Below are 72,089 nucleotides of genomic sequence, written 5' to 3' on the forward strand. Positions count from 1 at the left end.
AAAGGGCATGAAAAAGTAGCTTAAATCCCTTTGAAGTGAAGATTCTCATCCTCATAGCAGTTACTATGAGGAAGATCAGACTGCTCTGCTGAGTATCCCCAAGGATACTCAGGATGGTCCTGAGTGAAACATCTGATCTTACACCTGAATTTATACATCCACAAGTCCCTGGACTGCAAGTGAGTATTTTTTAAGTTGGAAAGACACATTTCACCCTTCCGAGGATGAGGTTTTCCAGGTGCTTCAGTGTGCTCCTCAGCTGATGTTGCAGAGGAAGGTAGGTAGTGGTGGCCTGAGTCCATAAGGTCTCTTCATTGTGCAGGACCTAATGTCTTGTTTCTTGAGAGTTTGGTTTGTTTTCCCTTACTTTGTCTGTGCCAGGTTTGGAAATCCAGTCTCAGTTGGAAGCTTGTTTTCCTGCTGCAGTCAGTGAAGAGATGGAAGTGCTGCAGATGGTGATACCTGCTCTGGGACAGACTCCTGAGATGCAATTTTAAATTGCACTTACCATCAGATATCTATAGATGCTTAAGTGCATCAAACTGAGAGTACTACTTACAAAACAGCACTGCTCTCTCCTACCTTCACAGCCTTATAGCATCAGGGTGAGTGAGCAGTGAGGGATGTCTTGTAGATGAGATCCTCATTGTACATTCCCTGATGCTTAAATCATCCCCAGGGGATAAAGCCAGTTTTTATGCATGAACCAAACACCTCCCTTATGAGGACAGGCTGAGAAAGTTGGGGCTGTTCAGCCTGGAGAAGAGAAGGCTGCATGGAGACCTCATAGCAGCCTTCCAGTATCTGAAGGGGGGCTTATAGGGATGCTAGGGAGGGACTCTTCATTAGGGACTGTGAAGTGATAGGACAAGGGCTAACAGGTTAAAACTTAAACAGGGGAAGTTTAGATTGGATATAAGGAAGAAATTCTTTACTGTGAGGGTGGTGAGGCACTGGAATGGGTTGCCCAAGGAAGTTGTGAATGCTCCGTCCCTGGCGGTGTTCAACGCCAGGTCAGACAGAGCCTTGGGTGACATGGTTTAGTGGGAGGTGTCCCTGCCCATGGCAGGGGGCTTAGAACCTGATGATCTTAAGGTCCTTTCCAACCCTACCTATTCTATGATTCTATGAGGCTTGCCTAAGCTCACACAGGAAGCCTGTGGCAGAAAAGGGCCTGCACTCCAGTTCTTCACCAACAACTATCTTTCTTATGCTCAAGATAATGTGCCTTTACCATAAAGAAAGAAATGTCCCTAATTTGTGGTTATTTACAGCACTGTAAATCAGACCCATGCCACGAAGTACCAATAAAAATTGTTTAAAATCAGCCTTAAATAGCTAAACTCTCAACAGCAGCTCATAAAATGAGACTTGGCAGTTCTTACGTAGTTACGGTTAAATTGACAGTCCTTTGGGGAGTTAAGATAGCCAAAAGCAGTAGTACTTAGGAGTGAAGTGATAGATGGCAAAGTTTGTTGGTTGAAGAGCCCCTGTTGCACACTCCTGAGACTTCATATGTTCACTGGCCCTAGGCTAGGAGAAGGGAGATATCAGACTTTGTCACTGAACGCCACCTTGTTGAATCATACATCTTTCACTATATGGCCCCAGAAACTGCAAAGCCAGAAGAATGAACTTTGGTGGGAAGGATCCCATTGCTGTCTGCACAGAACAGGAGACTTTTCAGGTGGGAAGATAGAAAGAGAATCAAGTCCAAAACAGGCTGAAAAGAAGGTTTAGGAAATATGAAGAAGGGACCAACACTACGGATGAAAAACAGCTCATCCATAAAGAAACCAGACCTCAGCTCCTTTTAAAAAGTCAGGTGCACAAGTTATATTAGCCTCCAGCCAGGTCTAACTTCCGCTGCCAATAACCACTTCCACTGCCAATAACCCAAGCTGACATAACACCAACATTAAGGAGGTTTGGGTTGGTTTTTTTTTTCTGTTGCATTAGGCATTCATGTCTCTTTTCCACTTCTTTTTTTTTTTTCTTTTCTCACAAGGTACTTGTATTTTAGCTAACCTCCTTCCTTCTTGTTAAACAAGAGGAGTTGCAAGATGGGGCCCAAAACTAAACACTGGCTCAGCCACCCAGCACTATGAAAGCCATGAGTTTGGGTCTCGATTCTGCTGATGATGGAGATTGAGCACACCCAGACACTGGCAAACCAGCTCGTACAACATGAACTTCCATCCAGGCTGGATCCCTGTAGCCTCCCTTGCAGTGTGTGAAAGCAGTGCTCTCAGGCAATTTAGCCCTTTCCATCATGCTTCATTTTCCTAGGCTGGGTAGGTATTCTACCAGAGCAGCTCTCAAATATCAGCATGCTTCTACACACAGCAGCTCAGCAATGCCGAGCAGTTTTGTTATTCTCTTTGAAATGTGCACCAAAACACAGAGAAATTTGAGGACATTGTGGTGGACAAATGAAGGCATAGAACAGGCAATGGTCCAGAAGCTGCACAGACATTGGCACTGTGCTGAGTCCAGTCCGTGCTCTCCTGGGAACCTTCAGGTAGGAGCTAGAGCTTGGTTCCAAACTTGGTTACCCAGTTTCTGAACTAGGCTATGTTTCTGTCCAGTGGGCTCAGAGCAGGCATGCAACTGCCTGCACTTCGCCCTGAAGACATGCCTTCTCCCTCGGACCTTCAGAAATGCTTGGATCTGTTAGGCTAGGAGCCTGGATCCCTTTGCGGTTCTTTCTGATTCTCCAAGAGTCTCACAGATTGTTCATAGCAACACAGGAACACAACAGGGGTCTGTCATTCTTGAAGCTGTCACTGTGACCACCAAATTGGTGCCCACTGCAATTTAGAGCTGCTTGTGAAGTACTGGAGGGTCTGGTGTCCTCAGTCTGTGCCAAGCCCAGACTATTTTCGTTCAAGTAACAGGCCAGGGTTTAAAAAAGTGCAGTCACACTAAGGGCTGAGTAGAAGCACAACTTGAGTTGAAGTATTCATAGCAGAACATGAGATTTCACAGCAAAAAAACATTGGTATGTGTGAGAAAGCCATGATAGAAGACACCTGTTCCCTTCCCTTTGCCACAGTGGGCACCTAAGGCAGTACACAGCCCAAGGAGCAGTGACAAGCTTTGCTGCTGTAACTGCTTTTCTCTCCTGGCAGTACCAGGATCCCAGCTGCGCCAGGGCTGCTCTGAGGTCCTCAGTGCTCTTTTGAATGCAGAAATTATGACTAAGACTTGTACAGACCTGGTGGAGCTCAATTTATAGGGGTTTTGAGCAGCTTTGGAAGGCTGGTTGACTAGTTGCACTTACTCTCATCTCCCATCCCACACAAGAGATTTATCAGCAGATACACCCAACAGCCTGCATGGCCCTTGGAAGCCATGCAGGGAAATATGGCACAGCGCTTCCTCAAGACCAAAAGAAACAGAGGCATCACTGAGCCTGCAAGTGTCTGGAAGGATTCCTGGAGGAGGGTCTGAGCTCAGTGGTTACAGCCTCACTGCCTGGCAGTCTCTTGGTAGGCAGGGCATGCTGTGCCCCACTGGCATGATACCTGATAGCCCTGACTAGCCCCGGGTGATTCCTTAAGCCAGTATTTGCCCACTGTGGAAGGCAGTTCCCTGGTACTCCAGAGCATTCCCAGGGCAGCCATAAACTCCTTTCCCCAGTGGGGGTTCCCTTTTGACTAATGCAGAACAATTCCTACAGTCTCTCCCACTGCTGGGGATGTTGTAGGGGGTACAAAGAAGGGCTTTCTGGGCATTAAGAGCATGGAGAGTTCAGAAAGCTTGTAATTAGCAGAGATCCCACTAATTTTTATAGTCAAGGCTGCTTCCTGCAATAGCATCTCACATTTGGTGTTGTGGATCTCCACTGATATGGACAGTTAAGTAAAAACATCATTCATCAAAGCTAGGGCACATAATGAAAAATTAGCTGAGCAAAGCTATAATGAAGAAACAGGTTTAAGCCCACAGCCTTTCCCCTAGCCTAAGCTAAATCTATTCTTCCTTGCACGGTACAGAGGTGCTATGAACTTCCCTTCCCCATCTTCTCCTTCTAAGCCACAGTGCAGTGGTTATTTCATCTACTTGCATGGGGGCATCCAAGTCTACTTGTCATTCTTTGCCAAAGTCCTAGTTAAAACTTAGGTCACCAAGTTAGCAAATGTCCTCAAAGATGGCCTATATGTTTTCCTGAGACTTTGCTTTCAGTCCTCCTGTTGGAACTGCTTCACCTGGGGTACGTATTTATATATTAGGCCTCCAACTGAGAGCATGAGGCCACAAAGAGAACTATAGCTCAGAGGCTGTAGCCATTGTACAATGCTGGAAGAGGAGACTGTAGTCCTGATCCTAGTGTATATTCTAACTCCTGAGCAAGCTGGAAAAATTGAAGGTCCCCTTAACTCTCAGTGGTTTGTAACAGGCTGGGAATGCTCAGCTCTTGCAAATGATGTTAAGAGTTCTTGGAAGCAGAATGAGTTGGTTTCTTCTTGTCAGACTTGGGTACAACGTAGATGCTGAGAAGCTCAGCACCATTAGGATATGGGTGTTTCTATGCATTCCCAGCAGCAAAAATCAGGTTGTATATTTCATCAGGAACTTGCATTATCAACTGAATACTCAAATCCACTGACATGTTGGATGGCTGCATATGTTGCAGGGGTATACGTGTATCACAGATTAGCAGTAAATAAAACCTGAAAGTGCCAAGTGCTCACCAAAACTTTCACTCTTCCCATGTAACTGGAAGAACTTTGCTGAGGTACGCAACTTAGGAGCCCAGTTGCACTGGGCTGTCATTCCTATGAGCACTGACCTTCTGGATGGGCTGACTGCATCTCATTCCCCACCAAGGCTTCACAGCCAGAGAGTATCTATACAGGGTACTATACACAAACATAGCCTGTACTCATAAAAGATCCCTGTACTCATAAAAGATTCCTACATGACCGAAGTCTTTCCCAGCTCATGTACCTTCTCCAGTGACTCAGTAGAATGATTAGCTACGGAATCCTCTGTGTATCAGGGATGTGCTAAGCTGCTTCATATAACTGAACCAGGACTAACCCTAACCCTAACCCTATCCCATCCTTGTGTCTCAGTACAGAGAAACCCTGACTACATCAGGAAACCAGAAACACAAATGACTAAGGACAGATAAATGAATATTTAATTCAAACCAACAAGATGTTGTTTGCAGTTATTTATTCTACTAAAATGGTTACATATGTTGAAACAAAGAAGAGCAATAGTAATAATGTTTGTTTTTCCAATATCATAAATAATTATTGAGTCTTCATTAGCTGTTGGCTCAGCACTGATCATGATTTTTGTTCTTAAAAAAAAGACACACACGTAATTCATTAGAATTTGTGTTTTCAGAAAACTCTAAAGCAGCAGTAGAAAAAAATAAATTAAAGGAAATGGTAACAAGAAATTATGCCAAGTATTTCTTAAATTTAAACCCCACTTGATGTGTTTTACAGATTATTCTTTGTGCTTTGATCATTTAAAAAAAGAACCATGAACAAGTTGTTTATACAATGGCTTGTCTTCTCCAGCTTTACTCCAGAGAAGTTCTCAAAAGTACCTTTTTTACATGACAAGTTTTGTTGTCATTTATACAGACAAAAACACTGTGAATACTTCAAACAGAAAAGTTTGTCAAAACCATCAATTTATTGTCACAAAATATTTAATACCAGAATAACTTATAATAGTATGAACAAAAGTGAAGTATTAGCTCTCTGCTATTAGTTATAAACTCACATTATTATGTCAAAACCCAGTAAAGTATCAAAAATTAATGTCATGGAATCTTAGACATATAATGATGCAAGTCAGTAAAACATGTACTTCAACTGTTCATACAGTCATGACATACATTTCTTGCTTGGCACTTTAAGTCAATGCAAATCAGCAATTTAGAAAACAAAGTAAAAATATATATGTACAAAATATTTTCATATCAAATCATTTTCATTGTACACTAAACAAACCCAACAACATGTTATGTTACATTAAGAAGTTTCCTAAGAATCACACCAAGGCTGATATTTGCAATGTATCTTGACTATTTTAGTGCAACTGAAACAGCCTCTACTTGCAAGTTAGTTTCATCATTAGCACAGTCTCGCTTCCACTGAAGTGGGAGTTCTGCCATTACACTCAGTGGGAGCAGGACTAAAGTCATGTCTTGTTCCTTGATGGCTCACCAAAAAGAGAAACAAGGAAAGGGGTAAGTAGGAAAAAAACCTGACAGGATACCCACAGGAAAAAATCCAAATCCCAGCAACAATCAGCTCTTTTCCAGTTTTCTGTAACTGATTCAGTATGAATTGGGTTTGGCTTTGCCACTGTTTATTCAAGCACTGTAAACCTCATTAGACTATTGTTATATGACTTAAGAATAACTCGTACACCTCCCAATAAAATTTAAAAATAAACCTGGTTTTTATGCTCATTATTATACTCAACAGCAGTCAAGTTTAGAGACATGACATTTAATACATGGTTTAGTATCTACTTAAAACCCTCCCACCTCAAATGCTGAGATTTTTCAACGTTTCACTTCCCATTTGTGTTTCTAGTTTGGGCTTTGATAGTTTATATTATAGCTTTTTCTCACTGAAACGCAAACTGTCAATCAACTGTCCTCATTTATGCAGTACATACAAAATAAAAATGTTTAAACCACGTTAAAGTAGTAAGTTTCACCATGGAAACTTTTTTGAGCTCCACCGCAAGTAATAAATGGCACTATAGATTTAGTTTCATACAAGCAGAAATCAATTGTACTTCTATCAAAACTTCAGTAAGTCACTAGCAAAGCTTTAAAATCATAGAAATTCAACTTGACTTTGCAGTTAGCCTAGTTAGAACCTTCTCAACTAGAAATCTTTCATGAGCAACACAGCTGGGAGCATATGTATAAGTTCAAAATAATCTGAACAATTATCTCCTAAATTTGTGTATTCTAGAGTATTGCACTTTTCAAAGGAATGATTTTGGTATTTTAATATACTGCATATACAGGTAAGAAACATGCATAACAACCTCATTGTCACTCTGACAAAACATACTGTACAATTTTTATAACACTGTTGATTAAAACAAAGAGAGAGAAAATGATGTAACAACTCCATTAAGACTTGTCAATTTGTAGAAGTCAAATAAGCACAACTCTCCAGGGCCTCCAGCAGTAATGATTTTAGCCCTAGGCTGCTTAAGCCCACTTGGAATAATATACAAAGTTTAAGCATTATGGCATTGTCATTTTGAGGCATAATACTGTTATACTATGCCCACGTTATAGCTTATTTTTTGAAAGCAAGGCACTTACTGTAATAGCAATGCAAACATCTTATGCGCACTTTGATTAACATAAAATAAGTTAATGTTTTGATAAAAACAGTTTTTTATAATTTACATGCCTTTTATAGAAGCAATTGAACATTTCATTTAATACAATGAAAACGTCTGAGTCAGAAGGAACATTATTTTTTTCAACTGACCATACTGTTAAAGGGGACCTATTTTCCACATTTGCCTCATAGCCATGAATCTGATTTTGCTGAAAAAACGATCCTGCAAGAAAAATGTCCATTTGACAGGAAAAAGAAAACAGGACCCATCTCTTAAAACTGCTGAACTAATGGCACTTTAACAGTCTTTACTTCTGATATATGTGATGATTTCTGAATGATGCAGCTGGTAGTTCCCTGCAGTTTATCCTTCCCCTGGGCAAGGTTCGTTAGGGCCATAGCTGCGTTGATCTCCTTCCAGTATGTTTCATCTTTGCTGGTTCCTTTTCTGTTAGCTGCGCTAGATTCAAGCAGTAACAAATATTTACACATACAGCTTACAAAGCTATGTGATGTCAGGAAAAGTGTAATGATAACAACAGTAATTTTGGAAAACTGTGAAGTCTTTACTCACCTTTCACACTTATTTGGTCCATTCTCCAGGGTTTCTGAAAACAGGAGAAAAAGAAGATGTCTATTTTCTTTTAATCGTTTCTAAAACAAGCAAGGTCATGGAATAGGCATATGGACAAATAACCCAAGATTAATTCCAAAATTGATGGCAGATTTCCAAATAAAATCTTTGTTTTATCACATATAAAGGGCCAGCTTCATGCAATTGTCTGCCTGGAGAAATCTGCACTGAACTTGGAGCAGGGCACATGTCAAAAGAAATGCTGTGGGGAGGTTCCTGAGACATGACCTTACAGAAATAGGCTTTGGTGAGGCAGAGCCTCACTGAGGCTCAGCAGAACTGTGATGGCAGTACTGGTGCCAAGCCCTGCCCAGTGCATCCCACACCAACCTATGTGCAGGAAAAGGTTATCTCACCAATAGTAACAATAAAGTTGGTTTTGGAGGTTTACCTACATTTTGCAGGGTGATAGAGCTAGTTTTTCAAAACATAAATCACAAGGATGTGAGGAATTGCAAAACTAAAAATAAAAATCAGCTTCGTTGCCCCTCAGTGAATGCCTTCTTGTAAGCACTAAAAATAGCACTTTCACCCATCTACACATGATGTGTGTGGTTTCTAATGCACCCTTCGCCCAGGCTGCGACTCAGCCACAGAAGCAGGCTGAGAAGAGCACAAGTAACAAGCATACTTGGTTAGCAGTCTTCAAGGATGAAACTGCATCACAGGCATGAGCTACACTTTTCCCATCAAGAGTCACATTTGTTCATTCATTAAGTCCTCACGTTGCAGAGAAGCCAGAAATATTTACCAGGTTGAAATGTATAAGCTTTATTCAGTGGGCTTGCTATCCTGACACAGAAACTCACTATAAAGGAGCAAGAAGCCGATGCCTAACTGCAATACCTATGGAGAATGAGTTAAACAAAAGAAACAGAAGTGGCATGAGCACTAAGTGGCTACAGAACCCCAAAAGCCCCTAAATGCAATATAAATTCTCATAAGTAATGCAGCTCTTATGAGCAGCACCTCATTGCCAGATTTCTATCAGATGATAAATTAAAAGTTGATATTATCTTTAAACAGAGCTTCCTGTGGAAGAGATCTCAAAGTACATTGCAACCCTCGGTAGTTCTCCACTCAAGAGCAACTTTGCCCACCACTGGCCAGAAGCCCATTTTCTCATACAGCCAACTGATGTTGAACAGCTCAGCCCAGACACACAGCCCAGCACTTGGAGGTGACCACTGAATATCAGTCCCATCAAAGAAATGCAGGGAGACCAGCTGCTATTTCTTAGGTTAGATGTTTGCCAAGCTATTTGATTTAGCAGGCTTCCTAAAGCAAAACAGCTTTATAAATAAATGTCCACAAGCAACCAAGGTTTGCGTTTTGCTCCAAAAGAGTGCATCTTAAATAAGTATCTCTTAGGCTTTCCCAGATCAGTGCTTGAATGGTACTCAAGAGCGGGAAGTTCAACATACGCATAGGAGAGGGAACCACAGGAAAAAGAAACATTTGACCCAGAGAGAGGTACTGAATGACACCAAGTATCTCCTTCTTCATGCTGTACTTGGCTACAAATAACTTTTCAGCTCTGCCTCCTTTTTTTTTTTTTTTTTTAATAGAGACAATTTTAAAGAGAAGCTTGAAGACTGAATAGGTCAGTAGGTATAGAAATGGAAATGGCAAGTAATAATGAATGTCGTTGCCAGAGCAAACCTGGATATAAATACACCTCTCTCAAGATCTGTCAGTTTCTTTTGCTGTTGGAAAATATTTCCTACGAACAAAAAAATTGCTTGTACAAACTTCTGAGGAAAGTAGGTGTGAATGGTGACACACATTCCAATTCCAGCATTTATTTGAAGGAGTATTTGCAAATATTTTTTACTGGTGTTTAGCCAGCTCTAAAAGAAAGCGCCTTGCCCAGGGTATATAAAAGCAGTAGCAAAGCTAAAAAATAAAATCCAAGAGCAGAAAGCTACCCATTCTTTAACTTTGCTGAAGATTTTTCCTGAATTACAAGTCTTTTTTTCTACTCCATTCAGATTTTATGTTTTTCCAGACAAATAATTTATGTCAAAGAAACTCGAAACTGGGTTACAGTAAAACCATCATTGATAATTTGCAAAGCTCTTGCTAATAAGCGCTGTAAAAGCAAGTTAGTACAACGAAGTCTGAAAATCCATCATTTCAAAGCACAGGCTCCCATTTTCTTGCCAAAAAACCTTTTCTGCTACACCAAACCTCTGACAGCATATCCTAGTTTGCACTACCACAGCATTCAAGCAGCCCATGTATGTCTGAACAGCCCTTAGCTACGGAAATAAGTGTTACCATCATTTTTTTTTGGATGGGGATGACCACATTGAGAGACAAAGACCATTCCTCATGCTCTCCTTGACATCTTGCCAGTCAAACCAAATAGATCCAACTCCAAAGAAAGGGTAGGGTTCACCTCAACTGCCATAAATCTACCATCCAAGTCATGTATCTTTATCCAGGCTAGCTGTCCAGACTCCATTCACAAACAATGGAGATGTCCTCCAAGTGTTCTCAACACACCTAACACCACACCCTAATGTTCCTGAGTGCTGCTGCAAAACCAGACCACAAAGCCCTTCTTAGAAGAGGCACCCCTCCCACTGTTTCGCTTTGGGCAGCATTATCATCCATGTGGCTATGCTGTTAGCTGGATGAGGGGAGGACAGTGTCTCTCCTTTGGGCATTAGCTCAGCCTGGTAGAAGTGCAGTCTGGCCATTTCTGGCTCTTCGCTGACCAGAGAGGGACCACAGATGACAAGATTTTATCAAATTAAAAAAAAAAAAAAGGTAAATCTTGTCTGACAATTTGCTTTTTCTTTTTTTGCGATCTACCTGTTCTACCCGTTCTACCCCCAACTACTAATTAAAGCTTTGGATAGTTAAAGCTTTTGGTATATCTGTACAACAATTGCAAAGTATACTTCAACTGTAAAAGAAACATTTTGGCAAGACTGGACTGTTTCATGAGTAAACCGAAACCCAACATTCTCAATATGGAAAGTGTTTGGTTTCTTGACCATCGCAGAACTTGTTATTTAATAGGATGTACAATGAAGTTTATTAATAGCATACCACTGGCCAGCACACACAACTATCTGAAACAAACTACAGTTGCGCTCAGTAGCATATTTATTACTTGAAACCCAAAAAGAAGCTGATGCTGAAGCTGGTTTGCTCTGTCTCAGGAAGCGATGTGCTGCGTCTTAAAGGATGTTGATAGGCTTTCAGCATACACTTCATACAGGAAGTCTATTTAATATTAAACATCAGAAGCATCTTTTAGCTACAAGGTTTGAAATCACGTAAACCAGTGATCGTTTGCCTTACAACTGCAAAGTTTTAAGCACCATGAAAATGGAAACTTAATAATTTATAATTAGGGATTGTCATTTATATCTCACTTTCTGGTGCTTCATTCTGCTCCCAGTCGCAAGCATCCAGGGAATCAGCTTTTGCCTGGCCAGGAATGTCTCATTCTGCTCTCAACAGCCGTCCAAAGAAACCAGCAAGGCGGGATATTTGTTCCCTCTTGTTTATAATAGGAAGTCACTATAAATCACTTACCAATGGAATCCTGTATACCTTTCCATCAGTATGAATTTTCAGTATACAGTTTACTGTAGCATGCAGTGCCAAGAGTGTAGTCACTGGACAATATCAGCTTTGTGATACAGTATGGGATTTGTCAGGACTCACGTAATTATTAATAATATATGTGATAATTTTTCTTTTTTTTTTTCACCACAGAATTTCTTCATAAACAGTCAGTGGCTGATCCTGACAGCTCTCTTGCAAGGTAGCTTGCAATCCCGTATTAGCGGCGATGGAAATGAGTTTCAGAAGTCCAAAGACAACATACCTAAGCAACACTCTGACCATTTCAAAAGCATTTAAGAGCAGAATTTTCCAAGATTTCTTATATTTTAAATGTTTTCTTTTGTTCTGCCGCTGTCAGAAAGGCCCACACAAAGAAAATAAACCCCAGGGTTCTTGCAGGCAATCATCCTTAAATTGGACAATTGCATCATGTATGTCTAGTAAATTGCCATTACACCTGACTGTTGTCAAACTAATATACAAGTAATTCACAAGAAGATACACATCTAAGTATACTTACAGTGCCCTTTTACACACTGCATCCAGTATTAGGTGAGAAAGCCACAGCATAAATGCTGTAGCACATATGCCTTCTCCAGTTTACAACACACAAAGGCTCCCTGGCTACGTGGTGTTTGTGGCACATTCAAATATTTCAGAACAATTCAGACCTTTAGCGTTTGCCGAGTCCAGACTAGTAACTTTTATATAGTTGGATAACTTCAGGGGTGTGATAAATAATGTTAATTACGGTTACATTTTATTCTTTGGATCTAAGAATTCTGAACTAAGAATATCATGTGTGTGGTGATGAACTGACTTCACCTAAGGGCCCTGCTGGGAACAGCAAAGGAAAGACCAACCACTTACGTAGGACCAAGAAGCATCCACGTTGCTCCCCCCACAGTGTTACAGACAGCTCAAGCTGAACTGCAACAACTGGCTTAAAACTCTGCTTTGTGTTATCAGGTAACACTGACAAAGCAAAGATGGCTTGAAACCAACAGGGGAAAGAACGTGTGAATGAGGGAATGCGACAGAGAGGGAAGGGTACAGAACATTATGTAGCAGGGAAAAAACGGACATGGCAGTCAAGACAAAGTAGACCAGCCCCACAAATCACCATAATATTTCTTAAAGGCACTTAAACATGTACAGATTCCTGATGAATTACACACCTTCTATTCTAGCTTAAAACGAAGGGGAAAAAAGAACCGCTGGCCCCAAATGGTGAACACTATAAAATATTTGTTGGTTCGATAAAAGGTCCTGCGTAACTTATCCTCATTTTTAAATTGGCAGTGTTATTCAGCTGTTTCTCTTGCTGCCTCTCCTGAACTTTCTTTTGCTGGTTTTGGAGACTCTGGCTTAACATGTGTTGACCAGCATTTTCAAAACAAGCAAGAAGAGGAAAAAGAGGGAGGAACAGGAAATAATTTGGGGCAGCTGAATGACAAATGAAGTTTACATGTGTGAGTAAATTAGTGGTGAGATGAGGTATTTCTGTAGGTCACACACACACACCTTGACTCTGGTATTTTCCAAACCACAGTTTCAGGGCACATACAACTTTCAGGTCTCTGGTTCTCCAAGAACAAAACTGGGTTAACTGGAGCTAATATTCCCGAACTCTTCTGCATTCACACAGCTCCTTTTCTCCCTAAGGATCCCAAAGTAAAATCAAAAATCACTAATGCTCACCCACATGTGAGGAGGGAAGGTGGCTTAGCCCAGTCTGCTCAGCAGTGCAAGGGAGAGGAAACTATGGCCCAAAGCACCAGAGCAGAGTTCATGGTCTTATAAGAAACGTCATTTAATCTTGGTGCAAAGACTGCAGCATCTTTTGAAAAAACCCAAAGGAGCAAACTTCAGCTCCTCTAGCTTGAATTGGAGGAAGCAGGAGCTGGCCTTCAAATGCTTACACTTGCAAGGCTCCTATTTTGAGCCTGATGTGAACAGACAAACAAGTTTCTGAATGTGGATACTGCTCAGCCAGTGACCCCACTACCAAAGGCTTTCTACACACACAGACAGGACTCATCCAGTCCAGCACAGAAACTCTTAAAAACCCTTTGGTTTTGCACCATCCTCCTAGGTTTCCTCAGGAACATAAGACCTACTAAGGGTGATAAGTGCAAGACAGGAAAGCTCATGTTGGAAGAGACTCCAAACCACAGTCTCATACAGAAACGTTCCCCAAACTCATGCTGGTGGCTGACCTCCTGCAGACCCCAGGCCACCTCCACATGCGACCTGCTCAGTGTTGTCCTTTGTGAAGCCATTCCTGCCCAGAGCAGGTCCTGTTCTGGGCAGGTTTGTGTGAGAACACCCAGCTGGGGCTGGCAGTGCTCCTGCAGCAGAGCCCTTTGTTTGAGGGACAGAAGTCCCCACTGGAGTTTCAGATGACCTGCAGCTGCAGACATGGTGAGGCAGTGTGACCCGGGAGTGCGCGTGATACCCATCACAGCTGGTCCGATCTCTGCAGGGTACCGGATTTCTACTGACAAAGATTTATTACCATGTCCTTTTGTTGGGTGGGAGGAGGAGAGCTCTCAGAAACTCACAGGAACGAGCTCTGGGCCCAGGCTCTAGGGAAAACTCCTTTTCAGCAAAGTTTTCATTTACCACTGCACTCTCTTTCTTCTAGGAGGAGGTTATGGAGCAGCTTGTAATGAAGCACCCCCATAGCCCTGTTACCTCACTCCTTTGGCTTCACAGTGACACCAAGTGTAACAACTGACCTGTCATCAGCTGTTACATCCTTTCAGATGAACAAGCTGTCTAATGACGATTTATGTTCACAGTGACAGCTATAGTGAACATTTTTCCCTGTTCTCACAGTGTTGTTTTATTTTTCCCAGGAACAGCTTTAGCCCTGGTCTGACCTCTTCTATTAAGACCCATATATTGGGTCTTGCCAGTGTTGGAAATGTCTCTCTGCCACCACATTTCAGAGCAAGCCTTTTCAGGGGAATATTTCTTTGATATTCTCTTCTTGCACCAAAACACCAGATATTAGCTTTAACTGTGAGGGGCTGGTACCACTCAAGGCTTTTTCTGGAATACCTGGGAACCTGAAGACTTATTTTCCCTATGCAGCGTGGAGCCTGCTGAAGTGGGAGTAGGCATCTAGCTACATTTTAATACATGTGACTTTTATAAAATGACTGTACATGCCCAGAGAGACTGCGATAGCTGTATTTTATAAACCGTAGAAGAGAATTAAATTTGCAAATCTATATTAATATTTGCATTAAGAAGTGAGCTGAAAGCCCCACATAATAGTAGACATGGTCCAAATAGTCTTACAGTCTTGGGCTATGCACCTGCATGTAAGAATTTATGAGTTAGCAAACTATATACAAACCTGGTGTAAATCACTTCATTGTTCGGGCTGTCATGGTTAGCTCTAAATTTCCCATGACCAGTGACAGTGTGTTCTCCTTGGTGAGTTGCAGGACACTGTGAGATTTGTTTTCTTAGCCAGATCATTAGTAGAGCTTATAATGGGAGTCCAGACTGTGTAGTGTTGGAGGTGAGCTGTTAATGAACTGACGGTTATATGGTATTATTTTCTTTTCAAGTTTGCTGCAAAGCTAACTGAAATCAAGTCTTTCTTCACTGAGTTGGCATGTAATTAATAGTGTAACATTGTCAGATTCTTTGGTGATAGTCTCCCACATGCATTCCATAATGGGCAAATATCTGACCTAGGCTTCTTTTTTTTGGGTGTTATTTAGAAAGGGATTTATAGCATGTGCTGTGCCGATTGGAAGAATGACATAGCTGTCCTCCTTATGGCAAACCATTATGGGTTAACACTGAAAATCAAGTTAGGGAGCATGGAAAGGGAAGGGAAAAATAAAGAAAAGAGGAGAAAGGATAAGAGGAAATAAAAAAAAAGGAAGAAATAAAGGAAAGAGTATAGGGGATGTTAAACAAAAAAATTAGAAAATGGCAAATGGAGTTTCACTAAGAAAATGAAGAGTAAGGGATATGAAGGAGAAAACATACCACTGTGTTCATTTATTTTTACTATAAAAATATCCTTTTCCCACCCAGGAATCTCACTGTTGTGCAGGCAGGCATGTCCAGGCTTTCACTCTGGATCTAAAATGTTTAATTGGAGCTCTTAAAGACTAAAATAAGGCTTTAAAAGTAAAAAGCTAAAGTCAAATGCAGCCAGGGTAAGCACTATTACACTCCAGCCCGATTGTTTTTCATTAGAAAAGCAGGGTAAAAGGGAGGGTTTCAAAGCCATATTTCAGCCCTAGGCTGACACTACAGCAGTAAAATCTGATTTTGTTATGCTAGTTGGCTGTGGGTTTGGGAGCAGACCCTACGCATGCGATGTAACGTTAGGATATGAATGTGTGCACACAGGGTATTTTCAGAAGCCTCCTGCAGAATTCGGAGAAATGTGCCCCCCATTCCTGTGGCCCTGCTCACAGGAGCCAGCTCCTCTCAAGCCCCTGAAAGCCAAGTGCTCAGACATGGCACATGCTGCACAAAGGCACTTTAAATTACAAGGTGCTGTATTTTCAGGCAAGTGAAGGAACTTCTAAGTGAATGCCAGAACTGATTTCCAGGGTGTGTTTAGCCAGCAGCCTGGAGTAAAGAATGGGCAAGTCTGTCAGAGACAGAAAATTCACTGTTTCCTTCCCTTGCCTGTAAGATAAGGAGAAGACTGACACGTATGACCTTTTCAAACATAGCTACTTCCATCCACTGCATGGGACACTGGTATGTGCACAATACTTACGTTCAAATACTAAATCTCAGGTACCTAAGTTATGTCCCAAGCTGACTGCGTTCTGTGCAATCACAATCATAAAAATTCAAGCAGCCTGTAAGGAAGTGCATAAGCACATACAGGGCTCCAACAGTCAAACAGCCATAAAAATGGCTGTAAGATGTAAAAGAGCTTCATGGTAAACCCAGACAACTATTGCACAACAGATCCCCTACAGATCCCCTACAAATGTAAACCCTCCAAATCAAGGGGTTACATGTGAAATTTAAAATATTATATCTATACGGAGATACATATATATTCATATACATATCTCTGTATATGCTTATATATTATGTATGCATAAAAATGGGAATGCCTAAGCAGTCTGCCTTCTCACTAAGTGTACCATGAGATACAGTAACACAATCACATGTGGTGTTTTCTGTGGTCACTGCCACACTCAATGCGCAAGACAGACCTGCTCTGGGGCTGAACCTGGAGCAGTACATAAGACCTTTCCCACCACAACCTCAGTGCCACGGAACAGGAGCTCCAAGGCTATTGCAGGATAGAACTGCAAGAAGATAAAAGATAGGTGGATGTAACAATGCCAAGTAAATCGTGTTAGTGATTGACAGTCTCTGCTTGTGGAAAACATTTTTGTGGGGCTCTGTAAGCTGTTTTAACTGACCTTTTCACAGATGCCATGGTACATTCCCCAGTCTCTGGAGTCTGAATCAAGAGCCTGAGCTCTCATCTTCAGCAGGGCTGAATGAAGGGGACAAATGAAGTCAACAAGACATGTGCTTTGAATGTGTAAAGAGCCACGAAATCATGAACATCCACAAGGTCTTAGGTATCTAAAGTGACTTCAAATGTAACTGTTTGGTGCCTCAGTTCCCCATTTGTGAAATCCTACAGACATCCTACAGAATCATAGAACAGTTTGGGTTGGAAGGGATGAAAGCAACTTTATTAAAGTTTGCAAAGGACTAGATGGAACATATGAAATCACACTGAACAGGACATCACAAAATTAATCATCCTGTCCTCAGAGATGCTCAGTTATGTTCACCTCAGTGCTTTGCTGGTAGAGAAAGGCCAACAAGCTGCAAGGATATGAGTTGGTTTTTGAGGCTTCTTTCAAACTGGCCCAGCTCACGTATGTCAGAAAAGAATCTCTTTCCTAATCCAGCTAGAAATATGGTGGGAACCTCTTTATCACAGCAACCTACACAGAAAGCTGTAGTCACACACCTTCCTGACCATATGCAGTATAACCAGCAGAAATAATGAGCCACAGGGGGAATAGCCGCCTGTGGATTATTCTCACTTCCAATTGCACAATAAATATTTTAGTGTTTGACTGCACTTTTTTGAGTCAAGTTTTTAGTTCTGCTCCCTTTGCTTCCCTTGTGAAACTATTTTAGTCTTCATGCCCCTGCTCACCACAACTTGTACTGTTGTTATTTTCTTCCCAAACCTAAATATTCCCAGCCACCTTCTGAACAAGCCCTCAGAGATTCTAGTGAACTGGAAGGTATCTCAAGAAGGGCTGTGTTTTCAGTTCTCCTGAAAACACACTGACTGCCTGAGAGGCTGTACAGCAAACCAGGGAAAAGGGGGAAGGCTCCTGGAGCAGAAGAATTACATGCCTAGAATTACTGAGGAAGATGTACTTATTTGCCAAGGGGTTCTGAAGAAGCAGAAATGCCTCCTTCTTCATCTTGTAGTTGAAGTGGTTTGAGTCCTAGCTCAGTGCAGTTTCAATGGCTCTGCAGGAGAACTGTGATTAGAAGAGCTCAAAGACTACCCTGGCTATTGTGGAGATTGGTGCAGTATAATAAATTAGCCAGACTGAGCTTGAATCCTTAAGGAGCAGCAAAACCTTAACACTGCAGAAGCTCACTAATTGAAAGTTGAAAAAGCCCTTCACAGCAGATTCTGCGTAAGACAGATGATGCTCCTGCACTCCAAAGGGGCATGTGCAGGAAGTCCTGAAACAATAGCAGGCTGGTATTTAACATTGCAAAGGCCTTGGATGAGAACAGCTTTGTGGAAGAAGATGGAATTGCTCTTTTGGCAAAACATGTGGAACTAACTGCGATAACGGGAATGAGAGTAAGGATGACGGAACAAATATTTGCACTGAATGCCTTGTCAGGACAGGGGAATTGCTACTGATACGATCTTTACTTTCAGTGTTACTGCTTCTGACAGTCTTACAGACTTTGCAGATGTTTATTGGCCACTAAATCATTCTTCAAGAATGTTGGCTCCATTCCCAAACCTGAAGAGTCTGAATGTGAAGGAGTTTGTTATTCAACACACACTGCTGCTTTTGGAGACAGTGATTTTGAAGAAACCAGCAGGGAAGCATCGTCAACTGATAATAACATGGGACCAAATTCAGACTTCTCAGCACTTAGGGCCTCAGATGTTGAGGCACTCTTGAGCAAATGTGCACCACGTAGCAGGGCATCGTGTACCCACGTGGCATAGCACACCGCCTGAGCCAAGACAGCAATGCTACACCACATTAACAGACCTATACTGTAGCAAAGATTGCTGTGGAGAGACAGGGCTTCATAGCTCATCCTGACCTTGATATACTGCTTGCACAATCGCATGAATTTTGGGGCCTCTGTAAAACTCACTCCATGAGGCTGCAGAGATTATTACTGTGCCATTTGGCTCCTTTGACTGTAGGACACGCTGCATAACAATGAGGCGTATTCAAACCCCTTGCCATTCATCCCAGGAAGAACAGTTTGCAAAGATGCAATTGCTGAGCTATAGAGGACTCTAAGCCACAATATTCCAAGCCAAACAGATTTGCTTTTAAATAGAGAGTATCTGAACCACGGGCAACGTGCCCAGGCTTTTTCTCTGAGTGAAGATGCCAATTCTCTGAGATCATTTTAAACAGCTCTCACCTGAAAAAGCCACACTAGCCTCTGGAAACTATACCTAAATAGCAACTACACCAAAATAGCGGTAATAATAATTGTGATGATAATAACACATATCTTTTAAATAACGAGTGTTCAAAAAGTAATCCATGCCTTTGTACTAATAAAATGACAAATTACTGAAGCACAATGTATTATTACCAAGGAAAAAAATGTATTATGTAGAATTACTAAACGTATTTCTCCCAAAAAAGCACTGATTACCTTGACCAATGTGGCCCAAGTTGTAATAATGGACATGATCTAACAGCAGGTAATGCCAATAGCCTCCTCTAAAACCTAATTGAATTGCTGGCTATCAGCCCCCAAGATCAAAGCAGCCCCTCACAATATTTTTTCCTCCATATATGGTGAATACTGCTTAAAAATGTCAGGTTGGTGCAGAGATAGGTTGCTTCAAAGTATATAATCAGGTGCAGAAGGCAATAATGTCATATTTACTACATATTTGGTTTACATTAGCTCATACATGTTTTCCTGGAAGTCAGGAGGTTTCTATTAGGGACTTCTGCAACAGCTTGCTATATCAGACTTAAAACACACGTACATGTTTATGGTAAAGTTGTATCGTATTTATGGTTAAATCAACTGACATACTCAAACAAATATGAATTTTGACTAATTTGAAAGATCTGTAGATCAAAAACAACTCAGAAACTTCACTGGCATGTATAAATAGCCAGTCTTCTCTCCTGTTACTCTACATCAAAATAACTCTTCACCCTACACTGTTTGCAATCAGGAGAAACTGGGCTACATATATATGCACAAAAATATGGAAAATATCTGCATTCGTAGAATGGAATTCCTCATACAAATGCAGCTGGAAATCACAGTGGACCTTTTGCTCATGGAGCAATCAAATTAGTCTCAGAGTAACTCACACTTCTGTCATATGCTTATGTGTCTTCCCTGACCTGCTTAGATGAATTCGGAAGGGTAAGCAGCATTTGCAGCAATCATGTGTTTGTATACATAGCCTTGCATCCTCACCTCCCTTTTAAGAATTAAGACCCTGAATTGCCATTTGTAGAGGGAAAAGCAGTGAGACAGGATGACATGGTTATAGACATAAGTAACCTTCATATTTTACAGGGAACAACTATGGTGAAAAAAAACTGAGATCCTTTGATCCCTCCAACACGGTCAAACACTAGTCTTTGAGCTTTTGAACGGAGGATGAGAGGACTCTGAGCAGCCACACAAGTAAAGCAGCTACAACACAAAAACTTTAAACTCTGTGAACCAAAACGTTGCATGTTCTCTAATTAACTTGTAGCTATTATTAGTGGTTCTTCTGTTTTCACTTTTAAAATGATAAAAGCTTTTTCTTTCATTTTGCATGAGTATTTTACTTTTAACTTTTGCCTGTGAGCCTAAGCTTTCCCGCAAAACAATAGCCTGTATATTACAGTTTGTAAAGATTATGGAGACCTGGAAATGAGGCAAATTCCATGTGTGAACACCTGCTTCTGAAACAGCAGGCAAATGGACTGTGCACCACCAGCAACTGTCATATTTGAGGGTACAAATTCATCAGGACACAGAAAGCACTCACACAACCTACCTAGCTGGCTGCCACTAACTGCTTTACTTCAGATGAACAAACTAACAAGGTGTCAGCAAAACCAGCCCCTCAGAGCACTGCTGAGAGAGTGGCTCACCCAGCCTGCAAGCAGGACTCTGCTAGTGCTGGTACACAACATCAACCCCAACTATCACTTGAGGTTAAGCATGTCTTTTTAAAATACTCTCCTGATAGCATTTCCTAGGCAACTGCCATTTCAGGTAGGAGCATCCTGAGGTACATTCATCAGGGACTGTAGCAATAAGACAAAGCGTAATGGGTTTAAACTTAAACGGGAAATTCAGCTTAGATACAATGAAGAAGTTCTTTATTGTGAGAGTGGTGAGGCACTTGAATGGGCTGCCCAAGGAAGTTGTGAATGCTCCACTCCTGGCAGTGCTCAAGGCCAGGTTGGACAAAGCCTTGGGTGACATGGTTTAGTGTGAGGCATCCCTGCTCATGGCAGGGGGGGGGTTGGAACTTGGTGATCTTAAGGTCCTTTCCAACCCTAACTCTTCTATGATTCTATGTACCTCAATGAGGTACATCCTCAACGTACCCTGAAGGCTGCTGACCACCTAGAGCACCCATCCACAGGTAGGTTCTTCCCTTCCTCTCACATCTCAAACACAGCTAGCTGCTGCACGTTGTTATAACTCAAGGGAAGTTCTGCCTAATGGTCCTAAGTTTTGCAAGTAGTACTTGCCTCACACCCACTGAACACCCACAGAACCACTTTGTAGGCTTAGCTGACACCTGGCCCATTCTGTTTGTATTTTTACAAGTCCCATTAGCCTTTGTGGTGAAGCAGGAAACCCAGAATAAGAACCAGGATGCCTACACTCTAAGTGTTTGTAGCCTTAGACCCCAAGGAGGAGCTGCCCAGAGGAAACAACAGTGTCTTAAAACCCCTGCCATAAAGGCCATTTCCAGATGATTTTGCTTAATGTTAAGAAGCCACACTGCTCAGCCAGGCCTGGGAGCAGTGTCTCCTGCTTTGTTTCTGAAATCTGCATTTCAATATAGAGAACAAAATACAGAAACACATAGGAATGTATAGGCATATCCACTATTTGCAATTCTCAATTAAAATAGCTTTTCAGTCATGTTGACTTCTTGTCTATCATGTTCTTCCTCTTCCATCCCCTCCCCATTTCCAACTGCACCCTTATTTTTCTTTTGCTATTACAATTACAACAGGAAAACTGAAGAAGAGACTTCTGCTGTGGTTCTTTCAAAAAAACATGGAAGACTACCTGCTGGTATGGTAACCTAGCTTGCAAAGTCAAAACCATGCTTTAGCAACCCATCAAATACAAGGTGCTGTGTATGCTTGGCTGCTGGCATTAAACTGGTGTTGCCGTGAGAATTCGTTTGAAATAGTAATTGCTGCCCTCCCAAATAAAGGCAGATTGGGAAGTACGACTTGTGGATATGAAACACAAGGACTTCGGGAAAGTTTCCCTTGGCCACAACGCTGCACGTGTCCTACCCCTGAATTTGGTGAGTAAGCTGGTTCGTATACAGCAGTTAAAATGAAAAAAATATCCCTTCAAAAGAAGTGCCTTGAAACAGAGATATTGGCACTGGATGAAACTCACTTGCCATAATTACTGAAAGACAAATTTTTGAGCAAGACTCCTTTTTGACTTCTGTCCAAAGCCTCCTCAAGACTCCAAATGCTGTGGCCTTTAACATCAAGAGAGCAAAATGTTTTCTGTTCAAATGATTGGTAACGTAAAAGCAGAAAATTCACATACTAAAACTATGGTTGAAATTGTACTCCTGTTTGTCAATGAAATCAGACTCATTTCTTTCTGTGCCTCAGAGAAAAATAGGATTGGCAGAAAATGCTCAATAGGAGTCTAAGTTTTAGAAAAATGGATACAACTTACAAATGGAGCACTAATTTTTCAAGGATGATGAAAACAGTATCTAGACATGTCGTGGTATAAAAATTGCCTAAATGCTATGCTTACTTGCACATTAAAACAAAAAAAAAAAAAAACAAAAAAAAGAGGCATTTATATTTCAAGGAAAGAGTAGGAAATGTTCTCTGATTATATAATGAAACTTCAGATGAATTTACAGCTTTTCCCGGTTGTTGTTGTTCTCATAAACACATGCAAGAAATGTTCCTTTACAAAACATTCCTAAATCCTAAGCAGTGGAAAGGATGCCCTCCTTCAGGCAAATACACACTTTTCATTTCTTTGGGAAAAAAAAACCAACCCTACCTAAAAACTCAAGAGAACAAATTTCCAATCAACACTTGCTAATTTGAAACACTACAAATTCTTCCATATTGAAAGCAGATTGTTCTGAAGAAACACTCATTTTCAAGGTCATACAGCACTGGCAAAACTCAAAAAAGTTGTAGTCCAACTGCTTGCGTTCAGCTGTGTTTACTTAGTCTCAATTTGACAAAAGTCTGCCTCTGATTATACATAGCAGTCATCTGCCCACAGATAAATAGATATTACACAAACGTTTGGAGGGAATGACACTTGGCTACCGTTATTTTTGGAATAATTTACTCTGCATCCTGAACTTAAAACACCAAAATGATTCATAATGTTTTTCGGGCCCAAGTATTTTCATTTAATAAATAAATTTACCTCTACGACCTTTGTGGACTTTATATCCTACATGTTAGTGGATTAAAAAAAAGGTAATTTATTTTAAATATTCTGTATGCTTGGGAAAGGTGGATTTATAGAGAATTCAGACCAAAGATAGTGCACACTCGGTGCACTCACTGCAGCATGTCAGAGCCCAGCACCGGCACTGCAAAGGGCTCAGGGTGCTGCTGGAGAGCAGGTTCTAACTGAGCTCCACAAGACATCCCACCCCATCGCAACCTGCAAGCACACATAGACTGCTCAGCTCCCTGCAGAACATGCACCTGCAGTTAAAGCCCCCACTAGCAGAAAACCTAACAGCCATATCTGAGATACAAAGGTTGTGTACCTAATTCAGAGGTAAAGTTAACAGGTTTTTTGCCTATTATTTGTAGGAGCAAAAGTGAATATGTATTGGATGCCAAATTGAAATTTTGCTTTATCCAAGGCACGTAGTTGTTTCATGACATTTATAAGATAGCTTATATTTTAAAGCAGACGTGCGGTATTTCTCTGATGTGGTTAGAAATTTTGTCCAGTAAAGATATTACTTAGCCTAAGGCATTTTGTGCTATAAATTATCCAGGAATAAGGCAAAACCTTATGAATAAATTACAGTCCCTATTCCCATTCCTTCCCTGACGCCTCTTCCTAATTCTCTCCTCTTTAAGCCTCTGTCGGTTCCTCCAACATCAACTACCCCAAACCACACTTCCACATCAAGCACTGAGAGTACTGAGGGCAATTCAAAGTCCATGAGGGATATTGTTACTGCTGTACATTTAAAGTGGAAAATGTTTCCAGAGTGTGGTGATAGATGGAAGAATAAAACCTAGACCCGCCAGAGACAGACAGATTAGTTTCTGTAAAGTTAGCATGCTTTCAAAAATGTCTTTTCAATTAGAATACCAAAATTAAGAAAGCCTCTGATGCAATAGAAACCATATGTGTTTGACATATCCAGCTTCTCTATCTTTGACATCTAAATTTTCAGTTTAAAGAAAATTCAGACATTTGTTTACAAAGAACCAGTTTATGTGTTTACAAGACTAAACTGAATGCTTTTAGATGGAACTATTATATACTAGTCATTTTCCCTTATTTTCCTTTGTTTCAGGAAGAAATATTACTGTGAAGAAGGAATGTGGTTTTGATGTGGACAGCTGGAGGTACAGAAAACAGATTTCTGTCACGTGGAACAAATGCAGCAAATTCCTTCTTTACGGGCTGTTTCCTTACAGAGACTAAGTATTAGGAGCTTATTACGCTATGATGCAAAGCCCAGTCATTCAGAAGTGTGCTAACGATGGCAAACCCAGAGAAGAGTTAATTCAGATGGAATCCAGGAAAATGAGGCAGCACAGAAACCTCATCAGCAGTCCAATCACATGACAAAACGCAAGGCATCTCCAAAGCCACTGCCTGCCAAAAAAAGAAAGGCTGCTGCAAGAAAAATACTTTCACAGCTTGATATCTGGGTCTTGTGACTGCTATCCAAACAAGGAGTAAAAGTGGTACTATATAATGTGGCAGGGTAAACAGAACCACCCACTCGTCATCACCAATCATGTTTTTAATTCAGATAAATTCTGTTTCTTTAAAAGATGATGGGGGGAAAAGAAACAAAACCTTTTGTTCAGCTTGCAAATTATATGTATAATCTGATCTGGCATGACATATTTCAAGTTCATATATATCACGGACTACACAGGAATGCATGATTTGCCATGCAGGATCAAACTATTGGTCCATCCCGGGTGATGCTCTTTCTATGCTACTGAACAACACTTAGAGAAGCACAGAGACATTGCCCTCAGCCAACTATGCAACAGGTTAAAAAGATTTTCTGCCTACAACTTAGAGATGATGACTTTAAAAAAAATTAAACCAAGTATTTGATCTGAAAAATGTACAGAAAGGAGCAGAGGCAGAAGTTTAAACTTTCAAGAACACTGGGTGTCAGAGTCCTCCACACTTGGCCAAACTGTCTTACAGTAGCCTGCAAACTAGTTCCAGTTCTCAAAACAGATCTTGGTGGGATTCACCAAAGTCTGTGCTGGATCTGATTAAGCCAAAGATTGAAAAATCTTCTGCGCTTTTATGTCCAGTTTAGTCAGAGATTGTGGATGAACCAAGAAAGAGGGAAATTAGTAACCACACACCTCATGCAAACAGACCCCCCCATGACTACCACCACTGCCACCAAAATTAACAGTATTCCCCAGTCCCAGACTAAGTTCTGGCTTTTTTTACCTGAGTTGTGAGCAACAGTTTGGATTAATTTGCTTTGTATTCTAAGCAAGGTCATACCCTTTTCTGGAAGTGTATTTGCTCTTAGCCTGTGTAACATGGAAAAAAATGCCAAGACACAGTCATTAGACTCAAAGGTGCTTTCCAAGAAGACTGTCCATATCTTGACTCCTTATCTACCCTCATTTCTCAAACATTTTGAAAAGGAAAATGTCCAACTTTAAATTTTGGACTGTGAAAAACACTAGTATCTCCTATGCTCCTCTAATTTATTCTGCAGCCCTTCCTCATTACACTCCAGGTCTCTACCAGTATTTCCATCATATCTGCTTCCCCAGCATTTTCTCTTCTTACCTTCATCTCTTTCACCTCTTTTCTTTCCTATTCCTTCTCCTCCATTGATGTCCCTTTTCCTCTTCTTTTTTTGTTGTCCTCAATTCTACATCCCCCTTTCCCTGTCCTCTCCCAGCACTCTCCTTTCTTTACAACCTTGCAAAAGTCTCTGTTCTTCATTTCCCCACCTGTGTTTGTTTCCTGGCTGAGAGTTTTCCTTTCTCCCTTCACTCCTTGTCCTTTCTTCTGTCTTTTGCCTCCTAGAGCTAAAATGATACTCCAGCCATAACCTACCTGAGGTCCATCTTTTAAGTCCATTGTCAGTACTAGAGGGATGGAAAGTGTTTCAAAAAGAGCTAAATGACTATTCCAGTCACTGTCCGAACAAACAAGTGTAGCTCCCACTGACAGCTGGAGAAGTTCAGCACCTGAGTCAAGTTATTCCCCATTTGTTGCCAGTCACCGTTTGGTGTGGGAGTCCTGCTATAGCAATCCGTCCCCCACACCACAGCATGGAGAGACAGACAGAATTTCATGCAGTGGCCGCAGGGTGTTGGTAATGAGAAAAACAACTTGGGTCATATAAGTCTTTTCTTCACTTTTAAGTAAGAATGGCACCTAACACAAGTGAAAACTTTGTTGGAACTTTAAAAACGAAGGCAGAGGCCTGTATAAATATAGACAGCCCTCTGTTCTGCTGGATCGCTAAGAAAACACCAAAACATCACAAGAAAAGATCCCGTACAGCATGCCTCATGCAATTAATATCACAACTAATGAAAATCTCTGTCTTGGCTTCAAGTGAAGTGGTTTAATATCCTGCGAAAGGGCAGAATTATACCACACAAGCAATTGGGTCAAGAGGATAAAAAGCCTAAGCAGCACTGATTCCCTGAACTTCTTGAGATCTGCCCATCAAAACAGTAAATGTTTGCTTTCCAAGACAAAGCAAACTAATAGAAACATGCACCAGAAATAATCTTTATGGCCAACACTCCAGAAAAAATACTGGGGAACACTTTTGTTTTTCATGGTGAATGTATTGCCCCTGTAACTCCTCCCAGACGGAAGCCTGGCTCCCTGCTCCAGCTGGTGCTGCCTGTGCAAGCTAGAGCTCTCTATGCATGGCCCAATCCAACTTGTACACCCAATCTTTCAAAATTTTCTCTGTTTTCTTTGTCTCACTCTTTTTATATTGCTTCTGGTGGTTTTTGTGTGTGTTTTTGCTGCTGCTCGCTTCCCACCCTTACCGCTTTCCAACTGCTTGCCGGGCAGGCACAGCAATTCCATGTAAGGAACGCGGGGAAGAGACACATTCCTTGATTTTTCTGTGCACAGTAACTTGCATGACATTTGATCATACACAGAGATTAAGTCATTCATGAATAAGGCCCAAAGGGAGGAACAACTCCAGAAAAACAACCCTCCTCACTGGTAGTGCAGCATCCAGGACTCCATAGTCATTACTGCCACACTTACAGTTCGTAGTTGATCTGGCAAAGTGAGGAATCCAATTGCAGGCTCTGTGGTTTAAATAAAATGTATCTACAGCAGCTTGGATCAATGTTTAAAAATGTTCCATGTTATTTTAGTCCAAGGACAAGCTTTTAAAATTAAAAGAAAACTTTGGCTTTAATTACAGATGAAAAGTGAAAGTTGTTTAATAGAATTCATATCCTCAGAAGAACAGTAATAGAAATGATTTAAAATTTAAAACTCGTTCTTCTCTCTCCCAGCATGTGACAAGTCTCCTTGTAAATATTTAGAACTAAATTTTGAAAGCGACTGATTTGTGGACAATATTGAGGGTGCTTCTGCCTTGCTGTCATGGATCTTTGGTATAGCTCAACTTTTTCCTACATTTATACTTTCAAGCTATAGTGTCAGATTTTGATGCACATTTCAATGGGAAAAAAATAAAAAATAAAAAAAGAATTTTGTTACTACATATGTGTGATGCAGCAAATGTCACCACCCAAGACATAAATGTGAAGGGTTTATTCCAGATAGGCTACGAGCAATGTGATCCCAAAGTGGTTAGGTGCTACAACGGAGAAGCTGCTGCTCTCAGGATGATTTTCAGCAACAATTGCCCATCTGAAAATGATTAGTGCATAGCAGTGGATTTTCCACATGTTCATATGCTGGACAAGCAGGTTGCCCTTGAAGTATGGTTCCCTGGGGGAAGAAGGAAAACCCAGAGAAAAGTATTCTATTGTCAGATCATGGTTTCACTAGAGCCAGACAAAAATATGGTCAAGCATTCACTTGGCTGCTCTGCTGGCAAAACGATAAGGTACCGAAATGGAGACAGCTAATGAGGAAGGCAAAGAATGAAGCTCAGGAAGAAGATCTTAAAAGAATACAGATATTTTTTTCCTTTAAAAAATCAAAATAGGGTTAAGTATGCAAATTTAATAACTTTGACCTTTATTTTTATAAGGCCAAAAAGATTTAGAAGGGGTATTACTTTCCCAGTAAAGAATCTCATCTTTTAATCCAGCTGTATTTGAAGCACCAACGAGAAAGTATTGAAGGAGCCTAAATAAAAAAGGGTATGAACATAACGAGACAGCAATTGATATTTAATGCTCCATTAATCGATAATTTGGCTTGAAGGAGGAAAAAAGTTGGCAAAAGGGAATGGAATTCTTTAGCTCCTTGTTTTACTTAAGAAAAATTCCCAGTGGGCTTCACTTAAACAAAGAACTTCAGTTTTCCACTGGAAAGACAAAAAGAAAATCTTGGTCTAGCATGTCCTGCCACATGCTTTCACTACACAGTAAAAGAGTATGTACTTGGATCTCAGGCACATTTCAAAAGTGTAGTATTTATTAGCTGCTCTGTTGCCAAGTTCCACTATTATCATTTTATTATAACTAAGGTATATTTTTACTAACTAATTTACTTTTAGGTCTTTAGTTTAAGCTTTTGAAGGTCTCAGAGTGTCACGTACAGATGACATACAATATATCACAGGAATTTGTTGATTTTCTCCCTCCTCCTCTCCTCTATAAATAGTTACCCTGTATCTGTGATCTCAGGGCATTTGGCTTTCCTAAACCCATAATCCAGCTGTAAAGATATGCAGGGGACAAGGGACCAAAATCCTCAGATGGAGTGGAGCTCACCAAGGATGAAGGTGAGCCCTGTTACCAGATAACCTGTGGCACTCACATCCCTCGCACACCGAGAGGCACTGCAAGCCCACCCTTCCCCAGGACACCCTTCAAACCCCTTGCTCCAACCCTCCTCTTCTGCCCTTCACCCAGCTCATCCAGACCTGGATTTTTGCTGAGACTTCTCTTTCCCACCTGGGGCTGCTGGATGTTTTTTTTGTAAGCTAGAGGTGCTGCGTGGTGGGGCACAGGCTGTCCATCAGCATGGGTGCAAAAACACTGGTGGCTCATGCGGGGATTGTCCCGGCAGAGCCATGTTCCACACACCCTGTTAAAGGACTTCTGGTCCCGTGGGGAGCATGGACCTGCTGCCTGGAGGCTGTAGGAATAGGACGGAAAGAGGACACGGCCATGAGGCAGGAGGGGGTTTTAGTGGGCTCAAATTGGGCTGGGTGTTGCCGCTGCTCTGGACCGAGAATGGGTGTCTCCAAGCAGCCACAATACCCACAAAGAGATGACAGAACTCCTCAAACCCCCGCAAGTGCAGCAGAACTGTGGCGCCGAATCCAGCCTTTATTATTCCTATTTTGTGCAAGGAATGAAGGAAGATCAGTTCCCAAATATGAGCACTTACATTCTCCGAGGGTCACAGTCTTTGATCTATGAGCAAAGATCCCACTGAAAGCAGCTGGAGTTCACCAAATGAAGTTTGGAGAGCTTTGCAAACATATGAACACTGTGTGTCAAACCATGTACAGTGTTTTGGGCCAAAGCACTCAAAAACCAGACCAGATTTTGGCACACTAGATTTTTGATTTGTCCAACACAATGCATTTCCAAAGGCTTGGTTTTAAAATGTATCTGACTGCCTGTCCATTCTTTATCAGGCAGAGCTAAAGGCACTTTGAGGTGGATATCACATGTAATTATTAGCCCTCTTTGAAATAAGAGGGCAGAGAATAGGCAATGGGAATCTGAGAGATGAATGAGGTATGCAGGACTGAGAAATATTTATGACCTTACAACAAACACAAATTAATGCTTATGTGCACTTGCAGCCAGGAGAAATTATTATCACTCACAGTCTCATTAGATGAGGAATGAAAACAGCAGCAGAAATGCTGGGAGACAGTACTAAAAGGCTTTTAAAGATGCCTGCCATTTTTATTCATTTAACATGTTTAAACAAGCATTTATTTACTTTGGTTTAGTCAGCAAAGAAAGGCCTTTGCATAGAGCAGAAGATCACTGGGATCAATACCTGCAGGTCAGCCTCATCTTCTCTGCTGACCCTTGTGAAAAGGATTTTGGGCTTTGCTGAGCAAGCACCTCAGTGAAGGATTTGAAAGGGAGAAATCTCCTGATTTGTGAATAATACAGTTAGGAGCCTCTTTTCCTCTATCTTTGCAAAGTCCACCACCATGGTGAACTACTGCACAGCTCTGACCTGAAGGAGTAAGCACAGCAAAACAGCAAGGCAGCAGGTTTGAATTCCACAGATATCATCACCATAATAGAGCACTGAGGAAAATGTGTGTGTGTGTGTGTGTGTATGAAAAACTGCATGGTTTACAAACACCAAAGCAGTATTTGGAGCTGGTCAGATTTTTTGGGTTCTCCCCACTTCAAAAGGTGTCCCTAAACATCCAGTACTACTTAGATTCAGCAATTAGATACCCTGCAACAGTTGCATATCTGACATCGTAGACAGTGAAGAGTCCCAGGCTTCATCCAGAACCCATGCTCCCCCGGTTGGCATTAGCTCCACAGGCTTCACTGGGCTCCTACTGACACCGCTTTTGCTGCTGTGCAAACAGAGCTACCCAGAGCTTTCCCTGATATAGGGACAAAGGCCACTGACTTTTGGAGGAAGCTCCTGTTTGAAGACAATCCTGGGTAAATGAATTAGCAATGCAGTAACCCAACTGCACCAGCTAGATAATACAAGAGGGAGAAAAGTAGGACAATGAATTTTAGTGTGTGCATGTAATGGGCAATCCACCACCCCTCCTGTGCAAAGCTGTAATAAATATTCAGAAGCAGACTGTTTAATTTGCACACCAGCTCCAGGACATGCTCCCTGAGCAGCTGCTGGTCCAGGCTCCCCATGGCTTAGCCCACAGAAGGGCGAAGCCAGACCCTGCTCCTTGGGGTGGGAAAAGCAATTAGAAGAGCAGGGGCCTGGGACAAAAGTCTCCCTGAAGTCAATAGCTGAGACAAATTCTCCAGCACACCAAGATCTCATTAAACTACCCACAGTGTCTAGCCCACAAAGTACATCTAGTGCAAGGAGCAATCCTGCTGCTGTTTTGCAATGCATTACAAAATACCTTGGCTAGCAGAAAGAATTTGAGGCAATTCGCTCCTGAAGAGCCAGGTCGTGAAGAGCCTTCTTTTTTTCCAGCAAACTGGATTTGAGTTGACAAATAGTAACTGAGAATAAAAGAAAAAAAAAAAAGCCTGAACAAAGTAAAGGGGAGATGGAGAAACCGACAACATTTAACTTGATCTTCGACAGTGTAAATCTGTCAATACCCACAAATGACCACAGGCCATATTCCAGTTTTTACTCTGAGATACGGTAACTAAGACATTTGGCTGGTACCTCACATTGGAAAGAAAGTTTTTACATTTAGAAATGTAAAACATTGTAACATTTAAGGAATTTTGGCTACAATCCACTAGCCAGCCTTCCCCCAGCTTCAGCTAAGGGATTATTTTGAATGTTGCTTTGCTTTTCATGCATCTGTTGCCTAAATCAATGTGGAGGCATGAGGGAGTGACTGAAAATTGGCCCTAGAAATAGCGGTATATTTTAGTGTCATAACTGAGAATCTTGGCAATCCCTTTTAACTTGAAATGTCAGTGCCATACCAAACGATCTGGTCATCATAACCTCAACTCCTGGCCATCAGTGAAAGAACAGAGATAGTCTCCAACATCAGGTTTCAAGGCCACTGTGAAAACTAAGGAAAACACATTTCATGGCTCGTTGGAATTTCGCTTTACCTATTTTTGTGTGCTTCTTCTCAGCTGTTCCAGCTCTAGCTGTTTATCTGATCTCTTTCTGTTTGAATTGTTTTTACTTTTTCCAGATTTTCTACAATGCAGTTTACTTCTCCAACTTACTTTCCCGCTCTAAACTCCTGTTCCTTTCTGGTTTTGTAGCTCACATAAAACTCACATATTATGCAAGCCTTCTGCATGCTTTGACTATTAAGACATATTTCCCTTTTAACAGATCTAAAGTAGCTATCTGATGCCAATTTAACACCATAAAGCATAAAAGACCTCAACGCATCGTTAGTCATCACTGATAATTTCCACATCTACCCCTTTCATCTCATACCCAAACTTTCAAGTCTGGAGTGAACTGGATTAAATAAAACTGAATCCAACCCTGCTCTTCTGGTTTCGGATAATTAGAAATTGAACTTTGCAAATGAAGATGAGGGATGTTTTACTGAAACAGGTGTTCTCCTACCTCCATCAAGATGGCAAAAACCTTCTACACAAACGACACCTATAGTTTCCCCACATTTTCTTGATACTGGGTATAAGCTCATAAGCAGCCTGACATTAGTCCCAGCAGACATTCCTTTAATCCACTTCTCTGATTGCGCCAAAACCCTCCTGAAAGCTTCTCTGTGAATACACACGGAAGATCAGAAGTCTGGTCTTGCTAAACTGCTTTAATCGTTATGTTTCTGGTATTCACATTATGGACAAATGACCTAAAAAATGTCAGTTAAACACATAAAGGAGGCTTTTTAAATTACAGAATGACTTTCAAAAACCACAAACCTGCAAAGGGAAATAGGATTTGCTGGATCAGGTAAGATTACTCATCTATCTGGTCAGGCACATTCAGCATGTGGCTTTTTAGAAAAGGAAATTAAAATGGGAGGAAGTGATGGCGAATAAAACTAATTTTGCTGTTTAATACTGAAGCATTTTGGAAGATACTTTAAGAAGAATCCAGTCGAAAATCCCATTCAAAAGAAAACAAACTGGTCTTTTTTATTTCCTTTTTTTTTTTTTTTTCTATTACAATCTCTAGATGGATTCTACTGTTCACACCTGAGTGAATACAATTTCTTACTACCTGGGAGTGATCAAACCCTGCTTTGGAGACAGACCCTGCAGAGTGTCATGCATTTGCCACCCACATCAAAACATTGCCACGGTAAGGAAAATGCATGTGCTTGTGCATGTAAGCAAACACAGAAAAACCCAAAACATTTTCTTTATTTACAGCTATTTGACTGAATACAAACAAGCTGAAATTCACCAGTCTCACCATGGGCATAACCTATTTCAAACTCCAGGACTACTGAGAAGCTCACGGTTTTATTCAGCAGTCATGCTCCAAACTGACAAGCCTAGCTCAGATGGTTATTACTGGGATGTACCTGCTTAAATCCCTTCCACAGATGGGAGAACGAACACTGCCCATGCCAAGTTTCAGTCTGGATTGAATTTTTACAGCTGGGTCATAAATTTACGGATTAAAAGGGTTCTAATGGAAACACAGATACAGCCTTAACTACACTAACATGAACAGCAGCACTGTAACACTGCACGGAGGACAGTCCATGCTACAAGCAGGATCTACCAGGACATCACCCAAAGTGGTGTTCTTTCTCCCCAGCAGCGGAAGGGAGGTTGGGACATGCAGGAACCCCACGCCAGGTATAAAGTTTCAATTCAGACATATTTTCCAGAAAGAAGTGAAACTTTTATGGGCTCACCATTCCTTTATATTCACTGCCCCTGAATGTGAGAAGTCCAGCCCTCGTCCTCCTCCTGCTACTACCCTGTCCCACCTGTGCCTGTCTTCCCTGCACCTCATCCCCTCCTGGTCACACTTTGCTGCACTGCATATAGATGAGTGCATATAGGTAAGTGTCACCAAAGACAGCAGTTACTCGTGAAGAAGATAACAGATTTCATACGCAATTCACTGAGCAAAAAGGAAGGGTTTTATCCCTGCAATCTCTTTTCTTCATATAGGTGCCACAGAGAGTCAGCTGGAGACCCACATGAAGCAGAATGGGCACATTCTGGTACCAGAGCCTGTCCAAGTCTTTCTTGCAACCTAGCACCAGGGTGATCTGCCCCCAACCATGGCTTTGCCCTCAGAAACGCTTTCTAATCAGTGATATATAAAGTAGTGTGATTTCAAAGCCATACCTGATGGGGTGACAGCACACATCTCTGTGTTTATGGCTTTGCAAACACTCATATTTTGTTCCTCTTTTTTTCTCTTTCATGTTTAAAATTGTGCCATATTTTTCATGTTCGTTGGCCTACATCCCCTCTTTGTCACAGACAGCTGGTAAATGTATTTTGCTGCTGGGTTTCCTGAGTAGAGGAGAGAGCAGACATACCCTCCTTTGTGCCCCAGAAGCATATGGGGGAAAGCTGCAGTGGCAGGGTTGTTCTGCACACACGTCCATGAAGCACAGGGAGGCCAGACTATGTGGATGACCCACAGGACGCAAACGCACTCTCCTGACTGATGCTGCACCACTCCATCCCTGGCTGCTGCACCAGGACTGCAGCACTGAGACCTTTCTGCTCCTCTGCTCAAACTGGTCCATTTTCCCGTTCTCTTGTCTGGTTATCTCTCCCTCAAACCCCCTTTGCCTTCCTCATTCAAGTAGTGCTTCCTTTTGCAACACATGCAACTGCTTAGAGTAGCAGTGGCTGCAGTTTTGCAAGGTTGAGGATCCCCTGAATCAGTGCAAAAGCCACAGCAGCTGATGCACTGTAAGGTAGGATTGAAGCCTGACATTTCTGCTGTAAGAGATCGGCCCAGAAATCCAGGAACATCCTACTCAGGCAGTGGAAGGGAAGAAGGAATCACATCCATTTCACTAAATCAGTTTTCCCAAGCTGTAGTTTCACACACTTTTTAAACACTCCTTAAATTAACTGCTAATTTTCTTACTAATTTCCTTATTATATTCATTACTAGCCATGTAGTCTGCAGCTAAAACTGCAAAACAGTCTGATTTATGATCATGTGCTTTTCCATGCACATAATTTCCTGAAACATTCAGATTTGGGTTGGCCCCAGGTTTTAAGACCAAGTATAATTCTGAAGAAGTTTGGAACAATGGGAAAATGGGGATAATTATTTCTTTTTTTTTTTTTAACACACACCTTCACTAAATGAATGCAGTCCAAGGCTTACCGGGGAACAGCGCTTACTGAGGCCCTGAGCACTGGCTAACTATAAAGAGGAGTATTAAAATATATCATTGTTAGCCATCAGTGACAGCACCATACATTTTTCCTGCTGTGTCTGGGAGAGATCTTGGGCAAGCGCAGGGGTTTGCTGCTTTTTTGGCTGCTGCTGCGAATACTTGCATTGGGGAATTTTTAATGATCTCAGAGAAACAGAGGCGAGCTGCTGTACCGGCACAGGCAGCAGCAACCTGTGGCCATGGAAACATGGCTTATCCCCTGATTTTTTTTGATCCCTCTGATTCTCTGGTCAGATGCTGTCATCTTTTCCATTTCAAATCATTCATGTAAGAACATCTTATTCTCTGCGATGATAAAGCTGTCAGGAGTCCTGAGGCAAACTGACTTGAAGAAAATCCTCTGCAGCCAAACAACTGGCTTGAGCTATTTTTTACTGAAGGACATGGAAAATTGGCCATGACATCAACAGAAGCAAAACCAGCAGAGGCGCACCCCCTCTGCCACAGGAGGTCTCCACAGCAATTATACCTGAATTATGCCCATGAACATGCGGTTATTAGAAGCACATCTGACTTGCACATAGCCTAAACTCCAAAAAAAAAAAAAAGAAGCCCAAAGCATTCATAGTCATTTGCATCTGTAAACAAACAGATAAAACAAGGATGCAGTGTTTGCACCCAGCACCTGTGAGCAAACAAGTACTCTCTTTTCCCACAAAAGTGACCATTAAAAGCAGGGAGTGGAGAGAAATGGCTCAGAAAAGCCATTGCTGCCAGGCGCTCTGCTTCTCCTCCCTATAGGACTGGCTCCAGGCAAAGCTCTCCCCTGCCTGCCTGCAAGCCTGGGGTGCCCAGGCTTTTGCATGGGTGCTCTGTCCCCAGCACCATCGATGCTCCCAGCCCAGCCACCACTGCCTGTTCCCCCACCTGAGAGGGGCTGAGACTCCTACCTTTCCACAAAGAAAATACTCAGTTTTGATGAAGCACTGTTTTCCAGGGTCATGTGGAAATAATCCTGACCCATTCTCCCTGCAGCTCAAATACGAAGAAACCAAAAGACTAAAAAGAATTACAAAACATCTTATTTGATTTTTGCTGTTCAAACTGTAAGAAATACAAAAAGTGAAAAAACAATTTAACTAGCAGGGAACAGGCAGGATCTTTAGAATTCTCATGTTTGGGTTGTCACATCTGGTATATTAAACCTGACATTGTCCCTGTAGTAAAGCCATTTCCTTTTAATCTTTCTTCAGAAAAAACAACAGAACAGCAAATTACACGCAGTCCTCTCCTCAGTTCTCAATTCCATGCTATTTCAGTGTTGACGAATCAGGTCATGTAATAATAAAATTCCTGCAGAAATAGGATCTTAACCGTGTAACCTTCAAATTGCAGTTATGCTGCTGTGTGCATTTAATACGGTACTTGACATTCCCCTTTTCCATTTCACTTCTGGATGACATTAGGATTTGCAACAAGGACCTCCTTCAGCTCTCCCAGGTTACCATTTACTTTAAAGTATCCCCAAGGTCTCCAGTACGGTTTAGATCAAACTTACAAAAGTCCCTGGCACTAGCGGTTTTTGCGGGTCCCTTGAGTTGTCTCTAAAAACAGGTTCCATTGTGTTCATATTATGCTTTTAAATTTTATAGCTCATTTTTAAATTACATGTTAATTTCTAAAAATGTTAAATTGTGAGGAAAAGTTGGCAAGGACCACACAAAATCACAGCACTGTTCTGCAGCTTGCGTGTGCCTCTCTGTAGCAGTTATGTGCATGGCTATAGCCTTACATTTAAGCGCTCTTTATGAATGTGGGCCTGATCCTGGAGTGTGCTGAGGGTCTCATCAGAGGTGCTCAGTGTGCTGCGATAAATGACCCAGGATCATGCTTTATAAATCACAAACTTTGCAAGATCCAAATGAAAGTAAGAAAGGAAGGCGAGAGGAAAGAAAAAGGCAGTAGTAATGAAAACATCAGAAACGGAGCACACTCCTGAGTATAAACATCTAAAAATAGAGATCAAACATGTTCAAAAATCAACCATTCATGAGTTTATTTAAAATCCACCCTCCTTTCCAGGCCTGCAAGTCTTTAGTTTCCTCACCATTTTTATTTGTTCTGGCTTTTCTACTGTGCTAAATAACATACAAAGTGAAATCAATGAAAATCTGCCTGCAGAAAAAAGTTAGAAAACTCCCTGTCCTGCCATTTCATCTCTCTTTTTCTCATTTTAATTTTTGCTTTCATTCACCAAGCACAGCTCACCAGACAGCGATACCCCAGAAGGTTGGGATTTTTCATTTCCTTGTGCTGTAACGATACAGAACATTTTGTTCCCACAGGTGACTGACGATCAGGTACCCGCAGAGCACTGCAGTGTGATTACAGGAAAAGTCAGCATCTTAGCGATCCATAAACCAAAGACTGCTTCTGCCACTTTAGATTTATGTCCAGCCTCACTATAAACATCATTAGATCTTTTCTTTATAGATTTCTGGGGCGCTTGTTGCAGTCAGAGTGTTGTTCCTGCGTGCATTTGTACAACAAATACAGATAGGCAAGTCTGGTTTTGGTTATTCCTGTCACACAGAGAACCTGCTGTGAATGACAGCATGCCAAGGAGTTAATGAAAACTTGTTCTCCAACATGGATTTTTAACTAAACACAAACACTGAACCAAGCCTTTCAGCGGTCAGTTTAAGACACATATTTGACCAATTATATATATTTATACATTATACCTTCACTATGATTAATCCAAACTGAAATTTTCTGACTTAAGTGAGCACATTCACGTATGTCACGTTATATACATAAGTGTATCAGTTTACGACAGAAACGCTCACATATGTGACATATCCAAGTACAGTTGCACTCTTTCCCAGCTGCTCCATTCTCCCTGCTGCCTGCGCCACGTCCCGCTGCAGCTCCCCAGCTTCCCAGGACATGCAGCCAGAGTGGTATGGAGTGGCTGGGAGCAGCGGCAGTATGGACACTGCACCTGTGAGGCCTCCAGCTCAGGATTTGCTGCTCCCACCCCAGCACTAAAGCTGCTTTCCATGAACTCGCAATTGTGCAGAGGTATAAAGCGAGGCTGCTCTCCTGACAGTCAGTTATATAGCCTGTCCTTGATCTTTAACTGTGATTTCCCAGTTGCAAGAAGCTAGAGTAGCATATGGTCCCGTGTTTATAAGCATGTTAATAACCGCAATGGGAAACTGTAGAGCCTGTTTTCCTTATAAACTTTAAACTGTAATTTCTCGGTTTTGTCATTGGACACTGCACTTGTACCCTGTTAATTTGGCACAGGCTGTTGAGGCGGTCGTGGCCACCCTGACCCTAGGCACTGGGTGAGCAAAGTCACTCCAGACACACTGATGTACCTGAACTCAGGGTCTGGCCCATAACATGAACCAGATGCAGTGAGTAAGCTTTCTACTCACAATCTACTATGAAAAGTTTCTTTTCCAGTGAAAGCACAATAAGGAATTTGCTTCAATGCCAATGGCCGCCTGCTCTTAGGAGTACAGCAACCTTGCCAAACATGTCTCAAAAATAAAATGTCAATCACCTTCCCCTCTGTGTTTTTTTTTTAAATACCACTCAAATTGTCTTTAAAACATCCAGGAGGGACTTCACAATTCTGCTTCAACCCCTTTGTGTTAAAAATCAGCTGCTTTGCTTAACAAAAAATTTCAGTGGGGACCTCCTTGTAAGTGGCGGTACCTCACAAATACGCTTGCTGCTTTCAGGAAGGTATGAGTGGTACAGTCAGCCATACCCTGTTATTTTGCTTAACCAAAATGGATTACTGCTCTCTTTGAGAACACAGATACAGTTCTGCTACATGACTGCACTTAAAACTGCCATCGCAGGTATTCAAATCACAGAGTAAAGACATTAAAAAATAAAACATCCTTATTTATCTCTTCATATCTAAGAATTATTTGGATAATTTAATCTATTTATAAACAGATTTTATGAATGAACTTTATGAACTTTACAATATCTGCTTTGCTCATGAAGGGCTCAGTTTCTGCATAGTATCATTAGAAAATCATTAATTAATACTGTAATTTTGCAGCTGGAAAAAGCCTATTTGTACCCATTATTTCCTGAATGCACACACATATATAAGAAGGATATACCAAATAACAAAGTAGGTGCAAATGATCTTTTTCTTTCTATCAACAGGTTACTGATTGCCTGCTTTGGAAGTGTAGAAAGAATAAAACTGTATCCTGAGAGCTGCTGGCGTGTTCACATCAAAGGCCATAGCACTTCAAAACATTAACAAAGATATCAAGGAACTGACTTACATAAAATCTCAAGAGGAGCTCCAGGAATGTCAGTTATGAACCTTAAAGACAAATGTACCAGTTTTTGTGAACTCGCACAGTTACAGTGTGCCTGTCTCAGCATTCCCATTAAAGACCATGTTTTTCAGTACAGCTTGAAACTTGGCAAGAAGAACTTAATCCAGTTGCAAATTTATTACAATTTTAAAGAAGTCATCGTGTCCATTTTTAAGTTATAGCACAGAAAAGTACAGAAAACCAGAAGTTTCCATATCTGAGCTGCTGCATCTGTTCTTGAGTAACTTTTCACTTAAAAATAAAACTTGGCAGACAATATGCCCATAATGTGGTCCAAATGCATTTGGTATATTGGAAAATAAAGCTGAATGAGCAGAGTTAATTTTTGAAACTTACTTATCATGCTTGCACTATTCTTGCTCCCCAAGAGATCTCATTTCTCCTAAGGGCCCCCACTGTGCCACCTCGGTTATCCTCTGACAAGCTGCACACATTAATGTCCCCCTATGCTCACCAGCACATTCAGCCTCCTGAAGTCCTTGTGGCCCCTCTATAGGAGCAAATAAACACATGAAACGTGCCAGAAAAGAGAGGGCAAAGACTGCAAACTTCAGAGGTTTTAAAAGCGAGTGTCACCTGAACCTGCCTGCCAGAGAAGCCAAGGGGAACCAACATCATCTTAATCTGTATGAACTTCAGTGTGAAGCCCTGCAGTGCTTTTAATCAATATTCATCCATCCCAAAAGCAAAGCTGCCCACAGGGTGGTCCCTGGGAGAATAACCCCCATGAGAAAGTCCCTTGGACAACACAAAGTGCTGCTGAGATGGCTGTAAACCCTGAGGTGCTGGCAGAGACCTCCAGAACTTGGGATGCAAAACCTCATTTTTTAGAAAGATAAGAGGACAGACAGCCTTTGCCTTATGCCCCACAGGAATACAGGACAAGTTTCACAAGAGGAGCTTTCCAGGACTCCCTGCTCCACAGGGACTGAGCAAGTCCTGATCTCACCCTGATTTACAGCAATTTACTGGCATGAAGCAGGCAGTCCCATGTGCCTTCCTCTGACTGGTAACAAAGTGCATGATATTTTATATTTTTATTTATAAGATTAAAATAATAAATGATGTGTAACTCTTCAAAAGAACACTGAGCCAAGATATTTAATGGTCAAGTCTGTGGCCCCTTAGCTCAGTGCACTATCTCTGGACAATGATACAGAAATTGCTCTAGACTAATCCATGTATTTGTAAGAGATTCATGAGCACTAAAGGGCCATGCACTGGATGAAACACTGTGAAAAGGACAGAAAAGATGCTGCACAACAAGGGAAGGTGTTTATGCATGGGAGGCATACGGCTCATGTAAGTTCCACGAACAGCCACCTTGAAATTTCAAAGCCCTTCTTTTCCTCCCAGCTGGGGTACCAGTCCTCCCCTAGTCCTAGTGAGTGCTCTAATCGGGCCCTAGTCCTCCCTTATTTTAGGAGTTTTCTCCTTTTTTAGGCTTGTCTTAAAGCTCCCAAAACCAGCTTTTAAGTGTCATTTAAAAAATCGGCCCCATAGCTCCAGCTTCATTAGCAGTCAGTAAAAGCATTTAACTACAATACTGCAGGTAGAGCTTCTCCAGTGAATGAAAGTGTGGACAGGAGTTATCCACTCTCACGTGAAAGGATGGATAAGAGTCATCCACTCTCATAAAGGGCATGATCAGGTGACACTCACTTCAAGTGACACCATTCACCAAAGCTGGCTGTATTAGGAATGATGCAGAAAGAATCCCTTACCTGTCCGGTAGACAAAATTGCCTTCTGTCTCTGATGATGATGGAGACACCAATTCTTCCTCAAATTCATTGGAACTAAATGAACCAGAGTGATTCCTTTGCCTTGTTTTTTCCATCATAGCTGCATTAGTAGCCATGACGTGTCTCAACGAGTCATTTAGGTAACGATTCAATAAGCTGCTTTTGTATTTGGGGGGTGACACATAATCCTCATTGGCACTTGTTTCTGGTCTCACTCCTGTTTTTATTACTGAATTTTCAGTTTTAATCACAGTGTGATGAACTGGTTTGTTATATCCTCCTTCATTCATATGGTTTCTTGGAGGATTTTCCCCATCTGAAAACAAAAGGACAAAGATGCAGAACACATCAAATACCTAATATCTTAAAAGAAGCTTCCTCTACATGTTTTAAAATGTTATAAATATAGCAACTTCAGCCTTCAGCTTTAGAAAATTATTTTCATTTTCTTCTGCTCACACATTGCTCACAGCAGTTCCCAAGGTTCTCAGATGTTCCAGCTATTCCAAATTAATTAACTTAAAAAACAGCCTCTGTCTAATTTGTTCATGAGTAATACAAGGCAGGTGGAAAAAAATGAGAAGTGACCTACATCACTGATAAGCATTTAAAAATCTGTGTGAATAAGCTGAGTTCTAACCTGAAAATTGGTTCTCCTGAATACTACAGTATTATTCAAACTGAAACTGGAACGAAGGTAATTGACACATACTCTTCTAAAAATTCACATACAGATTTCTGACAATGTTCTACAGCATTTGTTCCTGTCAATGTGCCTCCATCTCCATCCAACCAAAAAAAGTACCCACAGATGTAATTAATAGAAAAGTTCTATTAAAAAACACAGGGTGTTACTTAAAAAAATCCTACATCTGTTCACTTGGATAAAAGAGAGAATTTCAGTGTACCTTTTAAGGAAATAAACTGATGGCAAAATACATAAAATAAATAACAATAATATTCAGTTTACCATACAATAAGCCTCGCTGAAGTTAATCAGATTCTCTTGTTAATCAGATTATCTTGTTAATGATGTGATATTGCCACAGTCCTTACATCAAGGAAAGTAACAGTCAAGAGATTTCTCATTTCCCAAGAGTAATCAACTATTTTTCTTTAATGCAGATTAAAGAAATAGGCTTGTAGAATCTAATGAGCTAATGACTATTTTTCTAGTAATGATGCTATAACACACAACCAGACTGTCCCCCCAATTAACCTACACAATCCCACTTTGAAAGGGTGCAGAGTGTCTGGGCCCCAAATACAGCACAGAGCATGTTTTGTGAGGAATCAGAGCTAACGTAAGGTACCTGATACCTTCTAAGTACATTTTATTCGGTCTAAAACTGATAAGAAGAGCATCAACAAACCTTCAGAGCATGAGTCATCGCTGCTCACGCTGAGTCGTTCAGCATTTCCTTGAACATACTTGTTGTACAGTTTTATTCTTAAAGCCCAGCTAAGGTCTGGTTGCCTGACAGTATTCTTCAGCCGACGTCTTGCATTGGCAAACCAGTTGGATACCTGCACACAAATCAATGTATTAGTTTCCCTTGAAAATGATGCAAATAAACAAATCTAACTCATAGGGTTTTCGTGAGGTTTATGTAAGAAAACTGCAAGCAAGGGAAACATGAACAAAAGTCTATGAATACTATCCCAGAGCAGAACAGGAGCCTCAGACAGAAAGGCAGTTTCAGGCTTCCCACCCTTCTCAAGTGTTAGCAAACCCTCATTATGAACAAAGTTTTAATTAAGGTGTTCCCAAATCCTCCTTTTATATTAATCTTTTTGTTTGTTTTGTCTTAAAGATACTGCCCTGAACTTTTAATATGAACCTAATATCCTAAATTCAAATTAATAGGTAATGTTCGGTAATCTGCCTTTGACATTTATGTAGGCTATAATAAAGCTGTTGAAGAGAAAAAAAGAAACATTCTGAATTTGGTTACATAAAAGCCCAAATTCTCCCTCATGTTTTATCAGTACTCCAAGTGTGACAGAGAGTGGGTATCAGGAAAGTCTCACACAGAATACAATGTACCAATGTACTTGCAGTCACTGCAGAAATCAACCATTTGCTCTACAGCACAGCAGTTTTTGTGAACTCTTTCTGTTGTGGAAGCCCTAAAAACCACTGAGGATTCATATTCTTCACAAGGAGATTACTAAACAAGAGACTGGCTTGTATTCCTTCTCAGCTGCACAGTGCTTTTTAAGAGTTTGACATTACAAAAGGGATGCATGTTGGTATCCTTCTAGCATACAGGGTCACCACAAAGGCTCAAACACAAGATTTCACAGTGCTTCAGGCACCATAGCAGCAAAAGAGCAAGTATAGTCATCTGAGCCAGCAGGGCTAATTAAACCACCAAGAGGGATGCATGTACTTCCAGCGACTTAACATGAAAGCATACCTAAGAAAATGCTGGCCTTGATTCTACTGTAACTTAAAAATATATAAAATAGGAAATACTTGATACTGACAGGGTGACCTTAGCATAACCTTACTACAAGAGAGAGCAGAGGCAAGCTACCTACACTCTAACAATATTTGTTTAATGATAAATCAGGTCTTAAAATGATATTTACTCCTTGCAAGAATAAGGGTATTTTGACATGACCTCTGCAAGACAGAGGTGGAGTAGCATTACTTGCAAAGGAGAATGTAAAGAATGTTGGGAGTCTATAGTCCCACTCACATCTTTGTGTTCTGAAAGTTCACATAGAGGAAGCTGGAGATCACTGCAGTCATATTCTGACCTGGGAATGATCATACCATTTAATTTATGCCAACCTGCAAAGCAAGTTAACACATAATTTATCAATACATGCTACCCCACCTACTAGAAAGCCAAACTGTAGACCTCAGTGTTGGATTTTGGCCTTAGTTTTGTCATCTGTCTATTGTAGCTCAGGTTGTATAAACTGCACAGAAGCATTTGGCTGATTATGCTGTATCAATAATCTCTTCTAGGGTGATTATGAGAAAAATAAACACTATCTGCTTAAAGGGAAAATGAAATTTCAGTTCAAACTCTCACCCAGAAATGCGCAATGGCACCTTTAGCCTGTCACTGTGATTTTACTTAATGCTTGCATGCAACAGGGTTTCACCAAAAATAACAGTGAGCCCTGTATCAGTGTTCGGGTGTCAAACACCTAAGTTTACACACCATGTAGTTTACTGCAACGGATTAGAAGACCAAAACTGTATCTCACAGAGAAGAGTAAGTAATTTTCATTCTCTTCCAAGGCTACTAGTTTATATTCATCACATTGACACAGCAATCATTATAATAAATGAGAAAGGGTGGACTGGAATTCATCCACTTTCTAAAGCTGTTAACAAACTCACTCCAGACTGTTCAGCTGAAGCAGCAGTCACCTGGCTGCTGCATGATTTAGTGTAACTCTGAAATCAAGTATGTAATGATAGAGATGGATCAATCCACAGTCTCACTGAATGTTACAGCAGTTACTGCAGCATCTTACAAAGCTGACAGCTTTCCAACCTCTCACGAGAAAAATTTCATTATGTTCCATTTCATTACATACTGAAATATTTCATCAGTGAAGTGCCATGTACAGAAAAGAAAGATGGGTAGTATTAGTGTGACTCATACATAAAAGCAATTAAATTTAGCAGGAGTGATTTTTGTATGGTACTCTTGGTTTATTTTGGGCTCATTCTTCCCATGCCAATGCTTTGCTTTCTGCATATCAATATGAAAAGATGAATCATATTTTAAGTCTTCTGCTATGAGAGGAGGAAATAGTAGTATTTGATCATTATTTCCTAATGAGATAAATATATTGTACCTTGTCCTCATGCTCTTTATGGAACAGATCATCTTAAGTGCCATCACACAGAACATACAGGTGCTCAGGCCCAGCATGAAAGGCAGGTCCTGCTTGACTAATATGATCCGCTTCCATGATGTCTACCTAGTCTTTAATAAAGCTTTTGACACTGTTTCCCACAGCATCCTCCTCGCTAAAACTGGCTGCTCATCGCTCGGACAGGCATATTCTTCTCTGGGTATGCCAGATGGCTGGACAGCCAAGCCCAAAGACTGGTGATGAATGGAGTTAAATCCAGTTGGCAGCTGGTCACAAGTGGTTCCCCGTGGCTCAGCTCGGTATTGGGGCAAGTTCTGCTTAATACCTTTATAAATTATCTGGATTATGAGATCGAGTGACCCTTCAGTAAGTTTGCAGATGTTGTCCCACCAAGTTGGGTGGGACCGTTGATCTGCTGGAGTATAAAAAGGCTCTGCAGAGGGATATGGACAGGCTGGATTGATGGGCTGAGGACAATGGTGCAAGGTTTAATAAGTGCTGGGTCCTGCCCTTGGGTCACAACAATCCCGTGCAATGCCAACAGGCTTATGGAAAAGTGGCTGTAAAACTGCTCAGAGGAAAAGGACCTGGGGGTGTTGGTTAACAGCCGGCTGAACATGAGCCAGCTTGTGCTCAGGTGGCCAAGAAGGCCAAGAGCATCCTGGCCTTTATAAGAAATAGCGTAGCCAGCAGGGCTAGGGAAGAGATTGTTACCCTATACTCAGCACAGGTGAGGCTGCACCTCAAATACTGTGTTCAGTTCTGGGCACCTCACTACAAGAGAGACATTGAGGTGCTGACGTGTGTCCAAAGGAGAGCAATGAAGTTGACAAAGTGGCTAGAGAGCAGTCTTATGAAGAGCAGCTAAGGGAAATGGGGTCATTTATCCTGGAGAAAAGGAGACCTTATTGCTCTCTACAGCTACCTGAAAGGAGGTTGTAGTAAGGTGGCTGTTGGTCTCTTCTCTCAAGTAACAAGTGATAGGACAAGAGGAAATGGCCTCAAGTTGTGACAGGGGAGGTTTAGACTGGATATTAGGAAAAATTTCTTCACCAAAAGGGTTGTGAAGCACTGGAACAGGCTGTTCAGTGAAGTGGTGGAGTCACCATCCCTGGAGGTACTTAAAAGATGGTAGAAGTGGTGCTTACGGACATGGTTTAGTGATGACTTGGCTAGGTTAACATTTGGACTTTATGACCTTTAATGTCTTTTCCAACCTAAACAATTCTATGATTCTATGATTATGAAAGCATCTGAGGCCAACATTTACAAGAGAAGCTTTCTGCTAAAGCAAAAAGCAGCAAACTCACTCCAGAAACACTTATTACAGGCTGCTCTTGGCTCCTTTAAAGCCAAGGCCAGTTTTGTCACTAATTTCAAGCATCCCAAAAGCTACCTTGTGCATCACATGGTCTTTCAAAAGTTGTCTGCCTACTGCTGTAGGTCCTACTCACTACAAGTGCCTGTTTGGACCACACTTACTTAAGTATTACAAGAAGAAAAAATGAAAGCTGCCAAAAGCCATCCATCCTTTACCATGGTCCCAAGTTACACTACCATGAACTCTGAGAATAATAAAAGAAAACCAAAACAATGACTTACATAAAAGCCAGTGGGAAAATCCGTGTCTCAGAAACCTCACAAAGAACTAAGTATCTTGAAAAAAAAGGCATGATGAAACTCACTATTCTTGTAAAGTAACGATCGTGTAGTTCTTCAAAAAGTAAACAGACAAAACCCAAGGAGAATGATAATGAATGTGATTTCCAGCATTTGTATTTTATAGCAACTCAGTCATTTCCAAAGACCATCAGGTACTTATATTGGCATAATGAAATATTGGCCGTCTGATTTTACTTCAGAAGAGACTCTTTAGTTTTATTGTAATTTGTTCTGATTCACTGCTTAAGAGTGGCCAAAGTTTCAGAAAGGGAAGAGAAATCAAGCGATTTTCCTCCTCTGGTAATCCAGATATGCCTTTATGAATCTGAATACTATTAAATCCATAGCAGCACATGACCAATATATCAATCCTAGTATTGCAAAAAGCTTCTCTTCAACAATAAGGCCATTCATATTTCTTCCTGGAAGGAATATACAGCCATCTTTCTTTTTTATTTTACTAGAACATCTGAACCAAAATTTAAAATAAAATAAATCAAGCACTGTGGTAGTAATACAAATGAAAATGTAGCATATTAATAGCATATTAATAGGACAAATTATTGGATTCTGAATTGGAATCTAATTGCAGTAAAACATAAAATGCCTTTTCAAACTATATTGCTTTTTTGGTTTCCTGCTTTGGCAGTTGGGGAAGTAGAAAACTTTGGACTGTTAGACTAAAAGCTGCAATAACATTTGCTTTGAGGACTCCTGAAGACGTCGTTGGCCTGCTCAGGAATAAGTCAGCCCAAAATTTGCCCCAGGTTTCGCTGCTACATATTATTAAGAAACAAGATGATTTATGATTCCTGTGAAATCCTACCTCCTTGAAAGAGTTTGACTTTCCTTCTGCAGTGCAGATGGACATGCAACAGGAACAGCCCTCCTGCTCGCAGGAACAGGAAGATAAGCCAAAGTATTTGTGAGATGGAATAAACTGGGTGATAACAAAGCTAATGAAAGTAAGCTGTGAAAGCTTACTTTCATGCAGATACTGTCCTAATAGTAACAGCAGAAAACAAGGCTGGATGTTGAACTCTTTGTCTCACAGAAGGATTGGTTTTATCTACGCTACAGTCCTGCAAAAGCTCCTTTGGATAGATGCTGCATACTGGAATAAGTTTCATTAGATGAAAGAAAAGCATGTGGAGAAGAGGTACAACAATACCACTCACGACCAACATCATCTTCCAGGCAGCTGCTGAAGACTTTTTCTAAAGTCAGCAGTCAGGTGAAAACCAAAAAACCCCAACTATGAATTCCCTAAATGGCACTTTGGCAGAAACCCAAAGGGGATTTTCAACAGTATCTTCTGCCTTCCCTAGGGCTTCCAATGACAAGGCGTGAGCACATGAGGGATGCTGGGAAGAGGTAACAGCTGTTGCAGACAACAGCCTCCACAGGATTTGAAAGATGTGGGGGCAAGCATGCATTCCCAACCAAGAGCAAACACCACAGGACATCACTGAACAATGGAAGAAGAGTAGGAAACAAGAGACACGTCAGGGAACGTAAAGGCATGAAACCTGGAGAAAACATCATACACCAGCTCCTGGTTTGCCAGTGATGTCTGGTGTTGCTAGATTAGAAAAGCAATCACAGGAGACCGTGGATGATGCTTTTGCAAAGCGGCCCTCCTGGGGCAGAAGCAAATCTTTCCAACAGATACCGAAGGCCAGACCCAAGCCTGCTTTCGGTAATACCGCTTTGCTGAAACAGCTCAGCCTTCAGGGAAGCTATTTCAGATGCGCCCAGTGTGACTGAGATCACAGCCTGGCACTTGCTCTCTCACTCTCAGAAAACAAGAATTTTGATCTGGATTACAGTCTTGTTCTTTCTGGTCATCTGAAAAGTAGATATGGGGTGTGTGTTGTTTTGTTCTTCCAGGCTCAGGAATTACTTCTGGTGCCAGACATACGTATTTACCTCTTGTACATATACTATTGTATTTCTGTATTAAAAGAGCATTGCACCCAAATGACAGGAGAAACATCTGGGGTTTCTTTTAGATGGTGTGCTTCTGTAAATGAAGATAGATGTGCTGGTTTGCACAGCTCTTTCAGATATTAAAGTTTGTAGAAATAAGGCTACTGAATTCAGTTTCAGCGTAAATCCACTAGAGTCAGGGAGCTCTAACACACCTAAATGTAGCCTCTGTGATTCCTTTTAATTTTATTCTACACCTTACACAGATCATAAAACTCTCTGGAGCAGTGGCCATGGCTCACTTGATGCTTTTATAGAGGCTAACACAGCATATCTCACATTCCCATCATGATTTACCAAAGCTGCCACAACTCCCCAAATGTCATTAGTGTGAAAGTCTCCCAATATGTATTCTGAGTGTATGTTTTAAGTCTGTAAAAAATACAAGAATGTTCTAAAAGCCATAGTCCAATAAAGTACTCCTATTGAATGCGGCATTGAATGCATAGTGTTTATGTAATCGTATTTTTAAAAGTCTGAGCAAACCTTTCATGTGTATTTTTTGAAAGCAAGAGAAGTTGTTTTAACTGTATCTTCCAGTTATAACTGGCATTTTCTGAGACATTAATATTATTTTTGTCAAAGCTATAGTGTTTTTTCTAGTGCAACAGTCTCACAGTGAGGTACTAAACTGTAGAAGTTTCTTATTTTGCTGTTACTAGGATGAAAGTGCATAGCACCGGCTTTTTTCAAGGAGCACTCAAACTAATAATGCTGAATTACCACCTTCTTTTTCTAGTATTTTATTCGTTCTCTCCATGTCCTTTGCAAAGTGACACATAATGCGTTAGTCAGAGTGCTGAGGACCCAATCCTGCAAACACATGTGTTTCATTTTATGCACCTAGCAGTAGCCTGCAGCAAGGAAATTAGATTACTCACAATGTATAAATCTTTGCAGCATCCAGACCTGAGATAGCATCACTCAGCAACTGAGAGCATTTAACCACCTACTTCAGCAGAGAGCCAGATGGCAACGAGAACAAAGAAGTGAGATTTATGAACATTTGCAGCCAGTTTTATGCCTCTTGCTGCAACCCAACTGCCAGTCATTCCAGTGGAGCTTTACCTGAGAGCAAAACAATTATTCCCCACATCTAATTACGCTATGATGACAATTCCTGTAAGACTGTGAAGCGCATGCTGCACCACTGCACACAGTTTGCATGGGAATACTAACAGCTGTGCAACAGGTGACGATTATTCTCAGAAAGCATAACTGTTCCTATTCTTGCCTGTTTTCAAAAGGGAAAAGAGTAGCTCCCAACAGCTTCCTCAGCAATTCCTGTTCTGTGCGGAAACCTCCCATTACTCTTTTCTTTACCTGAAGATTTTTGAAGACTACGCAAACATATTTCCACTGCATTTATGAATGCGATTAAAGGACGCAGACCTTTTCCTAGGAGGGAAAGCACACACCTTTTGCGGACTATCTTTAGCACCTCCTCGGACAGGATAGCACAGATGTGGGGATTCCTGTTTGGGGGATACAGTCCTGCTGCCACGGAAGCCTTGGGGAGGGCAGAGGGACAGATGCGCACAGGATCTTGCTGGCCACACTGATGTGTCCCCTGATACCCCCTGCTGCCTCTTGTTCAGGTCACAGAGGGGTTGGGATGCTGCTGTCCCTTGTCCCTGTCCCTCCCCCATCCATGACATGCGCCAGAGCAGCCGCCGGAGGTGGGGGCAGAGGGTTCCCTTACCTGCACCAGGGTCATCTGGGAGCCGAGTGCTAGAAGGATCTTCTCGGTCTTGGTGGGGTAGGGGTTGTCGCGGTGCTTGTAGAGCCACTGCTTGAGCGGCCGCGCCATGTCCTGCAGCGCCTGCCGCTTGTGCCGCACCTTCCCGCCGCTCTGCCGCGCCCTGCCGCGGAGAAGGAGCGCTGAGGGCCGGGGCAGCGGGCACCTGCCCGGCCCCCCCTCCTCGGAAGGGGACCCTACTCGGAGAATGTCGCAGCCCCAGAGCGCGCCCTGCCCGCATCCATCCCCGCCCGGGGGTGCACCCTGTCCGGGGCAGCAGAGCCCGGTCGCCGCGGGGTGTTCGGGTCTTCCAACGCCGCATCCCTCGCTCAGGAGACGGCGATGGCAGCGTCTCCCCCTGAAGCCCCGTGAGGGTCTGGGAGAGCGGACCCAGAGGGGAGGGACTGGGCCGGCGCTGGCCGCGATGCTGCTGCGGGCTCGGACGGCTCCGCTGCGGGGACTTCTAAGGGGTCCTCCGCCGCTGCAGGGTTTGAGTGTTCCGATGCTTACTATGCCCGGCATCTGAAGGCGGGCGGGCGGGCGGTGTGTTTACAGAGGTGCTTTCCAGGGAGAGTAGGGCCCGCCCCGCACGGCCCCGGTCCCGTACCCCCGAGAGAACAGGGCTGCGGTGCGGGCTGCCCCGGAGCCAACCGAGGCCGACCCCCGCCTGAATGTTTTTGCTCTCGGCATCGAGCACCTCCCGGACTGCTCCCCTGCCTGCAGCCGGCGGCAAAGAGCGCTCCGGAGCAGCCGCCGTGCCGTTCCCAGCTCTGCCGGAAGCGAGGCGAGGCGGCCCGCAAAGCCCGAAACCTGACGGGGGAAAAGGTTAAAGTAAGGGGGGACGAAACTCAGGTACCGTTAAAAATAAATAAATACATTTTTAAAAAGGAAAAGGTTTCCTTTTGTAAAAAAAAAAAAAAAAAAAGGCAGCTCGAAAATAAAAGCGAGGGAACAAGCCCGGGGAATCAGCGGGAAAACCCAGAGCAGGGCTGGAGCCGGCAGCTCGCGCGGCGGACAGCGCTGCGCGGACCGGCGCGGAGGCTCCGGGAGGCGGCAGCTACCGGCGGCGGCGGCAGGGGGCGCTACGGCGCCGTGCCGAGCCGGGCTGAAGCAAGCCCAGCCGAGCCAAGCTGTGCCGGGTCATGCCGGGCGGTGCTGTACGGAGCCCAGCCGAGCTATGCCGTGCCGTGCCGTAACGAGCCCAGCCGCTGTCGCTGCCTCGTCCAGGGCTCCCTCGGCATCCCAGGTTAGCTGCGATCGGCAACATAACCTGCTAGGTCTATCAACGAGCACCGCCGTTAGAAGTAGGAGCTGATGCAATCATTAAGGTGGAAATTCGGCATTAAAAGCAGCTCCTCGGGGTTTCTGCCTCCTGACTATCCTTCTTAGTCTAGTTTATAAAGCTGACCCGAAATGTCCTGTCCGAGCTCGCCAGTTTAGCCGTTCGAGTTAGGGCTTACAAGGCACCGGAACTAACACGTCCTCTCTGCTCACCACCCATTTCACCTGTTCCAGCACACAAAAAATGAGCAGCAGGCGGCTCAACCTCAGCTGCCTCTTTAGCAAAACCGATCCCAATATCACCCTGCCCAGCCCTTGACTGGCATGGCGCTAGTCCGTTTTAAATCCCACCTCGGGGAACGCACCGACAACGCAGCTCCCTCCCGTCCGTTCGCTCAGCGCGCTGCAAACCCGCGGGACGGCGGAGAAAGTGCCGAGAGCCGCGCAGCGCCTGCCCGCCTCGGCCCCGACCGCAAACTGGCTGCCCCGGCCCCGCGGCCTTCCCAGCCACCGGGTCTCAACGTTCCGCCTTGCGCACGTATTTTGGGGAATTTAATTACATAAAGCGCCCGATCATACTGGACAAGCCCCGGTTTCCCCGGTTTGTTTTTGTGTAGAGGCAGAGAAAGGAAGGTCAAACACCGCAGGACAGAAGCGCTCTGTCTGGCACATTCCAGCCCAAACGGATGCCTCTGCATCACCTACTGTCGGAATTTCCCACCATAGAGCTGTGGAATGAGAGTCCCAGGGAGAACGGACCCGCAGACGTGGAGAGAACCCATCTAGAAACCCATCTCGCAACCGCAAAACCGGTTCCGGGGCGGCCGGGAGTGCCGGCAGCGGCACACTGGGCCGCCCCGCGGAGCCGGTGCGCGGCGGCGAGCGCTCGTCATACCCCGTCCGCCGGTTGCGCAGGCTGAGGCTCTCCTTGATGGACGGGCTGTCGGGGAGCAGCACCTCGGCGTGGTGCGGCCCCTCCACAACCCCCACGTAAGGCCGGCCGCTCCGTTCCCGCTCCTTGGCGTCCTCCTCGAACAGCACCTGGCCGCTGAGCTTGCTGAAGACGATGGTGTTCATGGTGGGGGGCTGGGGGCCGCCGTCGGGCTGGCCGCCGGCTCCAAGGTGCGGTAGCTCGCTCTGCGCTGCGGGGAGGCGGCAGCGGTCACCGGGCAGCCGCGCCGAACCGCCGAGACCCGCTCGGGGAGACCGGCGGGGGGGCAGCGCGGAGGCACCGGGCGCCGCCTGCCCACCCACGGGGGGGGCAGCCCGCCCCTCCCACTGCCCGGCCCGCTCCCACGCCCCCCCCCCCCCCCTTCCCAGCCCCGCTCCGCTCCCGCGGCCCGGCCCGCTCCGCTGCCGCTCGCACCTCACCGCCAGCCTCCGTCGCGCTCCTCGCTCCGTGTCGCAATAGTTCGGAGCGCGGGTTTTCCGTAGGGTTTGGTGTTTCTCTCTCCCCTGCTCTCTCTCTCTTTCCTTTCTCTCCCCCCCCTTCCCTTCCCCTCCCCTCCCCTCCCCCAGAATGGTTTTCCCCTTCCCCCTCCCCAAGGGGGGAGGGAAACAAGTTGTTTTTAACGACCACCAAATGCGCAAAGCCGCCCAGCCACTCACGCTGCCGGGGTCGCCGCTCCCCATCCCCCGGGGAGGGTGGCACGGCCGATAAGGGTACCCCAGAGCCCAGCGAGGGCAGGCCCCCCGCTCGGGCAGCGAGGCGTCGGGGGGCGGTGCGTGGAGGGGAGGCAGGAGCGCGGCGAGGGGAGCCGAGTGGACGGCAGTGCGCGGCTGGACAGCCCCGGTGTGCACGGGGAGTCCCCCGGGAAAGGTGGCTGAGGACCCCGGCTGGGGTCATGCTGCCAGCGGGAGAGAACCCCGTCGGGGACGCGGGGTGGGCGCGGGGCACTCCCGGCTCGGCAACAGCAGTGTGGGCAGCCGCAGCCCTGCACCGCTCATTAACGCTGGTGTTTAATGAAAGCGAACCAGGAAACATCTCCCCCCCACCCTCTTCCGTCTTCTCTTGTGTGTGTGTGTGTGTTCCCCCCTTACAAGGTTATAAATTAGACCGCAGTCCAAGCCGGGAGACAGCCCCATTCCCTTCAGCATCCCTGGCGCGGTCGACGCGCTCCCGCGGAGACGCGATGCTCGGCCGCCGGCGAGCTCTGCGTGCGCCTCCGGCCCGATCCCATGGATGTGCCCCGGGTCCCTTGGCCCCTTGCTGCCCTGAGGCGCAGCAGCCCGGCCCCGGCTCCGCCGGGCTTGACACTGCGGTTACTGTGCGCAGAAATGAAGAAGATGGCCACAGTCAATATTTACAAGGATGTAATTCAGACGTTATTTGACCGCCGCGGGTGAGCGGGGCGCAGCCGTCTGAGCCCGCTGGCCGGCGGACGTGCGCGGCGCGGGCTCCCCTGCGAGCAGCTCCCCATGGCACCTCGCTTCCCCGTGGGATCCCTGTCCCCGTCCTGGTCCCCAGGCTGGGGGACCCCTTGACCCCGAAGGACCTGAGTCTGCACAGCCGCTACCGGCTTTATCTCTTCGCCTCTCCATCACCTTGGCCTCGTTTCCTCCCGTGCTTCCACACCAGAGAGGCCACCGCGGAGGGTACGCGGTTCTGCGCGGCCCTCGGCTCTGGAGCGGCGGGGACAAGCTGGCTGGAGCCTGCCGTCCTCCCCGCCCTGGAGCCGCGGCGCTGGCAGGCACCTGCTTGCTACAGCCCCTGTCCCGGTCACCTCCGCCTGCAGCCGCCTGCCCCCTCCAGGGCTCTGCCGCTCGGTCTCTGACCCGCCTTGGGGTGCTTTCTGTGACCTACTCCTCTGCCTGTACCCCTCCGTCACGGCCGCTCTCTGCGACATCACACAGCCACAGGCGCTGGGAAACGGGTTCCCAGGAAGACGGGTACCCTGGAGTCGTGCGTTACCGACCCGATTCTTATTTCTCTGGTTCCAGAAGAGAACCCAAAGGGAGGCTGGGGAAGAATGTGCTGAGGATGCCCCATCATTAAGGGACAAACCCCTCTATCCCCAGGACGGGAAAAAGAAATCCACAAGCAACTTGTCACCAGTCCCCGGCCGAAAAAACAAAGGATATAAATGAGCGTAAATAGAGATGGTTTCTGCACAGCCTGTGCCTCCCACGCTTTCACGGGCTTTTGGGCAAAGCCCTTTTCAAGGCTCCTCCTCAGTGCATGCCCTGCCCAGAGAATTCAGAAATAGCTTGAGGGTGAAGGGGGACACAGGGGGACACAGTAGGATGAATGCCTCTGTGCTAATGTGCAAACATATTAGGAGCTTGCTGCAAAATACCCAGCCATTTCCATGCCCAACTGAACTGTTTATGACCTTGGAAATACTGTTACTGTTATTACAGCAAAAAAAGACTGAGGAAGCCTCGACCAAAAACAAGTTCCTCAGGGCTCCTGCTCACTCAGCAAAACATGAAGGTGATCTCAAGCATTTGCAGCCTTCAGACAAGCATTTGCCCTGTTGTGTTCCCATTCCCTGCTATCAGCCCTTCTGGCACAGCAGGGGTGAGCCCCTCTGGCAGGGCAGGCGCAGGCTCTGGCTTGCAGCTCCCAGTGGGAGGCGCAGATTGAGTTTCTGGGGACCCTGCAGGTTGAGGCAGCCACTGGAGCAGGGTCAGACCATGCACTGGCAGGGTGCAGAGCAGGTGCCTTTGGAAGAGCATCCCCTCGTGCCTGCCTGCCATGGTGGGATGGATGTCCATTCCCTATGTGATGGCCCAGGAGGAATCAGGAAAGCAAAGGTAGCCCTCCCCTGTGTCTTCTGATCATGGCGCCGCTTGGCCGTGGGTTCGTGGGATCAGTGCCTGCGCTTGCAGGGTGCCTGACTGTCCTCAAGGACACCTGTGATCCGTAGGAGCAGTGGAGGTGCATGTTGCCTGCCCGCCTGCCCAGTGCCAGGCAGGGTATGGGCAGCCAGGGCAGCAGGTTGCTGAGGGCCTGGCAGATCCCACACCCGCACCCAGAATAAATCACAGCAGCAAGAGCCGAAATCAGCATTTGGAAAGCGGCTCTGGAAAAAAACAAGTGTCTGCGTGGGGCAGGCGCTGCCAAGCGCGGTGAGGCAGCGGCAGGAGCAGTTGGCACCGCGGTGCCTTACAAGCCTCTAAAGCAGCGAGATCTCCCAAATCATCACATGTAAATCTCACACGCGCCCGCCCCCTCCATATTTTATTACTTAGATCACAGTTGAAAAGCTTAAATGAAAACAGGGTTTCTATTTCCAGAGCTTGTTTAACATCGCAAATGTGATACAAACTGTGGGCTTCATGTTTTTAATTAAGGTTACTTACCCAGCCATGCACGGAAAAATAAGTCAATAGCTGCTGGCAGCATACCACGGCCCGCAGCCGGCTCCCCTGAGGATGGTGCAACACCAAGTGATGGGAACACCGGGGGCTCCCATGCATCCCATGGGCCAGGCGACTGGGGTGTAGGGAGGCTTTAGGCACCTGCCGAGCTGTAGCTGCAAGAAGCTTCTTGCCAGTCTCTGCAATAGCCCTCTCCCAGGCCATGCTTGCGTGTCCAGCCTCGGGCAGCTGGTAGGCCAGGCTGGCATGCCAGAAAGTAGCAGGAAGGCACCTTTCCAAGGGATATCGTGCAGAAAGAGCCTGAAAGTGGTGCTCATGGGCCTAATCTGTCTCAGTGGAGGAGCCAGGAAAATATCAACCTTGTTGTCAGGCTGAGAGAGAGTTTTCCTCCTGAGGCTGCAAGCGATGGAGCTCCCCAGTGACAGCCATGCTCCAGGCAGTGGGGCGGCTGCAGCCCCAGCCCAGATGCTGGCAGTGGGAAGCTGCCCCTCAGGGCCTGGCTGGCACTGATGGGGCAGGCTGGGGTGCTGCTATCCCTGCTCTTCCTTCCCCGTTCAGGAGCAAGGGGCAATCCAAATCCATTTTGGTAGAGTCACATCTAAATGCAGTCCTTGTTCCGGGTTTGCGCTCACAGCAAAACGTTGCTTTTGTCCCTTGCTTCATGCTCTGGTTATTTTTTAAACACTTTTGCAAACATTTCTATTCTCACAGCTCCCCCCTCCAGCTGCAGATTCCTCCACAGTAAACATATATGTTTGAAATTCAAAGAATTTCCTCACGTCCCTGGTACACTTTGCACTGTGGCATGCTGGGTGGCTGAATAGCTGCAGCATGTACCTTGAAGGGGCTGAGAAGTCGGGTAGGTGAGAAATTGTTTAGGATTACACAAAATGAGGTGCTATCTGCACTGCGAAATAGCCACACTCGCAAGGGAGAGCAGCTGCAGAGCCCTGTTGCCACCCATGGCAGCAGCCTGGTCTGCACTGAACAAAGTCCTGAGGTACCCATACACAAAGATGAACCTGCTTAACCGAATTCACTGAAATGGTGCCTAAACGGGTTTGCTCTGCTTCTGCAGGCAGCCAGAACCAGTAGAGCTGCAGCCTTAGCAAGGGCTCTTCCTGCTCAGAGAACTCAAGCCCCCAAAGCACCGGGGTGAAATGAAATAGGAGTGAAGTTAAATCTTGTAACATGGTGTTAAATATAATCCTAAGGAAGCAAGAACTGCTCCACTTGAACACTTCACAGGACCCATTGCCTAGAATTGCTCATCTTATAGTAAGGAGGGCTCAGTCCTCCATCCTTAGGAGCAGTGGTGTCATCATACTGGGCATATAACATCTAAGAGGGGAGATAATTATGTTGGTCTACTAGAAAGCAGAGAGAGTTGCCACCTAATTACAGGCCTTTTTGAATGCAAAGTGTTGTGGAAATGAGCTTTGGAAGGTTTCTCAACAGCAGTGAAGGAGCACCTGAAAGGTGAAATGTGTCATCCTTATTCCTCTTCTTTATGGATATTTGTTTTGGAGGGTGTGCTGAAATGAAAACATGTGTGCAAGGAGCAAACACATCATCACGTGTGACCATCCCTAAGGCAGCTTTGCTGGTGGTGTTCGGCAAGCAATAAATACTGTCAAACTGCAGGGACTGTGGGAAGCAAGGAGGCAACAACAGTAAGGTGAAATGCTGAGGTTGTCAAGAGGACATCCTGAAGCCTGGCAGACAGGACCATTAACAAAACCCTGGTTTCACTTCCAGGTCCAGTTAGACTAGACTGAGACAATATTATAGACTCTAGCTCCAGTGTAAGACAGCATAACTCCTATATTTCTTTACCATTTAAATTTGGGAAGAGTGTTCATTAAGGGAGCTGGTCTGCTGTCTGCAGGCTGCTGTCTGGTCCATCCACTGCTTTCTGGTGTACCAGACTTCTCCTGATGAGAAAGCTGAAAACAAGAACTGCACCAGGGAGCAGGTGCCTCTTCAGGAGCATCAGCAGGCAGTGCTGCCCTGTTTCTGCTAAGACAGGGGGCCCTGTGGGGCGGCCTGCCTGGTGAAGCCCTCAAACTGGATATAAGGCACTGGGGTTAGTGGCAGCAAAACCCCCAGACAAGCCACAGACCTAAAAAATATCCCAACCCATAGATGTTGCTTCATCTGGGAGGGTGGAGGATCCGGTTCTGTTCTGCATCTTCTTGATGTGTTTTGTCCTAAGAATTAATAAACAAAAACATAACTCCAGCCAAGGACTAGATCTCAGTTCTTTCTAATCCTGTGTGAACCCTCTCCCCACCTCCCTAAAGGGTCAGAAAATCAAGCTTCTGGATGGTTCTCAGGAACTTTATTTTTTCACTCTGCTTTGTTCCACCTCCCTTTTTCATTGCATTTTTTAGATTTCCATCCCCTGGGCCATGTAAAACAAAGCACCTTCCATAGGGCCAGTGCTGTGCTTGAGCTGCTGCATGCAGTGGCCATGGTGCTTGCAGGAGCTATGTTTTCCCAGTGCTCTTTAACTTGAGCTCTGTCGGGACTTTGTGACCAGCCACAAGGACAAAAAGGCTCCAAGAAAGGGGTCAGATGCTTTTTCTGGGAATGACGATGGTGTGTAATTAAGTGTTAATTAGGGGGAAAAGTAGAAGAAGAAGCTCCGAAGTTCTGTCTGGGACAGGGTTGGTAGCTCAACATCAGGCATCTTCCTCATTAAGCTGCATTCACATGTGTTTATCATTCTCCATTTCTTCCTCTTAGGACCTTAGTGGGATGTGTGTGTGCCCCACAGGAGACCCCACTCATGGCTTTTATGGCCCACCTGGCTTCTTCAGTTCTCTGCCCTCCATAGAGTCAACCTCTGTGGGCTGCTGCAGTCTGCACCATCCCTCCTCTGCTTCTCATTTTCACTTAATCCTAAGGAATAAAGAGCCAGAGACTCAAGCCTTGAATATGTACATGAGCCTTTGCTTCTGTACAAACAGGAGCTGAAACATCCCAAAAGAGGCTGATTTTCTTAATTATGTATAATGTATCAATATAATAAAAATCAGTAAATATGCTGTTACATATATTTTATTCCTTTCATAACCATGGTTTTTTTTTAACTGAGTTTTAAACTCTTTATTTAATATTCTCTGAGGAAATTCACATCTTCAGTGCCTTTACTGGCCAGGAAATGATTCAGTTCCATTTAATGTAGTATCTCACATGGCTGATGTCTGCTCTGCATTTGGAGAATGAATGTGGATTTGTTTGGATTTAACATTAATGATTGCAGGTTGCATTGCAGAAATCACTGCTTTGAAATGTTAAGGATAAATGTTTAACAGTTGATAACAATAATAATTATAATTCTAATTTTTCTTCAGCCACCTGTGCAAAATAAACACTGCACTCTGTGTTTGTTATTGAATTCCCTACTATTTATTCCTGTTTTCCCATCTAGCTTCCCTGGAAAGCATAATGTCAGATATTTTTACCACAAATATTCTTCAGTGTTACAGACATAGAGGTCAATCCATGACTTTAAATAACTATCTCACACATATGTGCAGGTGAAGGTGGTGCAGTAATGCACAGGGACACTGCAATTCATGTGGCATCTGCCTGGGGCCAGTCTCCTGGGAATTACTTCACCAGCCCGAGCTCTGGAGCATTCCCAAATACCCAAAAACGTGAACCAACCCGGGAAGGTGGGGAGATGTGCATGGGCTGAGGGGATGGAAGGGGCAACTGTGGGGTGCTGGCTCCATTCCCCCCTCGAGCCACACGCGGTTTTGTGTGACCTCGAGGATTTCACAATCCCCGTGCCTCGCTTCTGCAGCTGTAACATGGGAATAATAACGCTTCCTCCCCTTTCTCTGCTTCCCACTCTGCTTTTGGCACACAGCTAATACAACGGGGCTTGATCTCAGTTGGAATCTATCAGTGCTACTGACATGTTAATAATACCAGCAGAAACGTTTCCTCTTTCCTTTGTACTGACAAAGCTCTGAGCAGGGTAGCAGCTCCCAGCGCGTCAGCCCAGAGTGTATTCACTTTCAACCCCAAATCTGAGGCGTTTTCCGGAGGCAAGACAGAGAGGATACAAGATTCAGGCTGACTTTTAGGATTTTAAACAGGGAGAAGTAGTCATAACATGCTTCAGTTTGATGGCCCTCCAGTTTTTGCATAAAAAACCCTCTGAAATATCCTCAGCCTCTTGGCTGCTTTCACAGCATAAAACCTTGTGCGGTTGAGTCAGGGTTTCGATGATTTCGATTTTGTCTAGAGGCTCCACCAGTAGCTGCTGGGTCCCGGAGAGGACAGGCGGAGTTGGGGCATGCTGCCTCAGCAACATGGATGTAATTGAGGCGATTTTGTGTCTTGAAGGAAAACCCCAAAGTTACTGCCAGTTTCTATAAAAGGGTCGATCCGGAGGGTCAGCACCCAGAGCTGCTTGGGATGAGCTCCCTCCGGCACACAATGTCCCCCCTCTCTGGCTCTGCTCAGGACTCACCCAGTAGTGAGCTGGTTTCCTTCAAAGGAAGCCTGAGAAAATCTGAGGATAAAATAAGGTTATGGAAAGATATTTCTAAAGATGACTTGCGATGAATGTCTGTGGCCTGAGTTTGAAAATCTCCTTCCTTACTGCGTGCAGTCACATAACAACATCTTCCTAGTTGCTCCAGCTCTTACATAATTGATAATTTATAAATCTCTTGTGATTTAGAAGTTTTCTTAAAGTTTTCCAATAATAATAAATATGTTTATTCAAACAGACTAAAAAGTCACCAAATCATATTAATCTGTTTAACCAGTGGTGATAGCTGCATTATCTCCTTTTTAAGAGATCTGAAGTTAAGCCTCTGTAAATAGTTTTAAAATACACAAACGCTATTTTAGCAGAAGCTAGAGCCAAAGACTCAAAATGCAGTTTGACTTTGATAGCTAATGCCAGCCTCAAATGTCAATACCGAAGGAGAGGCAACAAACTCACACTCTGTGCTTTCTTGGTTGTGTAGAGAATGGATTGGTTCTCTCTCCAAGGTGCAAAACATGAGGTGAAGCAGCATAACTCATGTACAAACCGTTACTATTTATTATTGGTGAGGCTGAGGCATGCAAGCCAGCAAAGGAAATAGCTGGCACATCTTCATTAATTCCTTCTGGTTCTAAAGTAAGTAGTTTTCAGGAAATAATTCTCTAAGACCTTGGCTACACACACAGTGTATTTATTCGGAGTTGGCAGGGGCACCAGAATCCATATAGTTCATAGAGCCCTCGTTTCTTTGGATCCTGAAGGTGTTTATCAGAAGTGATTTTTAGACAGATTAGAGCCACACACATACACGGTAGCGGTCCTGCGACACTCGCTGGTGTCTTCAAACACTTTAGGTTTAATCATAGCCCCCATCCACCCTATGAATAAGCTTCAGGGATTCCTCAGTGGCATTAAGGGTTATTCTGAGAATGAGGAGACATCCACCTCAGCATGTTAAGTGAATACTGGCTTTGCAGGGATTCTTTTCCTCCAAGTTATTTGAATATAAGTATTATATTTTCTTCTGTATTGTGACTATTTCACTTGCGACTTCAGGAATACTTTTCTTGTTGCTTTGAGATCTAGCCATGACTAAACCCAGAAATTTAGAGATATATATTCAGACCTTTTTGTCTGAAAAATAGACTGAAATCTTGAATATCAGTCTCTCTCATGAGATGTCCTGATTTCATGCATTACAGCAGGGCCAGAAATAACATGAGAACAGCTTTTCTCACAGTATTTCGGTAGTTCTTTTCTGGCTATTGCCAAAAGCAGGATGTGAGGACATGCACGAACATTAAAGTAAACTCTCATTAGAATAGTTCAAGTTCCTTTTGCATTGTGGTAAAAATTTGTGTCAAATTTTATTCTATTCAGACTATTTCAACCCTTTCAGTATTTCAAAAACCCGTCAGTGTTTTTTCTTAATAAATCATTCTGTTTGTGAGCTTGAATGTGATTTGTGGGGTTTCATTTTTTTTTTTTTTCCCTTTTAAACATAGGCCAAGAATATGACAAAGTGCTCAGACCCAAATTGCGCGTTTGATTGTATGCATAAATGTTGGCTATCCCACTGGCTATCCCATTGGCTTTGCAAGCATTCCTTCTTTGTGTAATATTAAGCATCCAGTAAGTGTTTGCTGGATAGGGGCAGAAGCTGCCCTCAGATGTCCGAGGAGGACTGCAGCTGGCATTAGTGGGGACATGCTCCAGGGCATAAGGACAAAATCAGTTTCAGGTTTGCACAGTTATATTGTTTCCTTCAAAGCTGTCAACAAATTCAGGTGCTGGTCACCTCGCAGTGTTTCCACAGTTACCTGCTTCAGCTGCCAGGGTAAATACAGGGAAGAAGCGCAAGCACAAAGCATGGTTGCAGCCTGCTCCCATGTGTAACTCTGGTGTGGGATGTGCCCTGGGCAGACAGCCTTGGTGAGGCCAGGGCAGATTGTGGTGCTGTGCCTGCCCCATCCTGGCAGTGCCTATGGTGGTACTTACAGCTGTGAAGTGCTCCTGCTTCTTTGCAGACCAATAGTCTAAACATGTGCTCTGCCCAGACAGGGTCTCCACCTGCATCAGAGTCATGGTGGCATCAGCCAGACTTATGGACCCCTCTGTGGAGTGAGGCTTTCCGGATGTCTGAACATGGGTGCTTCACGTGGAAAAGATGAGGGGTAATGGGTACAAGTTTCTCCTGGGCACATTCGAACTGAACACAAGAGGAAAATTTTTCACACTGAGAATAATCAGACACTGGAATAATCTCCCCAGGAAAGTGGTGGATTTCACAATACTGGACACTTTTAATATTCTTCTGGGACATCTAGTTTAGGTCATGCTTTGTCTAGAAAGGTTGGACCAGATGATCCTTGAGGTCCCTTCCAAATGGGTATTCTATGATTCCTAGAGTGCAGCAGAGGTCATCTAGGCCCTATTGGACTTTAACTTCTCCATCAGGCTGAAGCAAGTCAAATCCCAGCTTGTTTTAATAGACCAGGTCATTCCTTGCTTGCCTGTGTTTCCTCTTCACCAGTTCAGTAAAGAAAGAAACATGTGGATGTGGTGAGCAAGTTGCTCATGCAGCATCTGCAGGGGTACTCACTGCCAGTGGCAGGCTTTTCCTGATGAAAAGCCAGGCACCTTGCCCATAAGCTAGAGCCTCCAACGGGAGGGAAAGTGAACAGAACCTTGGACTGCCCAGGGCAGCAGTGGAAGCCCAGATCTCCTCAACCGGTCTGTTCACTAATGGCTAACCTCAGACAGCACATATCCACCAGGCGGTTGGCCTGGTCTTCTTAGCAAAGCTGTCACCTCATCAGATACTGGGTAGAGTTGGGTCAAACCATGACTACTTGTATAGGGGAGACCTCTACTGTTCTGCTGAGACCCTCACTGAGGACAGCTGAGGTATTAGTGTCTTACTCCAGACGGCTAAACCAGAGCCATGAGCTGCCAGGCCATTTACAGGATCTAGTTCAGGGTTGGTGGATCCTGGCCTGGGGTTATGAATCACAGCATTTCAGATCAGGAGGGGACTTCAAGAGCAGCCAAATCCTAGCTGAGGGTTTTTCTCTTCACTTTTCTCCAGGCAATGACACCTGGCTACAAATCTCTGGAGTTGAAAATCAACCTTCTTCTCAACATCTGTTGGTCCTCATACAGTGGTCTGTAATACCTGCCTCCACTGGCTGGGATGCAGATATCTGGGGTGGAACAGATGGCCTTTTGCAGTGTGCAAGTGACACACTGCTGATTTTATTGGAGAAGCCCTTGAGGAAGACACCCTCAATAGCTGCTGGGCCTCCTGTAGTTCAGAGAGCTCAACTGTGAGACCTATTTCAACGCTCTCACAGCCAGTGTCCCGTAAAAGCCTGTGACTGAGGTGCCTGGGCCTACTCAGAGAGTCTCTCCAAAGAAAAAGGACTTCAGTTCATGCCTGTGTTTATATGGGAGACTCTCCATGGATTCAGCCATAAGGTCCAGGGTAAGGTAATTCTCTTTGGCAGCAGCACTAGTTTGCAATGAACATTTACAAACCAGCCAAGGAATATAATTGCTTACACAAATGATCCAGCTTTTTAAGGTTCATACCCATGGGGCTGCTTCAAGTGGCCCTCGTCCCTCCTCCCTTGGATGGACTCTGCAGCCCTGGACCAGGTGGCTGATAATACAGAAATGCTCCAAATGCCTGGAAAGGACACAGTTGTGTCAATCGTCTCCATTGAAGGTAGCAGTCACAAACACATGGGGTTGCCAAAATTCTCTGGCTAGTTCCAAGAAGCCTTCATTTGTTTGTATTGCTAATCTACCAGAGACTGAGACTGCTCGAAGAGATATCAAGCCTTTCATAAGCTTTCTTTCACACTGCTTCTGTTGGGGTCTGCAGGACAGCAGCCATCTGAGAAGGTTTGGGGAGACTGCACAGTTATCAGACTGAGACAGAAGGAAATAGCCTGAGCTGGAGGCAAGACAGCCTGTGCAGCTGAATGCTCATTTTCATTCTTCAAGTCCTCTTGCTTCCCCCATGGCTCTGCTGATAGTCAGGACTGGCAAACTCAAGGTCTCACTGCAGAGGGGTCTGGACAGGCTGGAGGGTTCCCTCCTGAGATACATCCACATGAAATTCAGTGGATGCCGTGACACAAGGAGGATATTTGACTCACAGATCATAAGCAAGAAAAAATTCTGTAAGACTTTGTGGAGCTCCCTTCTCATAGCAGAGCACCAGAACTTTTGAGTCTTTACAGAAAGGGGATCAGCATGAGGGTAGCAGCATAGGGTGTGTAGGGCACACATCCTTTTCCTGAGTAGAAGCAGCACTGTTTCATGACTCATGACGGCTGGAATGATTTCCCAAAAAAAGGGGTTGGCTTTGCATCCTGGCAGCTTAGGTTGCCATTCCACCATGCAGCATCCCAACATCTATGTTTATCAAGCTAAGAAATGAAATCATCTTTCTTTGTTTCTTAATTAAGTTTTTCCTTAATAAACCTCTCCTTCCACCTTGCTTCCTTCCATACAGCAATGTGACTGCCCAGCATCTCTCCTTGCAGCTGAGGATGCAGATGCACTTGTGTGGGACCTGCAGCAAAGAGCAAGGTGAGAAACAAGAGTGCATAAGCAGAGTCATGCTGCTTGATGCCCCCAGGACTGGATCCCACTGGGTACCTGTACATCAGCTGCATATGTGGGAATCACTGTGACTCCCCCATCCCTCCCCTTACTTTTTCTCTGGGCAGGAGTGATATCCTACAATCCATGTTTGGATTATCATGCTGTTATTTATTGGCCATAGTCGCCCAAGGGAGCTGTTCCTGGTCACAGCAGGCTGGGTTTGCACCACATCCTCAGCTGTAAGGAGCTCTCCAGGGGCAGCTCACTGCATCCTTTGGCTCTCACTCACCCATCATTTCTTTTGCAGTTAGCCAAGATGTGTCTACCCAAACCTCACATGCTACTGGTCAACGCAAAATGTTACCTGCCCCAGCAAAGTGAGACTTCACTTAATTTTCCACAAACCATATCAATTAAAAACTTAAAGGTGTACCTGGAACTGAATTCCCTCCACATTCTTATTACTTTGTAAAAATGCTACTACTTGACTATAGAAGCACGATCTGTTGCTTTGTTGGCCTCTTTCATTTTAGAAATGTAAATCTTGTGGACTTCTGACGATTACTAACTTTCTCATTGGATTAAATTCTTAGACAGTTTCATTGTTTCATTCTGTGGGGTTTTCCAGGGTTTTCTTTGGCTGGGTCAACTTTTATAAACTGCCGCTTAGATTTGCTATGAAAACATTTGCCTCTTTGCATCCAGTGCACACCCTGCCAGATGCATGGTAGAAGCTCTGAGCCCAGGCTGCTTACCAGGCCCCTGCCCACTGCTGCAGGATGCTAACATCTCCGGTGGGATGGGTGGCACTGGGAAACCCCATAGAGAAGCTCTGTGCTCGATCTCAGCCCTCTCAGGGACATAAACACTTGAGGTTGCAAAGAGATGCTTCACATCCCTAAAGCTGCTTCTGAAATTGAGCATTTTGGCCAGCGCTTTCTGAGGCCCCAGCTTCACAGTTGTCTTTTGTCCTAGTTGTAATGGTTGTCCATGATATAAAATAGCTCTTCCCAGGCCATAAGGGTCCTCTCTCACATTGACTTTCTCTGATGGAAACTCTCTGAGACTTGCAGAGTGTTCGAGGGTGCTGTGGGGCACTTGAGCCTGTTTTTCCCATCTTCCAGAGCAAGAATGTACATGGTAGAGTACAGCATATTTTCCTTTTAAAGCTAAAATATATTTCAGCTCTTTGGGATGGCGGGTGTGCATGTGGCAGTCATATAGGAGAGGAGACACATGATGCAAATTCAGCTCTAGTAAAAGTTAAAGTGGTTTCTATTACACATTCCTACAAAGTTCAGAAGAGATTAGGTGGCAATTAGATACTAGTAATTGCCAGTGGAACTAAAATCATAACAAAGATATCAGTAACTGTGGATTTAGAAATGTTGACTATAATGAGTGTACACTGGTGCTTGTAGAGCCCTAAGACTGGTGAAAATGAACATGTTCAAGCAATGGAAGAGTCTTAAATATACATGAAAATCTGAAAGCATCGTGGGGGGACTGAGAAGAGTTCTGTTTTGGTTTTGTTGTTGTTTTGTTAATGCTCAGTTTGAAAATAATTAGGCCTCAGTTTCTCCAGATAAATCACCCCTCTTTGGTTTGTACCTCTTCACGCCACATCAGATCCAGTGCTTGGCAGTCACCTCTATTCCTTAGTTGCTGCACTGAAAAACATTCACCTAGTCATTACATTCTGGGAACCATACCAAGGCTGGCCCACAGATGTCCGCTTCTCCAAATATTTTTCCTTTTACATGACACCCCACCACAGACAGTTGTGGAATGGGCTGGAAGGAGGCATCAGTCTGACCATAACTTTTGCTTCTGAACAGATTTTGCCCCTCATCTGCAAGTGCACATGGAATTTTTCTCTTCAAGAGTTCCTCTAGCTCCACTTTGAGTATTTTCCTGCCTAACCTCACACAGGGGTAAGGACCAGGCAGTCTGCTTTCCAAATGCTGTAATCAAAAGTCATCCGTAAGTGAGTGCAATGAAGGTTTGCAGAGCAAGACTGGCAGCTCTGGAGTCAGGAATTTTGCATATACTGGGCAAACACAGCACAAAACGTGGCAATCTTAGAGCCTCTGCACTATTGCACCCACTGTGACTGAGTACAGTTATCAAAGACAGTGTGACTTTGGTTATCAGACTGAAACAACACTGATCTCTTTTCTCAGAACATCAAGAGCTGGTTTTCCTTTGGGTTGATTGTCCTCTGGAAAGCGGCCACTGGTTTACATGGTATTGTGCTCCAGTGGGTCTCAGCTTGGTGCAAAGCAATGCCAGTCCCATAACCAAGGTTTTATAAACTGCTGACCATCACCACCAGCCCCCTTCTCCTCTTTTTCTTTCACTTTTTGAATGCCTGTTTGCCCCAATATGTGTTCCCCCACCCTTCCGTCACTGGAAGGTTTGATGCCGAGTGAAAAACCACGAACAGCCTTTGAACGTGTTCTGCCAAGTCTCTTTACAGTACAATACTGGCAGGAGTAAAACACTGGGGCCAGGCAAATATGCAAGCTTCATCACATTAAAGGAAGCAGAGCAGCACAGTTATTGCATCATTCTATGGCTTCCCAGACGTTGTTGTTATGTTTTCATTAGAGCAACAGACCTGCACTTGGTGCTTTCTGTTGAAGAGCCAAGGAGGCCCTGAAAGGCTGTCAGCTGGAGAAGAGAATGCGGCAACTGGAAAGACGAGTGGTTTACTGCACTAATTTTATAGTGCAGCCTTTACCAGTCTGTGGTGGAGGGAACCAGCAACATGATCTGGGCTCCAATATTTTTAAAGAAAGACACATAGCCAAAACCTTCAAACTATTTGCTTGTTCAAGACAAGTCATTTGGAAATTTAACTACTACCGAATCAACCGACATTTTTCAACACTAAATCATTTCAATTCCATATCATGTGTTTTTAATTTTATCAGCATCTGTAACTTTTTAATTACACTTTTTATTAAAGCCTTTTTCTTTTATTTCAGAAGCAGTACACAAATCCCTAGCTATTTAATCTGGGTATTAGGAGACGCGGTTCAAGGCTCGGTCACTGGAGCAAAATTCTGCTGCCAGATGCACCCATTGGACCACAGGTGCTCTGCGTTGCCCTCCTGCATTCACCAAGCCCCTTGGAGAAGTGGGATGTGTCACAGCATGGCTGGGCAAAACCTTACCACCAAGACTGTAATGAACACTTTTGTCTCCCAAAAGCTTCTAGGCAGATTCTCATCTAATGAATGGAGGAGCTTTCAAGGCACTCAGGATGCGGGTGTGATGGTGAGTTGGCTAAAAACTGCTGGTTTATGACCTGCTGTTTCATGGTTCAGCATTAGTTTAATGGAATTCTTCTGGTCTTCCTCCGATACACACTCAAAAAGACAATAAGCAAACGTTTTTACTGGCCAACTATTGTGTTGTCACCACATCCATGAAGGAAGAAGACACATGAAATCAGTGAAGATGGTTTTGTGCACCTGGAGAACTGCAAAAAGTGATAGGATTAGACCACAACATACTACCTAGCAGACAAAGTCAAAGCTTCCTTATGTGGGTTTATGAGCCTTCAGAAAAAAAAACAAACCCAAAACAAACCCAAGCATTTGTGTTCAAAATAGAATTGATTACAGTCTTAAAGCAAGATCAAGCAGCTGAAGGGTACCATTCTCCATGTAGACTAGGATAAAACACATAACTTGCCAATGACAACAACTGGAAAAGAGAGAAGAACTTGCCAACTGAAAGGTGTCTGGTAGATAACACAGAAACAAGTTGAGAAGACAAACACAGGCCATCTTGTTGCTGTCCTCAGCAAGTTGTGAGCATTACTGAATTGATACCTAGGCAAGAGGGTGAAAAGCACACCTTACAATGTAAAATTGCATTCAAGGAAAATATTCATTAGAGTGGATGAGTTCTGGTTGCCTTCAATAGCCAAAGCAGCAAGATACCGGGCATTGAAGAACATCTCTGTTTAAACAAGGGAGGGAATAGTAATTAGTAAAATTAATCCTTTCAGAAATGGAATGAATTTTACCAATTCCTGCTGTGATGGCCATGGCTACAGAAATGTGGGTGCTGGCCTGTGTCAGGTCACCAAACAACAGAAGGCCGTCTGAACTGAGAAGTGGGCAGTGCAGCATTGCTTCCTGCTGTTGTTCTGGATCCTGAGCAGTGTGTGGCAATGCTTAAGTGCCTAAAGAAGAAATAGACCACAATTTACAGTTGGGGAGCAGTCAGCTTCTGAATCTGGAAATAAACTATGCAAACAGCCTGCATGGAAACTGGAGTACCACTGCTGTACCACTGCTGAAGAAACACATTACATGTTTCCATCCTGCTGTCACATGTAAAATAAAGATTATGCTGGTGGAAATGTGCAAGGAACAACCATTTAATTTATTATGAGATGAAATTCTTAAACTAACATATTATCTAGTTCAGTCTCCTGGGACAATTTACATCTGACCCTGGTGTCAGCAGCTCATTCGACTCATTTCAGGAGCCGTGGAATGAAAAAGGTACTGCGCTTTCACACAAAGCAATCAGTTAGCCTAAAGCAAATTACGGAGTCAAATCTCAAGGCAGCCCTGTGAATCTCAACCTCATTTACTCGCCAGAGGAAAGCTTCAGTGATGGAGCAGAGTAACAAACCCCCTAATATATCACAGCTCCATCGCACCCAGGCTGGGAAGTTTATATTTCCCTGACAACTTGGAGACAATATCGTGTGTCAGAGCACATGCACATGTCATAAGCATGAACATTAAGAGGAAATGAACATAAATCCCAGATTCAAATGTGTAGTTTCAGCATCCTGGGACAATTAAATTATTGATAATGGTTAACTGTCACCAAGCAATAAATCATAAAGTCATGGTATGGTGGAAGAAAAGCTATCTTGCTGCTGACAGACGCATAGACTGAAAGATGTAGTGGGCCTCTAAGGTTCCAGAAATAATTGCATCAAGGTGAAAGATTTCTACTCTTGCTTTTTTTTCCTCATCAACTATAGTATTTCCATACTCAAAACAACACTTTCTTGTGACAACTTTTCTTACTTGGGCTCTACGCTTTCTGACATTTTAATGAAAATGTGGAATAAAGCTGAAAATGAGAAGCCAGTGAGGAGCAGGCCTGGCTTTATGGCCAACAGCTGGAGCACAGTGCTCTGTGTGGAGCTGGAAACTGGCTCCTGAAATTGTGAAAAGTGATGGGTACTCCCTGCTGATGATAACATCAATGTAAATAAACTCCTTACCCCATATTACAAGATTGTGAAAGTAAAGGAATCGCAGGCTGAGCAGATGCTGGCAAATAAACAGGACTGAGGCTGACTCAGCTTTTTAAGTCACTTCATTTCTGCAGCTGAAATAGAACTCTACATTGAATTTGTACATCAATTTGCTCTGCACTGAATATAATATTGAGCTCTCGTGCTTGGTATGGCCGTGTTTCCTAAGAGGCTACAGGTTTATGTGGACAAGTAGCAGCTGGTGGAAAGAGACAGGAGTGAAGGCATTTCCCTTCCAGGCACAGGAGCTGGGGAGCAGGAGCTGGCTGGTGCCTGGTTGTACATGGTGGGAATGCTGGGTCCAGGCGGCTGAGGCTGGTGCCAGGGCTTGAATAGGCTGGCACTGCCAGCAGGGGTGTGTGAGCAGCAAGTGGGACCCAGCTTTGTGAGGATCCCTTTTGAGAGGGCTGCAGTGCTGTGAAACTCCACACAGCTCTACAGAGAGAGTGGAAGCTTTTCAAATGTACACGCTGTACTGCACCGCTCATAGAGGCCAAGGATCACATTCGTTTGCTCTCAACTAAATCTCTTTATATTAATTGCACAACATCCACCAGTTTTGGCCAAAAAAAGCTGTATTTTTTTAAATACTTACACTTTGCCTGTGTGGGGATCTGTATAGATTTCAACATTTCGTCTCCTTGTACAGATTCTGAAAACTGCAAGCACAGTAAAGGAAAAGAAAATAGCACAAATAAGTCATCTTAAGTCTGGGATTAACTGTCTGAGGTCTTAAAATAAAGGCTTCAGATGAACTGCTCCAAGACATAAGGGCTACCAGTGTGAGTGACAGTGGCAAGCTGAGGCCATTTTATTGTCCGGAACATGACATTTAATGCCCTGACACCTGTATCATAAAATTAAGTTTACTTTAGAACTTCCAAACTTTACTTTCAACTTCCAGTTGAAATCCAAACTTAATGGTCAAGAGTGCCTTGAGAGGTTATGTTAAGGACAACAATTATTGTCAGGGAGGCTTTTTCCCCTCAACAGTTTGAAAAATAAGCCACATTTTACACAGTATTCATGGGATAAACTGTATCTACAGCTTTCCAACAGAAAAGAAAAAAATAAAATCAAGCCTCTCCTCTTCCAAATGAATTTGGCAATTAGCATTCATTTTAGAAGTATTTTTGGGTACCGTGATGAAGCATATGATACTACTACAGCTGTGACATCAGCATAATAATATGGATATATTTATTCAAAATAGCATACCAGCCCTGTGGGGCAGAGTTGAAGAATACCTAAAATAGCATTTGCTTGGTCACTGGCTGCTGGTGGAACTCGTGACAACTCCACAATTATGTTGGTATTTACATTGATTAAAAAT

General features: G+C 43.7%; 1 protein-coding gene across 4 annotated transcripts; it reads right to left on the reverse strand.

The window, feature by feature from the left end:
* Nucleotides 1-6,929: 6,929 nt before the first annotated feature.
* On the reverse strand, nt 6,930-53,477 carry MKX (mohawk homeobox). Of its 4 annotated transcripts, none has more exons than XM_057432804.1 (7): nt 53,382-53,477; nt 52,906-53,152; nt 50,694-50,853; nt 42,868-43,021; nt 41,475-41,810; nt 7,918-7,951; nt 6,930-7,803 (listed from the first exon to the last, which is right to left on the reverse strand). In XM_057432804.1, exons 2-7 carry the CDS (start codon nt 53,085-53,087, stop codon nt 7,617-7,619), a joined length of 1,053 nt encoding a protein of 350 aa, XP_057288787.1. In that variant the 5' UTR covers nt 53,088-53,152; nt 53,382-53,477; the 3' UTR covers nt 6,930-7,616. The 4 variants fall into 4 exon arrangements, with proteins under 4 accessions (XP_057288787.1, XP_057288789.1, XP_057288786.1 ...); XM_057432806.1 differs by having other exon boundaries at nt 52,906-53,147; nt 53,382-53,458; XM_057432803.1 differs by lacking the exon at nt 53,382-53,477 and having other exon boundaries at nt 52,906-53,253.
* Between the last annotated feature and the right edge of the window lie 18,612 nt (nt 53,478-72,089).

The sequence above is a fragment of the Pezoporus wallicus genome, unplaced genomic scaffold (assembly GCF_028554395.1).
Source record: "Pezoporus wallicus isolate ANWC-B61680 ecotype Strahan unplaced genomic scaffold, APGP_CSIRO_Pwel_v1 scaffold_2584, whole genome shotgun sequence".
NCBI classification, from domain to species: domain Eukaryota; kingdom Metazoa; phylum Chordata; class Aves; order Psittaciformes; family Psittacidae; genus Pezoporus; species Pezoporus wallicus.

Bases quoted from the DNA above. Each gene is read 5' to 3' on its own strand.
- MKX (XM_057432804.1), bottom strand. From the start codon at position 53,087: ATGAACACCATCGTCTTCAGCAAGCTCAGCGGCCAGGTGCTGTTCGAG. The intron at 43,022-50,693 runs GTAAGGGAACCC...ATTTGTGTGCAG, and splicing joins CCCAGATGACCCTGGTGCAG to GTATCCAACTGGTTTGCCAA. The intron at 41,811-42,867 runs GTTTGTTGATGC...TTTTGTTTTCAG, and splicing joins CGATGACTCATGCTCTGAAG to ATGGGGAAAATCCTCCAAGA.